The 72,089-nt window shown below is 42.6% G+C and overlaps 1 protein-coding gene across 2 annotated transcripts; it reads left to right on the top strand.

Annotated features, from left to right (window-relative positions):
- Positions 1–4,893: 4,893 nt before the first annotated feature.
- LOC136549628 (uncharacterized) lies at positions 4,894–11,007 on the top strand. Of its 2 annotated transcripts, none has more exons than XM_066540988.1 (8): positions 4,894–5,247; positions 7,362–7,813; positions 7,928–8,000; positions 8,144–8,224; positions 8,349–8,412; positions 9,592–9,679; positions 9,773–9,842; positions 10,544–11,007. In XM_066540988.1, the coding sequence occupies exons 1-8, from the start codon at positions 5,146–5,148 to the stop codon at positions 10,580–10,582; spliced, it is 969 nt and encodes a 322-aa protein (XP_066397085.1). In that variant the 5' UTR covers positions 4,894–5,145; the 3' UTR covers positions 10,583–11,007. The 2 variants fall into 2 exon arrangements, with proteins under 2 accessions (XP_066397085.1, XP_066397084.1); XM_066540987.1 differs by having other exon boundaries at positions 4,896–5,247; positions 9,758–9,842; positions 10,544–11,005.
- The last annotated feature ends 61,082 nt before the right edge of the window (positions 11,008–72,089 follow it).

Below are 72,089 nucleotides of genomic sequence, written 5' to 3' on the forward strand. Positions count from 1 at the left end.
CCGGTCTACGCGCCGATCTCGCCGAGGCGCGGGGGCTTCTTCAAGTCAAAGGTGATGAGTATGATCGCCTGTCTTCCACTGTCCTGGCGGTCTGTGACAACCTGCGGGTGACGCAAGAGGAGGGGGATGGTTCCCTCGCGGTCCGTGCTGCTGGTATCACGGCGCACGTGGGCCAGCTTGAGGAGAGCGCCTTTCGCCTCGGGATCACCTAAGCCTTCACTGTCGCGCATTCCCATTATGCTCAGGAGATCAACCTAGGGTGATGAGCCAAGGTTTCGCGCCTGTCTATGAAGACGCTGAGCTAGATGAGATGGAGAAGGTGGTGGCTCCCCTTGCGTGGAACCTGGCGGACAAGCTGAAAGAAGAGGTTCTCCCTTCGCGGAAGCAGTTAGTGGAATTGGTTTGATGAACACTTATTTGTAATATGTGAACAAGTGTCAGTGCTTTTGTGTCCTGGAAAAGGTTGCGTAAGTCTCGTTTCGTTTGTTTTGATCTTACCTTCTCTTTTTCCGATGAAAAAGATTTAGACAATCGACCCTTCCGTTTTGTTAAGACCATAGGGCCTGAGGTTTTTTTAGGGGAAACTTGATTGTGCTGGTGAGCAAAATTACCGTAGCTATCTGGGCGTGGGCTTTTTGCGGTCTTACCAGTCTGTTCCGCCGAACCTTGCCACTAGTCTTGATGCGAAGAGGAGGTCAAATGTAATATTTTCTCAAAAAGAAAAGAAAGGAGGTTCCCATACCCTTATCAGCCCCCGAGTGAGATCCGACCCCTTGCGGTTGCTGGGGTTGGATGTTACTGGAGACTGGAGCGAGGGAGGCAAACTTACGTTTGTATTTACTCGTACCCCTTACCTTAGGACTTTGATGATTGCTGCGTGACCGTGCGTTATGAGCTTGCTAACGGGGATGTTCGGACGGAATCCGATCCCGTTTGCTTCGCGGCGGGATCGGCGAAGCCCTCGGGGGGGCGTTTCGTTACTCCTTTGCTCGCCTTCCAACAGATTCCCCCTCAATGGGGTTTCTATGGGCTCGGCTAGAGGCTGGATTGAACAAGAAGGTTGAGATGACCCTATTCGCCTTAATGCGGGTCGGGCAAAGGCCATTGAGGCTTATCTGTGTTTTCTCCCCTAGCTCTTGTTCGACGCGAGGCGGCCCCGGACCCTTCACTGGTCAGCCATCAAACCTCAGTCTCTCGATCTTGGATCGAGTGGCTTGAGCCTCTGAGCCCTTGAGGGTCTGCTAGGGGTCGGCCGTGTTTTTGCGCGCTACCCCGTCCTCGGTTTCTGCGGCCGGAGGGGCTGAGTTGACGACACTTGCCTCGATGGCTCGAGTGTCGCGCTCAATGAGCTCGCTAACGGGTATGTTCGTGTGGAATCCGGATCCATCATTCGCTGACGGGGTCGGCAGAGCCCTCATGTGGCATTCCACTACTTCTAAACCCGCCTCTCGGCAGATGCCCAAGCCGTTTGTTGGGCTCAGGCGGCCCGTTGGCCTCTCCTCGACGGAGATTCTGTGGGTCTGGCTCGAGGTTAGAATCAAATGAGAAAGGTCGAAATGTCCCTGTCAGTTTCTGGACGGGGTTGGGCAAGGCCGCTAGGGCTCATTTTGGGTTTTTTCCCCTGGCTCTGTTTGACACGAGGCGGCCTCGAGTCCTTCGCAGGCCGGCCTTCGAACCCCGGACAGGCGTCGCTCATATTGAATGAATAGTTTAATCAAAATGAAAGCAGGGGTCGGTAATGTTACCTTGGTGGTATGAGCCGTGGGAAGCTCCTACCAGACGTGTCCGAGCCAGGTTCGGGTCTAATGTTTCCGACGAGGCCGGCGTAACCTGCATAAGTATTGCTACTTTTGTTTTTGCGATTGATTTTTAGGTGATCTGCCAGCTTCCCCCTGAAGGGGGGCTCTGCAGGTGGACCCCTGCAAACTCCTTTCGGGAAGGCGGGAGCTAAGGCTAGTAGTGTGAGGAACTGTGAATGCGATTATGCTGGTGAACCAAAAAGACTCCGTAGCCGACGGAGTGTAGGGTCCGGTGGTTCGTCCAGTTGTACTCATCGTTGTATTCCCACACGCTGTGCTTTTGGTTTCCCAAACGTAAGGAGGGGTCGGGCTAAGAGGGTGTTTAAACAAACATGCGCCCTCGGCAGCCCCCGAGCGATGTCCATGCCCCTGCCGTTGCTGGGGTCGGAGGCCCAGTAAAGAATTTAATACTCAAAGTAAGTAAACAGGGGTACTTATCTTTCAGTTGGTCGTTCGTTCGTTGTTTTGCCTGGGCCACCCGATCGACCCAGGAGGCCCGCTGGGCTCCTCCTGGAGGGAGGTTCCGTCGTTGGTCCGTTCCATGGTCCCGCCTGGGGAAGCGGAGAGTCGCCTGCAGGTGAGCGTGCCCCGGTTCTGACAGCGGGCAGCGCGCATGATGGGCGAAGCTAGCACCACCACCACTAGCGCGTGCGATGGGAGAGGGAGAGGGGCACGAGACGGGGCACAAATGAGCGGCGCGCGTATGGGGCACGCGGCAGCAGCGAGGGGAGTGCGCGTCCGTGTCCAGGACGGGGCGGCCGCAAGACGATGCGACAGGGGGCTAAGGCGCATTTTCCCAACGGATCGATGAACAGATATCACTGATATTACATTTGTTTTTATATTTCTATCCGGATTTGGATTCGAATACAGATAGTGTCAACCATGCCCGATAGAATACGATTGGATATCGACATCATAAATATACGATTTGAGTATTCGGATACAGATACGCTAGCGGATGTTAAATATCCGGACTTTGATACGAACAGATCTAAACCCTTCTAAACGGATTCGGTCTCGAATACTGTCGCAAAATATCTGTACCATTTTTATCCCTAACGATGAGCATATATGTGTACTAACCAATGCTGTCAAGCCATTAAATAAAGTCTAAAAACGTTGTAAACTACAATATGTAAGCATAGTTTCTTGTGGCCCAAAAATCTCCACAAACGATTGCAGCGCTGGCTGAACTGGCTTTCAAAAAAAATTGTTACACAGTGATCAGGAATAGGCAATTCGGCCCCCTTTGCGTTTGGGCCACGCTCCGCCTCTGATTATGGAGGCAGTGTATATTCCGTATATGACTACAACAAATTTCATGTAAGAGCATCTCCAAGAGAAAGCTAATAATATTCCTAAAACTAAAATTTGTGTGATTAGAAGAAAAAACATGGGTCCAATAGCTCCCCAAACCTTCTCCCAAGATTTAGTCGCTCTGGAAAATTGAGCCTACGCTCCTCGTACCTGCAAACCGACGGCGCGCCCCCCAATCTTCCTCCCGCGCTCGTCCTCCCCTGCTCGCGCCAATTTTCTGGATGTTTGCCGCGCTCCTAGCTCCACTGCCATAGTAGTGCCCTCCCGTCTTCTCCCATCAAGGTTCTGTTGAAGATGGGGCAAGGCAGGGAAGCCGGCTCCCTGCAGGGGCGTGTGGCGCTTGGCCGTGCTCAGATGCGGCGGCCGATGTGTAGCAGCGCTCACATCCATAGCATCAGCTGCTACTCCATAAGTTAACATCTGAAATGCTGTTGTAATATTCTGCAAGCTAGACAGACCGAGTGTACTGGCAGGATTCTTTTTTTGCACAAAATATTCATCGTGTTGTTCTATAGCTTGCATTATACGTAGAAACAACGTATGACTCATTCGAAACCTGCAGTATAAAATAATTAGATACACATATAGAAGCATCTTTTCTACAAAATGTGTTGCATCGCATACCTTCGTCTAAAATAATTTGGTGCATACGTAGGATTATCGGCGAAATAATCATAGTATAGCCTTTGATGTCCCGCCTGCCTATCACGCTGAAGCACTGGATGCCCATGAACACAACCTCAATATATGTTTTGGCTCTTCATCAGACTCATCCTCAATTACCGCATATACGATGTCAAAAAAGAAATCATCATCATCATCTGACGACGATGTATCGTTTAACACTTGGTTCATGAGAAAGCTATGTTGGTAGATCATTTTTACTTATCTCGAACTGGAATCAAACAATATTACGGAAGATCTTTATGGTGTCGTAACAAGCCGATAAGAGAAGGAGCGCTAGCAGAGAACACGCGAGGCCACAGGGCGATGGCGATGAGCACAAGCCTGATGGCGGCGCTAGCACAACCTGGCCTCATAGTTGTATTGGACCTGGAGTCACCGTATGCTAGCAGGAAAGCACAAGCCTGATGGCGGGGCTAGCACAGCCTGGCCTCGTAGTTGTATTGGACCTGGAGTCACCGTACTAGCAGGAAGGAATGAGCGGACGAAAATGGTGGAGCTACGGAGGAGGAACGGCTGGCCGGATGGAACATGTCACGCGGACGGAAAACTTAGAATACAACTAATTCTGTTGGTAGGATCGTCCTCGTCCAACTAATTGATGACGTGGCAAAGTTCAAAATATTTTTAGGTGTAAATTATGGAAGAGCTGCCGTGGAAAAAACAGTTTTTGGAAAACAATTGTTCGAGAGAGCCTCCGATATAGAGTAAAAAAGGGGTCGTCGGTGCTCGATGGATCAGGGGTGTTTGGTTGCTCCTCTTAAATTTTAGTCGCTGTCCCATTGAATATTTAAATAAATGTATAGAGTATTAAATATAGATTAATTATGAAATTAATTACATAGTTTGCGACTAATTTACGAGACGAATCTTTTAAACCTAATTAGTCCATGATTTGACAATGTTTTGCTACAGTAATATATGTGCTAACGACGAATTAATTAGATTTAAAAAATTTATCTCGTAGAATATTGACGAATTATGTAATTTATTTTTTTATTATCTGAGCTCGATCCAAACAGCCCCGATCACCGACCGTGCTCACCGCCGTTGACGTGTCCCACGGACCACACCGCGACCGTGCGGGGGCGGTGCCGTGTCGTGAACCGCGTGGCGTGAGGTCGTGCCGACCGCCGGCGCCGTGCCTAACCTGTTCCACCTTCCACGCGCGCGGCGTGTGCCGTCAACCAAACTTGAAACTTCTTCCCTTTCCCTTTCCCTTTCCTTTTCCCTTCTCCTCCCGCCGTCCGCGCGCTCTTGCTTCCTCTCCGCCACCGCCACCGCCACCGCCACCTCCTGCCACCACCTCGCGCGGGGCCAACGGTGAGGTGAGGTGAGGGCGATGCTGGCGTGGAAGGAGAAGGTGGCGGACCGCCTCGCCCGCCTCCTCGCCGACTCCCCTGTCTCCCCCTCCCCGGCGCAGGCCGCCGTCGCGCCATCGCAGGTGAGATCTGCCTCCCTTTTTCCGGACCTCCCGCGCTGCTCGCATTAGCATTGTGTGTGGGTGCCTGTCGATTCGGTGGTTGGTACGTGGGGCTTGGGATCCCGCCGGAAGGTGGGTGGGATCTTGGAGAAGACCCGTGGAGTCGAATTTCATCCATTCATGGCCAAAGGATTGATTTTTCTTCCTCCACGAATCGCGTGGGTTCGTATGACGGAGCTCGGTACCTGTTGTTTAGGTGATTGGTTCCTTGTCCAGCTGGCCTTCTTAGATTTCGATTTGGAATTGGGTTTCCTGGACGGAATGAGACACTGGAAGCTAAGCATCGGTTTTTGTCCGGTTCAGGGTCTATTTCGATGGATTGCTGCAGTCTTCCCATCCTGCGGTTTAATTGGTGCCTAATCCTGGTCCTGTGGGCAGTGGGCAACTGCGCATGTAGGCTTCCGCCGGGCTAGGAGGTTGTATTGTCATGCATTAGAGATGTGGCTTAGCTGCCACCGCTGCCTACGTGCCTGCACCGATTTGGATGTGCAAAGGGTGGCATACCCACTGCAGAGAGCTCCCGCTCTGTGCGGGGTCTGGGGAAGGTTGTCAGTGGCAAGCCTTACCCTCGCCTGTGCAATGCGAGGAGACCGCGACTCGAACCCAGGACATTCCGGTCACAGGCGGTAAGACTCTACCGCTTGCACCAGGCCCGCCCTTCACCGATTTGGATGTGCATTTGCAAAATATTGCTAACACAGCGGTTTGGAGATAGTGCCTTCTGTTTAACACCTAATCTCTTTTACTATTGGAATTGCATTGATGTGCATTGGCATTGTCTTGTCTTCGTTTTGATTATTGATATATAATATAATTCACCATGCAGGGTAACCATGTTGAAATTAGACTTACTAATCCATGTATGGCCTCTTAGTTCTGATCCAGTAGATAGAATTCTTGGCTGGGTTACCTCAGATGTTGCACTTGATGAATTTTGTCTCGTTGAATCATCTGAATTAGTCAGAATGAACTAATGAAGTGCCATGTCCAGCGAGAGAACATATGAACCATGTATTCGTCTGAATCAGTCCCTTGAACTTTAAATATATATCCATACAAAACCTAAGTTTTCTTCAATAAACTATAATGGAGCCTTATATATACAAAGCTCACCATGTTGGTTGCTCAGTTCATTTCCTCGATGCATCATTTGTCACTTCAGATCCTCTTTGACAAATTAGAGTACATTTGTTAGTCTACCTTTCTCTGAGTTACATATGCAGATGTGCTTCACAAAACTTACACAACACATGGCTAGAGTACCTTTTCTTTTGTTGAGTCATCCAGATAAATCTTTTCAAACTGCTGTGTTCAGTGAGAGAACATCTACGCATAATCCCAAAATCAGGCCCTTCAAACTTCAATTGTATATTTGTATTTAAACGCCTGAAAGGTTTCTTTGACAATATTGCACATGGCTGTTAAATATACAAAGCTCACAACGTTGGCCTTCCATGCTGATATCTCGTTTTTGTTTCCTTGATGCATTACTTATCTGTCCAGATCAAGTCCGTTTTACAAATTAAAGTACATTTATTACTATACCCTTCTTCAATTAGCGTGCTTGCTGCTTCATAAAGTTTATACATGGGCAGAGTACCTCCTCTATGGATACGGATGGGGGGAAGTGAGTGTTGTGTGCCCCTATGTTTACACCATCCTTGAACAGTAAAAACTAATAAATTTTCAGAGGAAAGGAAAAAAAAAAGCCTATTTATGCTATTTGAAAGTCAAATGATAGTTTTTTTTTTGGCAATTACCATTTATCAGTAGTTATGTGTAGAACATTGCATTTTCCATACTAAATCAAATGATTTGTCAATCCAAAATACCATCCAGCCTTGATTCAACAATGATCAGTGAGGGCCAGATTCTACTTGCTTGCTGATTCGATATTTGTGGAGGGACCGGACTTAACCTGAAAGTGTAGGTTACGGGGTTCATTTGTTACTTAGATATTTAGTTTACGGATGTTGCTAAATTCTTCATTAACTACTTGTCTGTAATCTGTTTTAAGCACATCTTTTGTTTTGTGCTTTTTGGATGTTATTATATAGTAACCTGTATTTTTTCAGGCAAAATCTTTCCCAGCAGAACCTTTTATTCCCCCCAAGACATCATCATTATCTTCGTATGTATTTTCCCTTCTACCAACCTCAAACTTGGGGCATGAGCAGAATTCACCTTGTTCTGAGACTTTGAGACCATTACCTCCTGAATCACGTCCTAAGCAATGGAGAGGGAGTGATTTAACATGGAAAGATCCTCCCCTGGAATTGAGTGAGGAGTCTGGGTCTGAAAGTGAGAGAGATGAAAGGAATGGGAATTTTGGTAACGACCAGGCCCTTCAGTCATACAGGTCCATAAATAACTCAAATGGAAATGAGGAAACATCAACTTCAGATTGTGCGGTCGCTCTTCGTTATCTGACTGAAAAGTCTATGTTTGTGTCTCCAAAACTATTTGCATTCTTTCAATCTTCTCTCCCTGGGACCTTGAAGGGGTGCCACTGGGTATTGCTATATAGGTAAAGTATTAGTCACATGGTCACTCCTTCAGCTTTTTTTCTGTGAAAATACCCTGTTTAATGTTTATCTGCGTACTTTTAATTCTTTCTTGTTTTTTAACAACTGAAGTGCAGCACCTGGAAGCATGGGATATCTCTAAGAACACTTCTTCGTAGAAGTGAGAATATTCAGGGTCCATGCTTATTGGTATGTCCAGTTATCTACTTGCGCTTACAATTTTAAGGTCTCGACACGATCAGACTTGTGCCATACTTTAGTGTGAAATTCATGTTATTTTTTCTAGAGATTGGCCATTGTTCTGAATATTTCCCCCCTCTTTATTTGATTAGATTGTTGGAGATATGCAAGGGGCTGTGTTTGGTGGCTTATTGAACAGTCCTCTGCGGCCCACAGAGAAAAGGAAATATCAGGTAAGCCATAGATAAATTGCACATTATACTTGTGCATAATAAATACAGGTCATGCTGCATGTACATGAAAATTGCCATTTTGCCCAGCTTTATAGTAATTATCATTCCTTTCCTTATTGACCAGGGAACAAACCAGACGTTTGTGTTCACAACGATACATGGTGAACCTAGACTTTTCAGACCAACAGGTAAGTAAAATTTATACAAGTGTTCACAATGATATTTGCTGAACCTAGACTTTTCTGACCAATGTATGAATGAGTATCTAGAAAATATGTTGAATTGTTTCACAAGTCAGCAGCTATTTGCTGTTATCTCTGTTAAATCTAATTTTAACCTAGACAGTCCCTAAACATTATCAATTTATCTGAGCCACTAGTTAGTGGCACATGAAGACTAGTACTATTTGGTTCCAGGGATGGGATGGTCCCAGGTGGGATATCCCACCTTGTCCTAGCGTTTGGTTCGGAGTCAACCAGGGGTAGAGTCATCCTTCATGAGAATATTCCTTGAAGATCTGGGGCAACCTCATCCCTAAAATTTCAAAGGATTTGTTCGTCCTACCTGGGACACAGGCTTATGGCTGCGTACGGCGAAGCGGGGGAGGAGAAGAGGAGAGGGTGGCCAGCAAGGTTTGGGCGCCGCCGTGTGTCAAATGGGCGAGCTCCGCCCCAGGCCCCGCCGCGAGCGAGCTGCGCCCCTGGCCCTGCTGCATGCGGTCATGCGGGCGAGCTCCGCACCCTAGTCCCGCTGCCCGGGCTTCGGCCTGGCCTTGCCATGGACGCTAACAACTTGCGTGGAGGTGCAGGGGGCACAGCGCGGAGGCGTCAGGCGTGGGAGGACGGCAAGGTTGGTGATGGAGATTGGGAGGATGGCGAGGTTGGTGAGGCTGCGGGCTGGAAGTGCCTGTCTTCGTGTGCGTATGGAAGGAAGATGGGAGAGGAAGAAAGGAAAAAAAAGAAAAGAAAAGAGACTGATGGGTGCCCCCAAGTCAAGTGTCTGATCTCAGTTTTGGTGTCTCCAAACCAAACAAAAAACGGGACAATCTCGTCGTTCCTCAAGAAACACCAAATGGGATCGTCCCGTCTCTAGAAACTGAGACGGGACCATCCCATCTCTGGGTGTCTCCCAACCAAATAAAACCTAAAATGCATGCTAACATGGCCTTCAAGATAATGAGGCATACTGGATAATGTGTGCGTATGCAAGTTTTACAAACACAACTTCATAGTGTGTCAAAATAACGTGGAATTTACTAATGAACTTTCAGTTTTGTATATGCCTGCACTCTTTTTAGAATTTTCAATAGTAGAATAATATATATAAGAAATTATTGGTTCAAAGAGCTTATTTGGAAGCATATCCAGGTGCAAACAGATTCTACTATTTGTGCTTGAATGATGCTTTAGCATTTGGAGGTGGTGGAAGCTTCGCATTGTGTGTTGATGAAGATCTGTAAGCTGTCTTATGCTGGCATAGACTTTTGCTCCGTGGGGAGAAGTATCTGTATGTATCTAAATTTTATTTGACTAGGTTACATGGAAGCAGTGGGTCATGTGAGACATTTGGAAACTCATGCTTGGCATATAGTCCAGAGTTTGAACTAAAGAATGTGGAGGTAAGAATTTTTTTTTAATTTCAGTTACATATAGACAAGGTTTTAAATAACAGGCAAAGCCATTTAGCGGCAGCTTCATATTAGTTATAAAAGGCTATAGCGGGATATAGCAGAATCTATTTCATTTAGGGTTTTAATATAAAACATAAATTATTAATTAATGATGCACAGAAATATGTAACTAAGAAAGTTTCATGAACAGAAATACTAACTACATTATAGGGCACTAGGGGAACATGTCTCTGTCCATTACTTCACGGTCATTAAATCAATCATCATACTCATGGCTATATCAATGTTTATATTCAATCGACATTCAACAATTCAATAATTATGTAATGATTCATTACATCAATTATTAACAGTCATATGGAGTAAAGAATGAGTATTTGCCTCAGTTAGGATTAACGCTAAAGAGCTAATGACGATAATAGCGGAATGATTGACGATATTGTAGCGGTAGACACTATGGAAAAGATATGGCGAGCTATTTAGAACCATGCATATAGACACTATGAAAAAGATATAGCTGCCCGCTGTTATAGCAGTGTGGATTTAGAACCATGCATACAAAAATATCTCATGCATTTTAGAACCATGCATACAAAAGTAGCTCGCCCATTTTTGTCTCTGTAGTCTGTACTCACTTGATTTTGCATGCCTTATTGTTGGCTTGGTTGGCTGACATTTCTTTTGTACAGCTCTGGGGATTCATGCATTCACGGAACCGTTCGACATAACTGATGCTAGCTGTCCTCATTTATGACCTGGCAACAGATGGAAAGGGGCATGAGAATGCTCGGTGGAATTGCTAAAGCTTGGAGATTTTTAGTCTCATTCTATTGTTTGGCTTGTGGAGGGAATTAAGTATGGGAGCTGGATAGGGAATTCATGTGCTTTGTTTGGTGAGTGGGATTTGGAGTGGAAAATCGTGTCATGACTGATGAGTCATGATGCATACATGTTCCACTTAATGTCCAATTACCACCAATCTCTGTGGTGAGTGGGAAACCTTCCATTTCCTTGCACCAATTACCTCCAACCATACACAATGTGGTTAATCCAGTGTACTCGATCATTGTAACGTCACGTATTCATTCATTCAATTAACACGTTTCATATTTGTACATGTTTTTCTGTTCAGAATAATTACTCTGAATCACCTTGGCTCATTACCCACTATTGGAGATGCTCTTTACCCACTATTGCTCATTCGAGAGATTTCTGTGGTGCAATTACATACACAGAACCGTAAGTTAGGAGCATTTTTGGTCAACTCAAGCAACACAGATGGATTACCTTAGGCTTCATTTCATGCCACGGTCAAAATTGGCGAGTAAAGAGAAACGTAGGATGATTGTATACAGGAGTATCGGAAGCTGAGAATGACCGTCCGATGAAGCCGTAACAACCATGTCCTCTCCGACTCCCGCCGAGCTACTAGTTGTAGGCAGGCAGTTTGCTGGGACTGACGGACGACGCTCGGTTGCATTGCACTGCAGCATTGCATTGCATTGCATTGATTGCAACTGTCATCTCCATGGGCCATGGCTGGTTGGCCTTTTTATACTAGTATCGGGCATCTGACTAGGAGTATCTCTCGCTCCTTGTCCTTGCACAGTTCCGCACTGCCGAGGCGTGCCATGGTGCCGATGAGTAGGATGAAAACGGATCGGATACGAACGGATATCACTCATATTATATTTGTTTTTATATTTCTGTTCGAATTCGGATTCGGACACGGATAGCGTTCGGATACATATACGAATACGGATTGACTCGGTTACGGATACGAATAATGAGTATCGAATACGGTATGAATCGGATTCGGAGAAGGTCGGATACAAATATCTATTCGGATATTGAGTAAAAGCAGCATATATATATATATATATATATATATATATATATATATATATATATATATATATATATATATATATATATATATATATATATCATACGTGCGCAAACCATTACACCACTCTATGAGTCCATAATCCATCTAGATTAAGCCGAAAGACTAAAGAGTAAAGCAACAAATAAGATAAAGATACAGATACATCATACATCAAACATCATACAAGCACCAATCTTCGCGGCATGAGTAGAAATAGCCAAGCTCATGGCTTCATGGGTCTCATGGAGTCATGGTCATGGATTCAAGATCTACAATCCTTATATAGGCCATTTTTTCATTTGAGAAAGTTTGAACAAAATGTAGTTCAAATTTCACAAGTGTGTGACATAGTTTTAGAAAGTCTGTATGAGATTCAAGAATTTGTGACTAATGTTTGATAAAACTTTCTCAAATGGGAAAATGAGCTATGTAACAATTGTAGATCTTGCTGAGATGATCAAACTTGGTATTCAGAGTTTTTTCATCTGAGGTCATTTAGTGTCTCATTTGAGCAAGTTTGACCAAGTCAAATTTGGTCAAATAAAAAAACAACACTTTGACTCTAGTATTATGAACTCTAAATGACTTCAAATTGAAAAGTTTTGAATACCAAGTTTGTTCAACTCATCAAGATCTACAACTGCTGTTTTGGTCAACTTTCCATTTGAGATAGTTTGGATGGTTCAAATTTATGATTTTTAAATTTCGATGCTTACAAACTAGTTTTCGGAACCCTAGATTGTCTCAAATTGAAAAGTTTTGAATACCAAGTTTGTTCAGCTCATCAAGATCTACAATCCTTATGTAGGCTATTTTTTCATTTGAGAAAGTTTGAATAAAATGTAGTTCAAATTTTACAAGTGTGTGACATAGTTTCAGAAAGTCTATATGAGATTCAAGAATTTGTGACTAGTGTTTGATAAAACTTTCTCAAATGGGAAAATGAGCTATGTAACAATTGTATATCTTGCTGAGACGATCAAACTTGGTATTCAGAGTTTTTTCATCTGAGGTCATTTAGTGTCTCATTTGAGCAAGTTTGACCAAGTCAAATTTGGTCAAATGAAAAAACAACACTTTGACTCTAGTATTATGAACTCTAAATGACTTCAAATTGAAAAGTTTTGAATACCAAGTTTGTTCAACTCATCAAGATCTACAATTGTTGTTTTGGTCAACTTTCCATTGGAGATAGTTTGGATGGTTCAAATTTATGATTTTTAAATTTTGACGTTTACAAACTAGTTTTCGGAACCCTAGATTGTCTCAAATTGAAAAGTTTTGAATACCAAGTTTGTTCAGCTCATCAAGATTTACAATCCTTATATAGGCTATTTTTTCATTTGAGAAAGTTTGAACAAAATGTAGTTCAAATTTCACTAAGTGTGTGACATAGTTTCAGAAAGTCTATATGAGATTCAAGAATTTATGACTAGTGTTTGATAAAACTTTCTCAAATGGGAAAATGAGCTATGTAACAATTGTATATCTTGCTGAGACGATCAAACTTGGTATTCAGAGTTTTTTCATCTGAGGTCATTTAGTGTCTCATTTGAGCAAGTTTGACCAAGTCAAATTTGGTCAAATGAAAAAACAACACTTTGACTCTAGTATTATGAACTCTAAATGACTTCAAATTGAAAAGTTTTGAATACCAAGTTTGTTCAACTCATCAAGATCTACAATTGTTGTTTTGGTCAACTTTCCATTTGAGATAGTTTGGATGGTTCAAATTTATGATTTTTAAATTTCGATGTTTACAAACTAGTTTTCGGAACCCTAGATTGTCTCAAATTGAAAAGTTTGGAATACCAAATTTGTTCATCTCATCAAGATCTACAATCCTTATATAGGCCATTTTTTCATTTGAGAAAGTTTGAACAAAATAATTCAAATTTCACAAGTGTGTGACGTAGTTTCAGAAAGTCTATATGAGATTCAAGAATTTATGACTAGTGTTTGATAAAACTTTCTCAAATGGGAAAATGAGCTATGTAACAATTGTATATCTTGCTGAGACGATCAAACTTGGTATTCAGAGTTTTTTCATCTGAGGTCATTTAGTGTCTCATTTGAGCAAGTTTGACCAAGTCAAATTTGGTCAAATGAAAAAACAACACTTTGACTCTAGTATTATGAACTCTAAATGACTTCAAATTGAAAAGTTTTGAATACCAAGTTTGTTCAACTCATCAAGATCTACAATTGTTGTTTTGGTCAACTTTCCATTTGAGATAGTTTGGATGGTTCAAATTTGTGATTTTTAAATTTTGACGCCTATAAACTAGTTTTCCATTTGAGAAAGTTTGGACGGTTTAAATTTTGAAGCACTAAATGATTTCAAACGAAAAAGTTGTAAACAACAAAGTTTCATAACTTTTTGAGATCTACAATTTTTATTTTGATCATTTCTCTATCCAAGGTCGTTTGAATAATATCCGGAAAATATCCGTTTTTAAATATCCGGATATATCCGATACTTAACCGGATTATCCGATATCCGCCGGATATCGATGATATTACATCCGTATTTGATATCCGCCTAAGATATCCATTTTAGTATCCGTATCCGAAAAAAATTACGGATATCCGAGTAACTATCCAGATAAGTGTTCATATTTGTTCGGTCGAACGGACGGTCGAATAAATATCCGTACCATTTTCATCCATACTGATGAGGAGGATGCCTTGCCCGCCGCCTCCGGGCGGGGCCGGGTGGTCACCACCCTCCCGGGCTTCGAGGGCCGCCTCCCCTTCCACCTCGAAACAGGGTACGTTACGTACGTGGCCTTTGTCGCTACACCGGCAGCACGTGACGTTTGAGCTTGAGATATAGGGCAGTCCCAACGGTGTATTGATGATGATTTCTATCCTCATTAAATGACTTGTTACGTAGTCAAAACGCTGATATGGCAACGTAATTAATAAAGAAAGAGAGCAAAAATCTTAGAAATGGTTTCCTCACGAAGAAATCAGGTCTTCTCTTGACCCAATGTACCAAGAAACCATGAAATCGCCATTGGGGAGAAACCACCAGTTTCTAGGGGGCTCGTGCCGCACTCTCATTGGAGGAAGAAGATAGAATTGGAAGAGAGAAAGAGAAAATAATTATTACTCATAGAAACCATGGGTTGGAAAGCAATATTTTTTTGGTGCGGTATCTTATGTTATAGAAACTACTAGTTTCTTTCATTGAGACTGCCCCCAATGGTGTATTGATGATAGTTTCTATCCTCATTAAATGACTTGCCATATAGGCAAAACGCTGACATGACAATGTAATTAATGAAGAGAACAAAAATCCTAGAAATGGTTTCCTCATGAAGAAATCAGGTCTTCTCTTGACCCAATGCACCAAGAAATCATGAAATCGCCATTGGGGAGAAACCACCAGTTTCTAGGGAGCTCGTGTCGCACTCTCATTGGAGGAAGAAGATAGAATTGGGAGAGAGAAAGAGAAAATAATTATTACTCATAGAAATTATGGGTTGGAAAGCAGTACTTTTTTGGTGTGGTATCTTATGTTATAGAAACTACTAGTTTCTTTCATTGGGACTGCCCTAACTGCTGCTAAAACGGCAAGCTGAAAATTTATTAAGTGGTGAATTAAGGTACGTGGAGGTGGACGAGGACACCGGCGTAGAGCTCTTCTACTACTTAGTCCAGTCCGAGTCCGCCGGTGCCGGCAGCACCGCCCCTCTCCTCCTCTGGCTCACCGGCGGCCAACGCTGCTTCGCCTTGAGCGGCCTGGCCTACGAGATAGGTACACAGGTTTCACACTTTCACTTCCACAAACACGTGACATGAGGAAGACACTCTACGAGTTGTCTATTCCTAGCACCGAGAACATTCGTACTTATCAAGACTCAAAACCAATAACCTTGAGTTTGAGCTCAAGCCAAGCCTCATCAACATGGTACAAGCTACTGAATTAAGTGGAAAGGCACATGAAGATGCTAATGCTCATTTCCAGAATTTCCTAGAGATTAGCAACACAATCATCATCAAGGACGTTGCTCAAGACATCATATTACTCCGTCTATTTCCATTCTCACTAGTAGGAAGGGTGAAGCAGTGGTTCTACGCCAATAAAGATGACATCAACATATAGGCAAAATGTTCAAAGGCCTTCCTAGCAAAGTTTTTCCCTATAGGCAAAACGAATGTCTTAAGAGGAAAAATTTCTAACTTCCAGCAACAAAAAGGAGAAACCATTCACTACTATAGAAAGTCAATTCACCGATGGGACCTTCATCAACGGTTTGGAGATAACCGACGATGATACGTATTACCGCCGGCTTATGACCTATGGGGCCCATCCTAGCCAAATAACAGGCGGTGATGAACGCTTTCGCCGCTGGCTCGACGTATTATCTGGCAGTGAACAAGATGCCGCGCTTCATCACCGTATCATACGTCGAACCGGCTGTGCAACGCTTACCACCGCCGGCTGTTGATCCGATGCGCGATGCATGAAGAAGGCATTAGAGATAACAAGTTTTCACCGCTGGTGCCAAGATTGATGGGCTCTACACCGTAAGATCCTACGATGATGCTTATGTAGCACCGTCGGTTCGTCGTATGGTCCGATGGTGGAAATCACAATAATTAAAGACGTCTTCCCGTCCTTTCCTGCTGGCAGTGATAAGAAAGTTTTATCGCCGTTTTGTTCAGACACTGAATACCATAATCTATAGTCTAGCGGAAAAACTTAGAATTACCACCGGCTATACATCTAACCCGGTAGTGATAAAGGGCTGCAAGAGCAATGAAAACCCCATTTCCCTCCTCTTCTTCTTCACTCGGTTAACTTTTCTTCAGCCGTGGCTCCCCCACCATTTTTGGCGACCGCCAAGCTAGTGAAGGCTGTTGATTTTTGAAGAATGTCCTATATTGGGTGGTATGTAATTAACAACCCTTTTCGTGTAGCTACCTTAGTTCGATCATGTGGTTAAATTATGACCACAAATCATCCTTCTTCGTTTTAGAGTTCTTCTTGAGTTCGGAGGCGACTTCTCTGATTCTTGATTGTTCCACGCGCACCAAATTACCCTACAGTCAGTATGTATCATATAGTTTTGATTGTATTAAATTGAATGACACATTAGTTAGTTCAACCTATGTCGATCAGTAAAGTTGCATTGTGTTAATCACGGATGGATCATGTGGATGGATGTACTTGCTGCCTTGTTCATGGAAGGCATTGACTCTTTTGTGAATGTGGCCCCTGTGGTTAAATTGTGACCGAAAATCATCCTTCTTCCTAAGGGAGTGCTTATTGATTTCTTCTAATTGTTAATTGTTGCGTGCACACTAGATTACCCTATGGTACGGTCAGTTTGTATCCTCCAGTTTGCTTGTATGAAATTGAATGACTATAGTTGTCCTATGTCACTAAAGTTGTGTTATTCACAAATGGATCATGGATGGATGTACCTGGAAACTATGACTGCCACGTTCGTGGAAGGCATTGAGTCTTTTGTGAAAGCCACCAAGGCATATGCAGGAAGTAATGTTCCAAGTAGTAAAGGATACATACACTACCCATGTGTTGATTGCAAGAATGAGAAGGCATTTAGGATCTGCGACGTTGAGCAGATACGATATCATCTGCTAAGTAGGGGTTTCATGAAAAACTATAAGGTTTGGAACATGCATGGCAAGGAGGGTGACAACTTACCTGAGAAAACCGTCCAAGGACCCTTGTCGAAGACTGCATCAAATGAAACCTTGCAGCAAACCGTCCATGAAACCATCAATGAAACTGTGCAGGAAACCATCCATGAACCAGTGAGTGAAACCGTATAGGAAATCATCAATGAAATAGGCCATGGCACTTTGCTAGATACTGAAGTGCTTGATGCTCTAGGTAAGATGATACATGATGGGGAGCCAGAGTTCCTTGATGTAAGAAATTTGAAGAAGTTGGAGCAAATGAGAAAGGATGCAAAAATGCTGCTGTTCAATGTTTCTTCTATGACCAAGTTAGAAGCTAACCTTTTGCAACTTGAGATGAAATCAAGGAATGGTCTATCGGACAAAGGATTCGATGATTTGCTAACTCATTTGAAGAGCAAGATGCTTCCACGCCAAATGAGTTGCTGGAGAACACAAATCAGGCGAAGCAAATGATCTGTCAATTGGGGCTGGAAGTACAAAAGATTCATGTGTGCTACAATGATTGCATATTATACCGCGACAAATATGCAAAGTTGGATCAGTGTCTGGTGTGTGAACTCTCACGCTACAAGTCTGACTGTCCTGAGGCGATGACAATCGTTGACCAGAACAAAAGACCACCCAAGAAGGTTGTGTGGTATTTCCCTATAATTCCATGCTTGAAGACATTATTTGTGAACAAAAAACAATAGAGCTAATGAGGTGGCATGCCAAAAAGCACGTGAATGATGGAAAGCTCAGACACCTAGCCGATGGATCATAGTGGAGGGCTATTGATTCTAGATACAAGACATTTAAAAGGGAAATAAGGAATGTAAGGTTCGGGTTGAGTACTGACGAGATGAATCCTTTCAACATGGTTAGCACCAATCATAGCACCTGGCCCATGACTCCGTGCATATACAACCTTTTGCCTTAGTTGTGTATGAAGCGCACCTACATTATGATGCCATTAGTGATCCAAGGGCCACACCAACCTAGCAATAATATTGATGTCTACCTAAAACCAGTGGTGGACGAGCTAATGGAAATGTGGACATCAAAGGTCAAGGTGTGGGACGAGTACAAGAAAGAACACTTTTATTTGAAAGCATTGTTGTTCATAACAATCAGTGACCTATCGATCCTTGGTTGCTTGTCTAGACAAGTTACGAAAGGATACAAAGGATGTGTGGTTTGCATGGAGGACATGGATGCTAAATGGATGAAGAATAGTAAGAATATGGTGTACATGGGTCATCGTCGGTTCCTAAGCATGGAGCATCCATACTGCAAGAACAAGAAATCCTTTTATGGCAAAACTAAGGATTGCTTGGCTCCTCGGACTCTAACCGCGAAGGATATCTTAACAAAAGTGAACAAACTAAAAGTCGTCCTTGGAAAGGGCAAAGGAAGCAAATAGGCACCGAGTTCCTCTATGTTCAAAAAGAAATTGATATTCTAGGATCTGCCTTATTAGTGGTTCTTGGATGTTCACCACGCACTTGATGGGATGCACATCACTAAAAACATGACCAAAATGTTGCTCGGCACCTTAATGGAGGCAAAGGGCAAGGGGAAAGATTCACTTAACACTCGTTTGGACCTACAAGAATTAAAAGTCAAGCTAGAGCTACATCCTAAACTTTAACCTGATGGGACACAAAACTTCCAGTAGTCTCATGGACCCTGGAAATAGAGGAGAAAAAGAGCCCTTAAGTTTCTTCCATGAACTCAAAGTGCCTACTGGCTACTGCTCAAACATTAGGAGGCTAGTGAACATGAAAGATTTGAAATTCAACATGCACTTAATGAAGGCGCACGATTGTCATGTTATCATGACACAGCTGTTGCTAGTTGCAATTAGGGGCATCCTACCGGAGAAGCTGCGTGACCCGATCATAAAGCTGTACTCATTCTTCAACACAATCTCACACAAGGTTATAGATCCAGCTACAATTGACAAGCTAGAGAAAGACATGCACCATAATATGAGTAGGTTGGAGATGCATTTTCCACCCTTTTTATATGTCTATACATCTCATATTGCATCTCGTTCAGCAAATAAGAGCACTTGGTCCACTATTCTTGCATCAGATGTTTCCTTTTGAGAGGTTATTGAGTGTCCTGAGGAAGTATGTCCGAAATAAGTACAGGTCCGAAGGGTGCATGGTGGAAGGATGGTCGATAGAGGAGGCAATCGAGTTCTGCACATACTATTTGAGTCTAAATCAATTTGGTGTTCATGTATCTCGGCGTGAGGGAAGGCAAGGGACGATTGGGGAAAGGTCAGTACGTGTTGAGGTTGATGCTTTCTAGCAAGCTCATTTCGTCGTCCTTCACCAAGCAAGCATAGTTTCTCGCTATACCGAGGAGGAGAAGGCAGAACTTCGAGCTGCAAACAGTGGTAGGTCAGACACATGGCTGGCAAAGCAACACAAAGAAAACTTTGGTCAATGGTTAAAGGAGAAATTTTTGGGTTAGCAAACTAATTCAAAGGAGCTTTATCACTTGGCGATGGGACCATCCTCGATAGTGTTGATGTATGAAGGATATGACATAAATGCGTACACATTCTACATAAGAAAACAAGATGCCAAGAGTGCCAACCAAAACAGCGGTGTCCAAATCGAAGCTTATGACAACGAAAATCATGCGTAGACATACTATGGATTCATAGAGGAGATCTAGGCATTAGACTATGGATTAGAAGAACTAAAGGTCCCTGTTTTTCGGTGCAAGTGGGTAAGAGTACCAAAAAGCATCATGACGGACAGGTATGTTATGCGTACTGTAGATTTCAAGCATCTTGCCTACCTGGATGAGCCTTTCATTTTTGCGAAAGATGTAGTCCAAGAATTCTATGGAAAAAACCTAGGTGATGGAGGTAGTGGGCATGTGGTGCTTCAAGGTAAAAGGAAGATCGTCGGTGTCGAAGATACAAATGAGGAAGATGGGAATGGCTATCGAGATATGCCTGCTCTTAGTCTAGATGTGGATCTCCCCCTATTTGTGGAGGGCGACGAACTAGCTTACGTGAGAAACGATCATAACGAAGTCCCCTACATCAAGTAAATGTACCTAAATGTGAATGTAACATTTGAGTTGGATAAAAAACTATAGCTACAGCTTGAAACATTTTAGATTTAAACAATTATGCGTGCAATTTGATCACATGTCACTGGTCCTCGCACGGTTTAGTCAATCTGCGTATCATACAATGTACATGTGCTGAGTGTTCTGATGTGTATCATATGGTGCACATTTTAGTTTGTGGCCTGCCCATGTCATATGGTGTGGATGTGCCCGTGTGGCTGCCACTTTTCTTGGACCCATATATTGTATATAGGGTATAAGATATTAATGAAAGATTTTGATGCAGTTCTATTTTATTTCGTGCTTATTCTATCATTTTCTAGTTATTACAATCGGGTAGAATGAGTGACGGTTTACATGTGTGCAATAGATCAGATGACACTGGTTTCTGCAGTATGTAACGGTGATCAGTCTAGGTAAACATCCGTATCAAATGGTGAACATATGTGCTATTGGATCAAACGGTACTCGTTAGCACAGTGGCAGGTCAGACACATGGCTGGCAAAGCAACACCGAGAAAACTTTGTACATATAGTCTATATTAATTTGTCTTAAGTTACGGGGCACTACAAATAATATATTGAAACAAAAGAACAGAAAAGCAAAAGCAAAAGCAACAAAAAAATCAAAAGCTAACTACATATAGTTTCTTATTCCCATTTTCCATGCGAACAACTCAAATTCTTGGGAAAGCCTGCAGTCCTCGTTGCAAAACACAACCCTTCCTTCCCATCCGTCTACATGGCCATAGAGGCGGCCTGCGCATGGAACATCGCCACGCACTTGTGCCGGCGACGGTAGCGTTATCTTTCTGCACGTCGTTTGGATGATCACCTTAGCAGTCGCCTAGCAGCACAACACACATCCCTTGTTGCGTAGCCACCTACTCATTGGTCCGCTGCCACCACCCGCTGCCGCCACCCATGATTCTTCCTCGCCCTTGACCCGTCTTATGCACCACCGTGCAGTGGCATCATCGCTGGCATCGTCATTGCGCCTATAGAGCAATATGGCGACTAGATAGGCTGCCACATTGTGCCCACCATCGGTGGCGCGGGAGAGATCATCGAGGCATGGTCGAGGGCTATGGTTATCCATGAATACCATTGGTATTCCAGTCTGGAAGCAAGCCTTCGGGTTGCCAAGTTGGGTGAGGCTAGCAAGGAGGGCGTAGTAGCCGTCGAGATCATTCCACGACCTCGCCCCGCATATGCACCTATCCATTGCCACACGGCGATCGATGACAGGTTCACCGTAGATGCAAAGCATGAATGAGCAGGTCACCCATAGGCTATGGAGGTTGTCTATGGGCCGCTCTGAGGTTGCAGCGAGGTGGCCGGTCTAACGGTGATTCGTCTAAACAGCCGTATCAAACGGTGATTGATCTAAACAAGCATATCAAACGGTCTGGGGAAAGCAACATAGAGAAACAAATTAAGGGGTCAGCAAACAAATTCAAATGACATTATTGTTGAATGTTCATTCCACGCTTTCATGACTCATATATAGTTGGTAGTCGTGCCTATTTGATGAAAATGAAAGTCCCATTGAGACTGGCCTTTTATAGATGAGTATTGTTGGTATTTATTAATGCACATAGACAAATTCACAAGGACACAGATACCGCTGTAGCTTTCACCCAAAAGTATTCCAAGTATCGTATCCATAGGGAAACATGTGAGACTAACTATGGTTAACTTAACTAAGGGTAGCAACAAGGTTAGGATAAACAGAAGCGCAGAGAGAATAACAAAGGTTCTCTTGTTCTGACTTCGGTAAGCTATGTCTTCTACTATTCAACTAGGATATTGCTAGGGAAAGACACCAGTATAGGATGCTTTCCTTCATAACCAGGTCCTACTTGGCCTACAAACAGGAGGTGGACAACAAAGGATTCAACGAGGCTATGAGAGTCACCCTCTTGAGCTACCACCGATCCAGAATGCAGGGTGCATCCAAGATTAATCCAAGTCTAAGCACCACATTTACACTTACGATTAATACTTTACCCCCTAGGAAGAGAATAAAGCACTCAAAAGAGTTGTGATCCTGATGAACAATATAAACAAGATACTTACTTGAATCAGAAGTTGATTGCCAGAGACATCTCAGAAGCAAGCTCAAGTAGAACTTGATTCTGCCAAGGTACAAGCTATAGAGAGAGCATCGATAGACTAACACTTCCTCCAAACTCTTCCCTCACACTCTATCTCACTATTATTTATAAGACTAGATCCTATGGAGGACTAATCTTCTCTTGATTGCTGGCTTTGATCCTGATGAGGAGAATATGAATTAGGGTTTTAGGATGACTCTCTGAAGGGGGTACAAGGCTATATATATAGGGGATAGCATCAATTTTGGACCCTCGGATTAAACCAACTTGAATAAACGACGTAGATGCGATCTTTATGGCGGTGGAGAACCGACGTCACGAGGCGGAGGCTGACGGTGGCCCCTATAGACCGGTCGGCCTGTAGGTGGGACCGACCAGTCCTACCTGGTGGCCTCTCACCCTCCGCCATGGTGTGGTGTCCTCTGGTGACTTCTAGATCCTTCTAGTGTTGTTTATGCCGTGGATAATCATGATTTACTTTGACAAATAGGTCCACCTTGACAGTTTTCGAGATAAACCCTGTTGAAAATATTGATTCACCAAAACTCATGGAATTTATTAGTTTAGACCTCATAAACCTATGTTTGGTGATAGAATTAAGTATATATGCAGGTTATGTTGATGATTTATAATTAGTGTTAGTGACCGTCAACAAGCTCCCCCAAGCTTACACTTTGCTAGTCCCTGAGCAAAGCTAAACTCAGCAATAGATCAAGAGTTTCTACAATGTTTTCATGCCTCAAAAGTACACATGTGTTTAATAAAAAATTCTCCTTCGGATTAGAATAAACTGATCTGACTTTCAAACTTACCCATATTACCTTCAACCATGGGGCTTCTTAGCCTTCACTTAGGTCTTGAGCAACTAAAAGACAGAATGATCAAGTCAAGCACTATGTCTCAAGTTCTTTGTTCCACCATTGTTCCAGAGTTTTTATAAGTTTTCAAAATAAAACTCAGAGATTCTATTGTATGACACTCTCAAGTCTCTCAATATACGTGGTATTTGTGGATCCTCACCAAGGCAATAAAGATGTTATGCCTTTTCTCTTCCTACCACTAAGGATTATGTGGAGTTGATAGGTAGGGAGGAAGCTAGAGCAAACTTGCAATGCATACATTATAAAAGTCAAACAATGAATCCAAAGAGAGTTGAGTCGTATAATCAAATCAAGATGTGCATGTGTGTGGATATATGGTGGATATATATGGTGGTGAACCTAATTCTACTTTGCTCCTTGAAAACTTATCTCTCTTTTGAAACTTGGAAACATTTGCTAGAGAACAGGGGCTATCTTATTCATCTATTTTTAGGCGGGCATCTAAGTACCCATTGTTTTAGATATCTCGAACACTTGTCCATTTTTTCTCAACTCTTTTTTTCCTTTCTTTCTCTTCTTTTTTTATAAATAACTTTTGCATAGCCCATGCCTCTTTCCTGCAACAAAACTTTTAGAGATAGCAATAAAAACTTGGAGCATTTATTTGGTGGATGGAAAACTTATCAAACATATTTTTGTGTTCTCTCCCAGTGTAGGAGTAAAATATTTTTGGGTGGATCTAGAAGGAAGACATGTTTTTGCATACTCCCAGTGTAGGAGTAGTGCATATTTGGGTGGTGTGTATGTGATCTTGATTTTAGGAGCATGACAAATATCTCATAAGGGTCAACAAAGCTTGACAAAACTCAATGCAAAAGCAAGCAACATATATGTGGAAGTTTTCCTAGCCTAAATAACATGTATGGATCTGGGGGAATTCAAGCTTTAGTCATATAGGAACTCATCATGTAACATTTTTGTGTTTTTCAAAAAAGTAAATCTCCAAAACTTTAGTGTCACTTGGAACAAGATAAACAATAGCTCAGACCTTCTCATATTAGCTCCGTCAATTACCTAGACTTAGATCAAGCATATGCTACCCATGAGTTTCAAGTTCAGAGTAAATCATTATATCAAAAAAATTTTATCCAAAACTCAGGAGAATTCAAGGCTGAAAACTAGGTACTTGAAAGGAATTACAACCGAGCAACTATTCATCATTTCCATTTATGAGATTATGCCGAGTCCTCCTTATTTATTCTGCTAACAACTCTTAAAAACAAATTAAAGCAAACTAGACACACCTTTTTATTTTACTTTCAATTTTACTAGATCACACATTATTACTATAACTATATATATTTATTATAAAGATAACTTTTTATTTTGTTTTTATTTATTCATCATTTTTAATATGAAAGAAACTAAAAACCAAAACAAAGGGGATAGAGTACTTACCTGGATACACGGGAGTGCTTCTCCCCTAAGCTAGCTCTTTCGGTGAGGGTTTGGTGTTGTAAGTCCTTTGAACCAGACTTCTTGTGAAGTTCATTGATCAAGTAACTTTGTTTGCTTTGAAAATGAGGATTCTTGTGATGATGCCTCTAATGGTGATGTCACCTTGTTCTGCCAAACCCGTCTTGGTTCCAAGTTTGGATTTTTGGTTTGACAGGTTCAGAACACTTGTAGAAATTTGGAGAATCAACTGACTCTCCCATACTTTGCTTGAAGTGTGTCCTGCTCATAAGACAAGGTAGAGATCAAGTGCATGGGCTCTGTTGGTGGGAAAACACCAACATAACCAAAACTTTATTTATTCTTCTCTATCGTTAGGCACATTGAACAAGATGAAGTTGATGTTATGTGCTTTGTTCAATTATAACATGGGTGATAAGATCAGAACATTTAGTATGAATGTAGCATTTAAGTACATTTGGCCCAAAGGGTTGAATTGCTTAACCCATGGAAGGATTGTCTATCTGTACATAATGTATCAATCTTTACATGATTATGACTATCATCTTTCAGAGATAGGATGTGCACTTTTTAGTTGAATTGGTTAAGGCTATGAGATCAAGAAAATGGTGCTGGTAACAAGCTTAAAGAACTAGACATGTTGAGTTAATCAAATTGGATCAAGTAAGTTGTAACTCAAACATGTTTGTTTCTTATTTATGTGCCTACCCGAATCAAGGAAAACTATTTAAATAATGACCATTTACCTTAGGATGTTACCTTCATCATTGAAGCATGATGACACCACATGACGAATGGAGATGACTCGTGATATGGTCCTTCCCTTTTTGCTTGAAGTTTTTCTTGTTCGGCTAGCCTCATAGTTATGAGCTTCTTGTTGCCAAGATTGCACCCTTCCTTTCTCATCCTTTTGTCATGCCATCTTTCTACTCTTCGATCTTGCCATTTTGTTGGACCTTCCACCTCACCCTTTGTTTTATGCCTCAATGATTTGTTTTCATAAATGATCTCCTGTTGGTGAGGGCTTATTAGGTCTATTGATCAAGACCTCTCCTTGCATTTAGCTTTTCTTTGCATCATCAGATCCAAGAGATGAGGATGCGACAAGTTGCATGTTCTTCTCTCATCAACCACTCTTTGATTTTTGTTGATTCTTGGTTGACGAGATGCTATTCATTGGAGCTACAAACTTGAGTTCCTCCATTCATGATGAATGAGCTATGTCTTCTTTTCGCAAAGTTATTGGAGTTCATCATGTGCCTTGCTTCAACTTTGATTTGAATTCATCTCATGACTTACCCTAATTGAATTGAGAGTTTCCTACAGGGGTTAGTCCAACAAAATATCTAATCTCTACTTGCCAAAGTTTGGATGGATATAATTAAATGTTGCATGATAATTGGTTGGACATACCTTGCGTCATCATTCTTCATTCTTTTTGCTTCAAACCTGGAATAGTTAGTGACAAAAATACCTGAAGGAATATTTTCACAATTATATTTCTATTCTCATTTCACAAGGGCATTACAACAAAAGGTGAAAGCTCGTGTTGTGTCCCGAAAGTGCTTGTTTTAGGACTGAAGCTCATCCTTGAGAATCCTTCAAATCACGCTAAGTTGGTGAGGTGGTTTCCCCTCCAATACTAACCTTTGTGCACCTATCTCAAGATTCATGCCAATGAGATTGGCAATATTTATGATAAAAATATGCATCGACAACCACCCTTTAAAAATCTTTATAAACAAAAAGTATGAGGGGGTTGAAGATCTCATGTGTGGCAATGTTGGAGAGACCAATTGATTTAGGAGATTTCTCATATGAGCACGGGTTTGATGAGATGTTCATGAAATAGCTTCCATGCTCATTGATGTCATCTTCCTTTTCAGGCTCCAAGGTTGTTTCTTCATGAATGTCTATAGGAGGAAACATTGTCTACATCATTCCATGCCTATAACATTCATTGGATATTTTATTGTCCAAGATTTCCCTTGGATTGGTGACTCTTGGGTTGATCTTGTCCAAGGCCTCGTCCATCCATTCAATGGCAACGACACATACGTTCTTAATATCCTCCAGCCATTATTGTCGCTCTTCTTGGTCTTTCTTGTGGCCTTCATGACTCCTATGCTTTGGGTGTCTTGGTGGATTTCTAGGATCATCATGAGTCTTAGGAGAAAGAACATAAGAGGAATCATCAGGGTCAAGGATGGGTTTGAATGATACATCTAATGTGGGCATAGAAGGGGAGAAGATAGAAATTGCTTCTAAATGACTTGGCTCTCCTTCTATGAGTTGACTAGACATGCCATCCTTGAATTCTTCTCAATGTCCTACATGGGAATAAGGACGCTATCTAAGAGATCTCTTCTTGAGAGGATTTGAATTATATTTGCTAGAAGGTCTCTTATGGAACTAGAAGTTTAAGCTTTTCCCAAAATCAGCATCAAAAAGATCATCCTCACAAGAAATTTCAAAAGGTTGAATTTCTTCTTCTTTTGGAGGATTTAGATTCTAGGGCACTGATGGTTCAGTGGTTGATAGCTAAATCTTGGGATTAGAGTGGTTGTGATTTGACTATCAAAACTTCCTCTTCTTATTCAGGAAATGATTCCTTCTCTTCCTCGGGGAGTTCATTGTGAATGCTAGTGCAGGGAGTCTTTCCACTAATTCTATCAAGCATAGACCTTGCTTCACTAGCAGACAAAAGAAGGAAAGTTCCTCTAGAGGCTTGGTCAAGGGATTGCATGGAATCCTTGCCAAGACCCATATAAAAATGTTGAAGAAGTACCAGGTCTTGAATGGTAAGGTCCGGGCCAGCGATGATGAGGTCATTAAAATGATTCCATGATGTGGCAAGAAATTCTTCTTCTAGTTGTCTAAAATTTAAAACCTCTTTTTGAAGGCTAATGACTTTAGAGATGGGAAAGAAACGGAAACAAAATTTAGAGCATGATGTTTCCCAATCTTCTTGCATACTTCCAATGGTTTGACTGCACCATTATTTAGCTCTTCCCATCAAAGAGAATGGAAACAACTTCCATCTTAAGGTCTTGTTAGACATGCTAGCGATGCACAAGCATGCACAAGTCTGTTCAAACTCTCATAGGTGTGAGTATGGGTTTTCATTGCCTTCTCTCGAGAAGGATTGTTCCTGAATCAGTTTTATAAAGCACGGACGTAGCTCATAGCCAGGTGTTAGGATAGGCTCTAAAGATTTTGGTGGCTTTAGGCTTGCACTCATGGGTTTAGCATATTGATATATAGGTGTGCTATCCATGCTAAAAAAATTTAAAACAAAATAAAATAAAAGAGTTAAATGCACCGTAGGTCCATTAACTTTTGGTGGTATGTCATCTAGGTCCATTAACTTTCAAACTGCATTTTTGGGTCCATTAACTTTTGATGGTGTGTCATCTAGGTCCATCAACTTTTAAACTGTATTTTTGGGTCCATTAACTTTTGGTGGTTTGTCATCCAGGTCCATCAACTTTCAAATTGCATTTTTGGGTCCATTAACTTTTGGTGGTGTGTCATCCAGGTCCATCAACTTTCAAATTGCATTTTTGGGTCCCTAAACTTTTTAACTGGTTCACCGTAGGTCCATAGCCCTTCGTTTAGCAAATAGATCTGACATGACACGCCAAATAAGCAGCCACCATGGAGTAGGTGATGAGTCCATAGCTCCTCAAGATGTTCATGGAGACTTGTCTAGCAATAATTCAAATGTAGTAGCTGGTAATTCGTTAATATCCTCTGGTCTTAAATTTGGGACTATTATTTTTAAGGATAAATATATTGTGGACATGGAGAAATTTATAATTGCTGGACTGCCATCAAAGATATTTTATAGAGGTACCTTATTATTGCGTGGAAAGGAGGAGAAAATGAAGCCAACAAAATACATTAGTACTAATTCTAAAGAGGTGGAGATCATCAATGGAATTTTCCCAACGTGATTAGCATCCTTGCCATATTATTTTATTATTTCCATGCATTAGTTTCCTATCTAGTTGTGATACATGGTCTTTTATCTAGCATCTAGCTTTTAGTGCATGCATGCACCTATGTACGTGAATCAAATTGGTGGCTACGTTTGGACATGCCATGCATGTTAGCCAAATTAGGGACTTAGGGTCAATCGGTCCTAGTTGGGCTGGTGGAGTCTGAGTTTTGTTTGGGTCAGGTGGCCTGCGTGCCTATACCTATGGCCTTTGGCCTTGTACTAGGTAGATTAGACTGGATTTTATTGTGGAGTTTATTCCTCATTGAGCCACCTCTTGAGAAACCCTAGATGGTGATCCCATTATGTTCTTCGTACTGAAGATTATCTCCGGATGATGATCTCATCCTGTACTCCATGGTGGCTTCTTTTTTGACGTGCCATGTTAGATCTATTAGCTAAACGAAGGGGTATGGACCTACGATGAACCAGTTAAAAAGTTTAGGGACCCAAAAATGCAATTTAAAAATTGATAGACCTGGATGACACACCACCAAAAGTTAATGGACCCAAAAATGCAATTTGAAAGTTGATGGACCTAGATGACACACCACCAAAAGTTAATGGACCTATGGTACATTTAACTCAAAACAAAAGATAAAAAGTTATGCTAGGTTCATAGTTAACTCAGCGACCGTTTCCCCTGTCAATGGCGCTAGAAAGCTTGTTAGTATTTATTAACATAGACAGATAAATCCTCAAGTGCACGGATACCATTGTAGCTTTCATCTGGAAGTATTCTAAGTATCGTATCCATAGCAAAATGTGTGAGACTAACTACGGTCTAACTTAACTAAGGGTAGCAACAAGGTTAGGATAAATAGAAGCGTAGAGAGGATAACGAAGGTTCTCTTGTTCTCACTTCGGTAAGTTATGTCTTCTACTATTCAACTAGGGACATTACTAGGGAAAGACACCAGCAGAGGATGCTTTCCTTCGTAACCGGGTCCTACTTGGTCTACAAACAGGAGGTGGACCACAAAGGATTCAACGAGGCTATAAGAGTCACTCTCGCGAGCTACCACTGATCAAGAATGCAGGGTGCATCCACTATTAACCCAAGTCTAAGCACCACATTTACACTTGCGATTAATACTTTACTCCCCCTAGGAAGAGAATAAAGCACTAAAAGAGTCATGATCTAGATGAACAATATAAACAAGATACTTACTTGAATCAGAAGTTGATTGCCGGAGACATCGCAGAAGCAAGCTTAAGTAGAACTTGATCTACCAAGGTACAAGCCGTAGAGAGAGCACCGATAGGCCGACACTTCCTCCAAACTCTTCCCTCACACTCTATCTCACTATTATTTATAAGACTAGATCCTATGGAGGACTAATCTTCTCTTCATTGCTGGCTCTGATCTTGATGAGGAGAATATGAATTAGGGTTTCACGATGGCTCTCCGTAGGGGGGGTACATGGCTGTACATATAGGGGGTAGCATCAATTCTAGACCCTCGGATTAAACTGACTTGAATAAACAAGCGTAGATGCGATCTTTAAGGTGGTGGAGAACCGACGTCATGTGGTAGAGTCTGACGGTGGCCCCACAAACTAGCTAGCCTACAGGGGAGGCCTCTCACCCTCCACCATGGTGTGTCCTCTGGTAACTTTTAGATCCATCTAGTGTTGTTTATGCTGTGGATAATCATGATTTACTTTGATGAATTGGTCCACCTTGACGGTTTTCTGGATAAACCTTGCTAAAAACATAAATTCACCAAAACTCATGGAGTTTATTAGTTTAAACCCTTAAACCTATGTTTGGTGATGGAATTAAGTATATATGAAGGTTATGTTGATGGTTTATAATTAGTGTTAGTGACCATCAACAAGTATGAAATGTGCAAGTGAATGTAAATCACCTTGTTTTCCATGACCCATCATATTCGCCGTGCCGTCGCTCGTGACCCGCGTGGGTGACTATGCAAATCAGCATCTTGATGGTTCCTTCCCCGCTCGCGTCTTGAGGTGGGGCTATTTAAGCAAAGGTTAGGTGAGCCTTTGAAGCACACTTCAATCCCAACCTTCTTCATCCCTAACCATCAGAAAAACTAGAGAAGCCCTTTAGTTGCTCCTAGCCTCCCGTCGCCATGGCTACCCTAGTCCTCCATCGACTCCGATGCCGCTAGGAGAAGGCCTTCATGATCAGCTTCTGCCATCACCTAGGCGTGGCTATGTCTGCTTGTGCTAGGTGTTAGAGGATGCTTCGTGAAGATAGGGAGGAACGCCTCCATGGTATGGTCCCGCTACTGATCACAGTCCATGGTTAGAGCATGTAGAATCAATACCATGGAGGGCCTAGTTAGAGCCGCCGAAGACCTCGTCGATCTTTGTCGACGAGTTGGGTAGTCGAAGGGCTTCAACGCAAAATCTTGCCCTCGACTCTAGGCCCCGTGTATTGATTCAACAGCTTGGTTGTCTATCAGCACATGTGTTCCTCTATCTTGTGGTCTGTGGAGTAATCGGCTAAGGGAATAGATGGCCTCGTGGTTTTGCTTCTCCTCATCTTCCCACTGTTCCTAGGGGGATGTTAGAGGAAGTTTTGCGAGGCTGTTCCCCATGTCAATTCTCCTATGTCATCGGATATGGGTTACCCTCATATGCGTAAGGTTTTTGTTATTGTACATCTGGTAGTATTGTTAAATTTATCAATAGAATTTCTTTAAAAACTTTCCTGTTGAATGTTTGACTCAGTTCTAGTTTATTTCGTACTTAATCTAACATTTTTTAGTTACAATTGGGTAGAACGAGTGACGGTTTACTTGTGCGCAATTAGATCATATCACTCTGGTTTCATCAATATTGAACAGTGATTGGTCTAGGTAAAGAGCCGTATCAATTAGTGATCATATGTGCAATTAGATCAAAATTAAAATGGCACTAGTTATTGCAGTAAAATGGTGACTTGTTTTGAACCAGCGTCACAGATGACGTGGTACATTTGTGAAGGTATTCAGGTAATGGAATCTATTCACCAACCGAACTGACTACCCATGTATTCATGCACGCCTGCTTTGGTCCATCAGATATTGCTCGTCCTGCTATACCTGACGAGCAATTATGCCAGGGAGGGTATGGCGCGCTGGTGACCTGTGCTTAAGTGAATTTGTTGTGTTGTTGCTATGCCGTAGTTGTAGTCCAGGCATCTCTTTTTTGGAGTCTTTTTTGGGTTAGAGTAGCTGTCAGGTTTGAAAGTTGTGTTTCTGTTTTAGGGGAGGAGTGTTTTCTCGAGTTAGATGTGATGTTGGTAGTCTCATTTTAAAATGTCAAACGTGTTTCATTGTAAGTCAGTATCCTCGACAAAAACTCTTGTTAAGCTTTCATTACAAAGCTGGGCGTTAAGCCTTTGGTCTAAAAAACAATTGTGCACCAGGGAATCAAATTTGCTAGGGAATCAAATGTGCCAGGGAATAAACAAGTGTGGCAGGGAATAAACAAGAGAGGTAGACACATGTCTTACGGGGAGCTATGCAAGCCTAGCGCTAGAGAGTCTGTTTCATGCAATCTCTCTCCTATAAATAGTATAAACAATCCTTCTCACTAGCTAGTTAAAACCCTATTGGGGACGCCCTAACTAACGGTGACATGTTTTGAACATTGGGCGTATCATACGTTTACCTGTGTGAGGGTATTTGGGTAACGAAATCTTCTCCAAGCACTCCAACTTCCCATGTACTCATGCGTGCCTCCTTTGGTCCACCAGATATTGTGTGTCCGGCTATAGATGAGGATGAAATGTGCCATGGAATCAAATGTGCCAGGAAATCAAATGGATGACATGCCTTGTCTTCCCCGCTGCGTCGTCCGTGACCTGCTTAGGTGATGACCGCTCAAGTCATGGAGTTCACTATTTCCTTCACTGCTCACGAGATGTGGGGCTTTTTAAGGCAAGCTAAGGGCATCCTCTCAAGCTCACTCCAAACCTTCTTCCTCCCTTAGCATTAGACAAACTAGAGAAAACCTTGAGTTTCATGTATAGTATCGCATCACCATGGCTTCGCTCGTCCTCCTTCGACTCCAACGCCGCTGGGAGCAGGCCTTCAAGATCAGCTTGCGCCAACAACTAGGCATGACTATGTCTGCTCGTCCTCAGTGTTAGTGGAAGTTTTGTGAAGATAGGGATGAATGCTTCCATGGTCTATCACCACTGCTGACCGTAGTCTGTGGTCAGACCTTGCGGGGTCAAAACCATGGAGTGCACTGGCATTGGACCTCGGAGAGTGAGGTATTTTGCAATGGTGTTCCTGTGACGAGTGGTCATCACAGAACCAAAATGTGCCCTGCTTAGCCTAGCGTATCAATTCAGAGGCTTGGACATCATTTTGCATCGGTTGTTCCTCTCTTCCGCTAGGTTTTCGGTGCGGGTTGGTCTCCTCATGGCCCCTTCTGCTCCTAGTGGGATGTTAGTGGAAGCTTCACTAGGATGCTCCCCACTGTAGGGCTGACTTGTAGTCGGGTATCGAGAATCCCTAACTTGATAGGTCTTTGTTATTGTACATCTCATAATCTTCGAATGCAATGCAATTTTTTGATATTATTGTGTGATGATCAACTTAGTTTGAGTCTATTTCGTACTAAATTGGCTGATGGATTTGGACTTAGTAATGCACTAAATTGGCTGACTCAAGTTGAGGAATAACCAAGATGAATGACAAACGCACTAGCTAGTAGCTAAGGCAGTAGCGCATGTCAATATGTGTATCCTTATAATGATGGTGGCTAACTCCCCTCAACGGCGGAAAAAAAACAAAGAGACGACATAATGAAACGCAAGATTACATCTAAGCATGAGAGTACATCTAAGCATGAGAGTACATAATTCATTTATGGAATCAATAATTTAGTTATAGAAATATAAGCAATATAAACAACATAAGTACGAAGAAATATGTGGTTGAAACCACCTACTAGGTGGAAACATGGAAACTTATTTTTGAAAAATTTATACAAATATCAATGTGGTCACTATGAGCACATGCATGTACTATGGTAGGATGCCTATAGTACTCCATGCCTCCTCGCTAGTTCTTGCCTAGATGTGTTCCTAGAGAAATACAAAGGCTTTCTCTGCAGTATGATACGGTGATGAAGTGCTAACTCATCGAAGTATTATTTGGTATGAGCTTCACTCAATTCCCACTAGTGGCCTTGTTCGGATGCACATGTATTCATTCATCTCAATCCACATGTGTTCAAATGGATTGGAGTGCAATTGAACTAAGTTTCATTCCAATCCACTCCGACACATGTGGATTGAAGTATATACACATGCATCCAAACAAGGCCAAAATGAATGTTTAGCTTCCTTTGGCATCATCGTTCATTGGAGAATACGGAGTTCACTCCAAGTTGAATTGTACATGCAAGTTGAATTGGTTGTGTCCCGCTGCTCGTTACATGATGAACAACAACCATTGTACATTCACATTAATGGACGAATAAAAATCATTGTACACCATGGAATATGTATTGATCCAAAGATGGTGCAATAAGTTGAATTTATCAAGATTGTATGCAAAACGTCCTCAGAACATTCATCATTGTATTCCTCGTTATATTCACCATTTCACTTTCCTAGTGCGTATCATCTGGTGATCATGTTGTCCTACTTCAGATTGCTTTGACAAAGTAATCCAATCCTGCTATACAGTGAGAGACGTATAATACGATTTGTAAGTGCACTATACCACTTTGTGTGTGGTACGTTCAATTTGATCTCGATGGTGGAGCCCAAATGGACGCCGCCTGGGTTTTGCAGGTGACACTGGCCGAGGAGGCAGTGGTTGCAGTCCCTGAGGTGCAATGCTTTCCTTCAATGTTTGCCTGATTATTTAATTGGCCACACTACTCTTCCACCGCACACCACTGTGAAATCCCCAAACTCCTTCGTAATACTATAGAGGAAACCCCAATCTCCACCACCACAATCTGCTCACCGACACTCCTCTAGTGACTCCGATCCTCCAGCGATGGCTGACTTTTTGCTGCCGTGGATGACTCCTCCTACGAGGAGCACTCGCCACCGCTGCTCCTCTTGTTAGAGAGCGACATAAGTAGCTGCTACGACCCCAACGAGGGATGGTCGGATGATGAACTCTATGCCCTCTTTGATGAAGAGCCAGAGCCAATGGAGGAGGACAAGGAGGACAATGAAGAGGAGGAATACGAAGAGGATGAGGATAAGGATGAGGACGTCGACGATGATGACAATGGCGGTGACAACAACGTTGAGAACACCAACAACGGTGGCGGTGGGGACAACGGTGGTGGTGGCAACAACGACGGTGTTGGGGGACAATGGCGGTGGTGGGGACAGCAGTGATGAGGCCATGCCTCCAACAAAGAGGCACAAGAAGGAATACGGATCCTCTGGCGCCAAGGATTCAGATTAGTTTAGTATAGGTAGTCCTACTGTGCAGTCTAATCTAGTAAGTTAGTTTTAATTATCGAAATGAAGTAGTTAGTTTTGTACTTTTGTGTAGTCTAATCTAGTAAGTTAGATAAAAATGCAGTCTTATCTGGTAATCTAGGAGGGAAAAAACAAATCCCCAATCAGTGTCTTAACTTTGTGGATCAGTGGCTTGAGCAGTTTGGAAAGACCTTAATGTAGTTGCTAGAAGGGAAAAAAATCCTCAATCTAGTAAGTTTAGTGTAATTACTTGGTAATCTAATACCAATGTGTGCTACTTTTATAATCTAGTAGCTTGGAGCTTTTGGAAAGAATGAAATGAAGACATATATGAGAATAGTGTGTTGCGTTCATGTTAATGGCATGGATTTTCTAGAATGAACGAAATCAAGTCATCTTTGATAGCAAAGTTCTCTTTTATTAACTCATGGATAGAGCAAAGATTGTAACTGAACTGATCTTTTTTGTGTGCTTCTTTGTCTCTTAAGCTCCCTGATTTCCCCCTTTTTGTAATTAGGCATGTTTGGTTCCTATCCGTAGTCTACCACAACTAACCTTAGCCAAGTGTGGCAAGCCACAAAAAGTGTGGCTAGCAAATTGGTTGCCACACTTTGCATGCCTAAGGGAATCTTGCCACACTTATTTACTCTATGACATGTGGAGCCCAAAAGAATCATGCCTAACCTTAGTTCAAAACCAACAATTGCTAACCTAGTCAAACTTGGTGAAACGATCCCAATTTCCTCGAAGGGAAATCCACAGATTCGAAGTATAACGTGATAGTCCCAGGCGATCATCCCATAACATTATCAATTGTCAGTCAATATCATAGTTATACATCGAATACCTATCTTAAAGAGAGTACAAATAGCAAGGTTTACTCTTTATTACATTACCACTTGGTAGAATCACTCAGAGCATGCAACATCTAGAATAGCATCAAGTAGAAAGGTAGCGGGCATTGACTCCATCTTCTCAAACCAAACTTGAGCACAGGAACAAGATCTCTAATCCTCCTAACTGTCTCCCTAGTAGTCGTACTTAGGCTTGGAACCTACCAAACAATTATCAGTATGATTTGTACTGGCCACTGGCTCCCTCCCTATGCTTTGTGTTTGCTTTGTGGTAGTGGAATGCAAGGGTAGAGCAAAAGACCTATTTGTGGCTATAGTTTCCTATGCGAGTATGTCAAGTTTTAATAATAATTCATCAAGTTTTAAACCATCTCATCCACACATTCTCCCATCCCATCACACACATCTCACCACTCTCACACTCTCTAGGTAACAAGGATGACTCCCTCTCATACCTTGCCTCATCAGCCAAAGCCAAAAACCAACACAAGAACCCAGGGGGATAGAAGAAAGGACTCCACTCACTAATCAAGGGAAGCATAGGTCATAGGAATGTCCACATCCGAGGACGCGGCTATACATATAGATCGATTAACTCTGTAGAGCATGTACACCTAGAACCACAAGATCACCATCATCGGTGGTGCCCCACCTAGGCTGATACCGACTGCTCCCAACTGGTATGGTGCCACCCTACCACTTAGCCCTAGGCCACCCTAGAGTCCATCAGCATGCTAAGACTGTGAGATGTAGTACCAAGCCCCCAAAGGTCACTATGCTATCTTAGGAGGGTGTGGGCCACATGCCCTGTACCTCCCTACACTATCTACTTTTAACCTAGCAGTAATGGCACCATCCTAGTTGGTTGGGTAACCATCCCCCACCCATTCAGGAGCGAGTGGTGTGTACGTATGATCCTATGATCCAGTTCTCTCGACATACCTATCTTTAGGGGGACCAGACAGGATATCTTCTCAACAGGGGATAACCAACACCCCATGCCTCAACGGCACCTCCATCTCAGGGCTTCATTGCATAAAGACACTCTACCCTAGGATCTTCTCATCTCACATGCACCCACCACAAGTACCTCTCATAGGGGATGCCTAGGTCACAGCCCCTAGCAAGAATCGTCTAATGACTCATTGTAAGATCCTACCGAATCAACTCAACCCTCACCACACACCCGAGACGCACGCCAAGATCTCCCTGGTTGTTACCATATTATCGACACCAAGTGCCTTAACCACTCACAAACAATCCTCCACCAAGCATCACATCACGTATATATGCATAGTAGAAGCAATAGCAAGTAAGTAAGCGAGCATCTAGCCTAACATCAGGTGTGCAGGGGTATAGGTTGCGACAAGGTAATGGCTCACAAGCAATTCTACCATGCAACCTATCACAGATCATTTGCATAAAAGTAAAGCACTAGCATCTACATTATAGCATGTCTAATAGGATTCTATGATGTTGGGTGGGACATGGCACCTGGTAGGTCATTTCCAAGTGCCTCGGTGTAGTCAGGGTCATGCTCTTTAGTCTGCGGCTCCTCCAGGTCTGTCAAACGAGACATATAGCCACGATAAGCGACACCTATAGATGATCACAAAGAAGCAACATAAATTTGAAAGATCCAAATGCACTCAAACATAATCCTATGACATAGAGCTCATTTTTAGAAAAATTTGGACTCTAGTTTTACATTTTTCTGAAGTCGAATAAATTTTCTATGAATTTCCAAAGCTTAAAACATATTTTGAAAAAGAAAAAGAATAGGAAAATCCAGAGGCGGACACGTGGCGCATTCGGATTGGGCGAGGTGGTTGTAGTAACTAACAGGTGGGATCGGGTCATGATCAACGGTCAATGTTGACCGTGCTCGAACTAGGCCTAGCGGGCTGGATAATGGACCGGGTTGGGTCGGTCTGGGCTAGGTCAGGCCCTAGACACATGTCTTCTAGGCAAGCGTCCATGTGGTGCAGCTGGGCCCCTACTAGGCTCGAGTCCATAGGCATGGCTCATGGTGGACTCAAGCGCACAGGTCCATAGACCACAGACTCGGTCTACGGTGGACCGTGTCCATTTCTCCCTCTCCTCTCTCTGGCCCATGGTGCACTAGGTGCATGGGGTGCAGCAGTGTAGTAGCTCCCTCTTTTCTCTATCTCACAGCGACACTCCTCGTCGGTGGCAAGCTCACGCGTTCTCATGCTAGGGTGGCTCGACGAGGCTACTAGGAGGCTCTACTTCTTTGCGGGCTCAGAACGAGTTCACCGGTGGGCTAGAGGTGGCGCCTTGGTGGCTCTGGCGCTCGGTGTAGGCATTGTGGTGTTCAGCGGAGGCGTAGATCGATGGCAAGGGCGCTAGGGTCATTGTCATAGCCCAAATGGGGCTCCTACGACTTTCGGGTGCTCTGGCGGACACAGTTAAGGGGCTAGGCATGACTCTATAGGCTCTGGCGGGGCTAGCCATGGTAGCAGCGATGGCTACAATGGCAATGCATCCCTCGGCAAGGTAAAGCTTGCCAAATTGCTCGTTCTACCTTTACCAGCCCGAGGTGGCCGAAACACAGCTACTCCATGGTGGGGTCTGGCCATGGCGAGCATGGCGGTCATGACATGGTGGTGGCAACATTCTTGAGCTCCTGTGGCTTAGCAAGGCTAAGCCTTGGATCATGTGCATGTGTACGTGTGTGCGGTGCACCACAATGGCGAAAGGGCCAGCCCTTGGCCCTCCCAAGGGGGAGAACATGGTGGCGTGGCCATGGCATGTCCACGGTGGTGAGCATAGGAGAGCGGCGTCGAGGGCTCAGTGTGGTGGCAGGGTAGGTAGGATGGTGGTGCGGCGGTGAGTCAAGGCCATGGTGAGAGGTAGCAGTGTAGTGCTGAACCGCTACGGTGAGGAAGACGATCAGGGCGCCTTCTTCTTCTCCGATGAGCTCGGGTGACTCCAGCGGGCTTGGCTCCTTCCCTCCCTCCTCCTCCTCTAGGGCATTGTGGTGGTTCGCGGGTTGCCATAGAGTGGCGGTGGGGTGTAGGAGGGGTGTTAGGGCACTGGGGGTGCCCTCTTATAGGGAGGCCACGGCCATGGCGAGCGATAGACGGTGGGGAAGGGTAGAGGGGGTATGTGTAGGGCCAATAAGGCCTCTAGGCTAGGGTTTTGGCAGTATAGGGTGATCATGTAGGTGCCGACGCTCTCATTTCGAGTGGAGTCCAGTCAAAAAAGGTAGATGGGGTGGCGTCATGGTGATGAGGCCACGACAGCAATGTCAGCACAGCGTGGCACGGCAGGGGGAGGCACCGGGGTGCCACAAATCACAGATGTGGCATCCATCCATGCGTCCTCACCTAATGGCTTGGGAGCAGAGACAAGGATGCGAGGCATGGCCTTAGATGCTCACCGGTGGGGTGCTCTGCCTTGGTGGGAAAAGCAGAGTAGAGGAGGGGAAACAAAGGGGATGATAGGTGGGGTCCATGCGTCAGTGGCTACAGGGAAGGCGATGGCAACGGCTCATCGCAACATGGGCGGGCACGACGTGGGCCATGTTGCTGTGCTGCGTAGGCGTGTGCGAGCATAGATATGGTGCTGGGCCATGGTGGCGAGCTGGGCTACACGAGCAAAGCAGGTCAGCTGGTGGTGCTGGTGTGAGCTGGGCCGGCTGCTGCTACTAGGCTGCTTTCCCTTTTCTATTTATTCCCCTTCTCTAATTCCTTTTATATTTCTTATGCCCCTTCTATGCTATACCTTGTGCTCCTATGTATGTGTACATGTGTTTCCAAGCATGTACAAACCCTGATGGGGTCCACTAGGGGTCAACTAGGGTAGTAGGGTCAATGCCAAGGGTTGGCAACACACACACAACAAGTTTGGTTAAAAGGTTTACTTGATTTTATTACATCACATAAAATCATGAAGAAGCATCTCACAAGTTGAATTTAAAATGCAACATGCTCAAACAAGCTAGCTTGGGATATACTTGTGCAACTACATGGGTGATTTCCTAGTATGCACACTTACCATGCATGGGTTTTGTTAGAAAAATTTTTAAACTTAGATTTTTGGTTATTGGAAAACCTAGGTTGTTACACTTAGCTAAGGTGAATTGTGGCAAAATGTGGCTAGAAACCAAATAGGAAAGTTTAGTAGGGGCGTAAGCCCCTCCTGTTTAGTAAAAAACAAACAAACAAACAAACAAACAAACTTCTCTTAGAAGCTATCGGTCCACAGGATCCATATATCCTTGAACACACTATTTGGTCATGAGATCTCTTACATCAATCCTTAGACGCAACACATTAAACATCAACAAATAGCACACCCTAAGATTACATCAATCCTTGAGCACAACACAATGAACATCAATAAACAACATGCCTTGAGATTACATCAATCCTTGAGCACAACAAATTGAACATCAACAAACAAGGTTGAGTTAATTAGCCTATACCCAGAAACTGTACATTAATCATGAACAAACATGGTTTAGCTAATAAGTTCTGCTCCTCTATAACCAGAGATAAAGATCATAGCAAGTACAGATACAACACTATTTGAAAAGATACATAACTACAACTACAACAACAGCACCAACCACTCGTGTGAAAAGCCTAACAATTGTAAGCAAGGATTTCACTACGTTTGCCTTAGCAGGCACCAATCTCTGTGTTGTTGAATCTGCTTCTTCATTGTCCCCAACTCGCGCATGAGAATCTGCTTGTCCAGGTTCTGGGTGAATCACAACTCTACCCATTTTCACTAGTGTTTTTCAAATAGTCTCGTTGCCATTCATAAAACCTACATCTTGGTTGGACCTATACAAAATCAAGGGAAACAAAACAATAGATGCACTCAAAAGACCAGATCCAATCTGTGACTGCATCCAACCAAAACAAGAGATGAGCAAATTGTTACCATGGGATTGTTCCTTGGGCATTTGAAGAACATACGACCAGGATTAGTGTCAATCTTCGATTGGAACTCAATCACCCTCTCTATGTCGCACTCATCGCAACTCTTCCCCAACATCGTCTTCTTCTGCATACGACGACCTTCGAGGATGTTTGCTCTGTGATGATGAGCAATCCATCCGATGAGACATGATGCTGCCAGAAGTGGGGGACCAAAGAGGAGAGGAGTAGGGGAACAAGAGTAGTGGTTGGCATCTGGGGCGACAAACCCTAGCACAAAGGGGGAAGAAAGCCGCGGCTGTTATAGAATAACGGCCAATGACCGATTTTACCATTGAATTGTACCATTGCAAACTAGAATGACATTTTTGTCTATTCTCATGCCCAAAGTCAAAACAAACCTGGCACCGCGTCTATGCCATGGTGTACGCTATTCCATGTCTACCATAATTGCCATATCATAGGGTTCTTGATGCAATTATATGTTCGCGTTCAGTGGCCATGGAAATGAAGCAACTCCACCAAGTAGCCACGAAATGGCGGTGATGATAAAGTATCTACGCCGGCTCCTCTGACACATTGGTGGTGATATTCAACAGCTATAAAATAGCGTTGGGCAGGAGGGGAAATGCCTCCCCCTAAAATTTCCTTTCCTTGCCCTCTCCTCAAGCGAAATGCTCTCCTCAGGTTCGAGATGCTCCCATCCTCACCCATCGTCGAGCTACCCCTGAGGCCACAAAGCATCGACCTTGGCTCTCGCTGTGGGTCCTCCTATCCGTCGGCGCAAGGGCCTCCAGTGAATGGTGCTCCAAGAGTGATGAATGGTAGAGAGCGGGCAGGGTGGACGGGTAGCTCAACGATGAGCGGTGGATAGGAGCATCTAGAACCTGACGGCAGGGGGTGTCGACCTCTTCTCTCTCTAGGGTTCCTCCCATTCACCGGTGGAAGGGCCTTCGATGAATGGTGCTGCAAGCACGAGGGATGGCAGAGAGTGGGCGGGGTGGAGGGGCACCTTGATGGCGAGGGGTGGACAGGAGCATCTAGAACCTGAGGCCATGGGGTGTCGACGTCGCCTATCGCTAGGAGTCCTCCCATCCGCCGGAGTGACCTCGTGGCGATCGCATCCAACTACCCGCCCGCCATCCCGCATAGTACCTCTAAGGTAATCAAAATTAATTAGCTTTGGAATTTTAGATTTTATTTTAATTTCCCTTTTGAATGTTGTGGATGTTCTCGAATTGTTGTTAATTTTGGGTTAAAAACTTCAGTACACGTAGATTTGGCAAGCCAAAGTTAGGTAAAAAAGTTGCCATGGATTTGGCAAGCCAAATGTGAGAGGTTGGCAAGTTTTGGTAGCCAACCAAATAATAGCCAAAATCATGGCTTATCAAACCATTGGTTTGGCAAATTTTGGAAGCCAACTAATCAGGCCCTTAGCTTGTTCGTCGACAGAGAGAGTTCATACACAGAATATGTTCACCCCATGCACATTGTTTTTTGTTAGGACTTTTTTTACCAAATTAGGGGATGATGTACACTGTAAATGAAGTAGCAGCAACTGATGGTTTTACTAGAATCATCACACTCAACTTGTAGTGAAACAACAAGGATGGTAATCCATGTGGATATCCATAGCAGCTATTTCTAGGAACAATCTTATAGCTTGAGTATTGTGCAAGCACCCATGGTTAGTGAACACAATGTTAGACAAAGGGTGGAGGCAATTGGTGTCATGGATCGAGTAGAAGTTGTATCAATTTTACAAAAAAAATCACCCTTGGCAGGCATATCAGGTGGTGGATCGACCATTTCAATTTTGTTAGTATATATAAATGCATTTATGTGAACACCGAGGTGAATGTGTCTAACTACACATTTAATTGTTTTGTAGGTTCAACATACTCAAAAGTAGGTTGAGACAGGGTTCTTAAACCTGACTAGTGATTGTAGTTTTTGATGAATTAACAAAGGGCTTGCTGTTTAACAAGTCAGATATCCTCCATACTTGTAGCCATGCCATGTAAGTTTGTTGCAAATGACTCATTTTGTAGTACACATTACATGTTGAGTGGTTCAGCCCAGCTACTTTCCATGGGGACATTATGAATGCAAGAACCATTATATATGCCCATTTTGACATCATCTTACAGGAATACACTCTCACTGTTTTTGGCTGACCAATTTGGAGATATCTAGGTTGCATGCTCTTGGTGGTTTCATTATGGAGTGATTTCGTGTGTGGGATGAATATGATGCGCATGCAGTGTCATCTATGATCTCTCCTCTAGCCTAGAGGTTGGCCCTTGAAGCCCTTCAGTTAATTGATAACATAGTGACCTACTTAGACTGTGCAGCAAAGTTTGTCTTAACTGTGTTTCACCTTTTTTCTTGTATTGCAGACAATAGTGTCATCTTTATTGGAGCTGACCATTTTGGAGATATCTAGGCTGCAAGAAGATATTGGCAGTTTCATTATGGAGTGATTTCATGAGTGGGATGAATCTGATGCGCATGCAACCTCATCTATGATCTCTCCTTCGGCTCAGAGGTTGGCCCCTAAAGCCCTTCAGTCAATTGACAACCTAGCGACCTACTTAGATTGTGCAAGAAAGCTTGTCTTAACATTGTTTCACCTTTTTTCTTGGAGGGAATTCCTTGTGAGCCATTCAAAAAGATCACAATTCCCTGTGAGCCACTGAAAAAGTTCAGCGGACTTTAGCGCCACTGCTCCAACTTTTTTTTTGCCCTCCATGCCACTACCGTTAGATTGGGCTCTAACGGTGTCAAACTGCAGGTGTGAAAAGTCAAAAATACCCTTAAGTCTAAATATGCCATTAAATTTGTTAGTATCTTAACGTCTTTAAATGAAAAAACTCAAAACTAGAAAGTTGTAGATCTCGTCGAGATCTATAATTTTCATAAAAAATATCTTCTTTTAATACCACAAAAAAGATATGATTTTTCTAAGATTATTAATCATATCAAATAATATCTTTTTTTGTGGAATTAAATAAATATAATTTTTATATAAAAATTATAGATCTCGACGAGATCTACAACTTTCTAGTTTTGAGTTTTTCCATTTGAAGTCGTTAAGATGCTCAAAAAATATTAATGTCATATTTAGACTTAAGTGTATTTTTGACTTTTCACACCTGTAGTTTGACACCATTAGAGCCCAATCTGACGACAGTGGCATGGAGGGCAAAAAAGTTGGAGCAGGTGCGCTGAAGTCCGCTAAAGTTTTTTAGTGGCTCACAGGGAATTGCGATCTTTTTAATGGCTCACAAGGAATTCCCCCTTTTTCTTGTGTTGCAGACAGTAGTGTCATCTTTAGTGGAGCTGACCATTTTGGAGATATCTGGGCTGCAAGAACATCTTGGCGGTTTCATTATGGAGAGCATCACCTTATCTAATCAAGGTGCTACAGTTCCTAACCTTAGAATGCCGGTTTCATTTTGGACGTCTGTTTGTGTTCTGAAAACTATGTATTCGCTATGGTTGGATTTGGACGTTATGTCGCTGTGGTTTAAAACTATGTTTATTGCTATCATTTTGTATGGATATTTGTCTCGGTGGTGTTCTAAAAAATATATATGCTGCTGGCGATGTGTAAGCCATGAAATTTCTATATTGTTGGTGCTATGATGTATTGTGAATAATAATGATGCACAGTGGTAACGCCGGTGGCAATGGACAAAACATTACTGCCGAAACAAACACAACGGCGATGGTGACGCTGCCCCTCATTATTGTCGGAGGGAGCTCCGACCGTGTGTGCTGGCACCTAAATCACCATCAGATGGTACTCTGGATTGGTGTTGATATTCTTGTCATCACAGCCGGATGGTATGATGAACAGGCGTTGATGTTCTCATCATCACAATCAGATGGTATGCCTATCGGCATTGATGTTCTTGTCATCACTGCCAGATGGTAGGACGGTCTGACATTGATATGTTCATCATCTCCACTACTTGGTATGCTGCCCCAACGATGATAGGTACATCATCACTGCTAGATGGTACGCTAGGCCGGCATCGATGTTATATCATCACCGCCAGATCGTATGCTGACCTGGCGTCGATGGTTACACCATCACCACCGGATGGTACGCTGGATCGGTGTTGATGGACGTATCATCACTGCCAGATCATACGCCAACTCGGCGTCGATGGTTACAACAGCCGGATCATACGCTGGGCCGGCGATGGTAAGACACCGTCGCCAGACCGATGGTGGTAAAATTCCATGATCACCAGCGTGCAACTGGCAGAGATAAAGGTCACTGACCACTGCTGACATACACCAACGGGGCCAAAACCATCGATAATGGGGGTTCTAAAGCCAACAGTGATTGGCTTTCTGTAGTAGTGATTCCAGAGGTATGAGAACGTTTCCAAGAATACATTTCAGATTGTCCTCATCATGGGATGGAAGATTGGTTGCTCATGCAAGGCTTTGACCATGGATTAATTCAGAAAGCTCATGAACCACTTGATGCATCTGCTGGAGGAGTATTTATGTCACTCACCCTTGGAAAAGCTAAAACTCTCATGGAAAAGATAGCCTCTAATCAAGGCTGGTCTCAAGGAAGTATTCAAACATGTAGTAAGAGTGAAGAAGTACCAGAAGGGGTATGTGCACTTTCAATCAAGAAGGATGTACTGTTGAATTGGCTTGAACAATGAGCAAATTACAAGAAAGATCGTCAGTCCATCCAAGATGCTTATAATACCCAAAACACATGTGGAGAATGTTTGGGTATTGATTTCCCCAAGTATCAAGAGGATGTAAACATTGTCGTCAATAATTCCATTCCACAACAACAAAGACAAGGATGGGGGCAACAACAACAACGATCAAATTACCATGGTAAGTACCCTAGGTAATTACTATAATTTTTCTAATCCTAAACAACCATCCTTGAGAGGTTTGATCTTGGAACAAGCTAAGATTAACGAAAACATTTCCAAAAAGCTTGGTTCTAATGATAAGGTTCTAGAAAACATAAATACTAAAATGGATAGTTTTTCTTCTGCCATAAAAGACCAACTTAGCTATAATAAAAAGATAGAATCACAAATTTCCCAGTTGGCCGCTGCTCTACCTTTTGCCACTAACCTTGAAAAGGTCTAACGCCATAACCACAAGAGGTGGCAAGTCTACTCGTGATCCACCATATCCGACAAAGACAGGTAATACACCAGCAACAATACAAGAGGAAGAAAAAGAAGTCAAAGAATTTGGACCATAAGCACAGAGATGATGCAAAATTTCCCCGACACCACCCTCTTACCGTTTCCATGCTGAAATCGAAAAGCTAAAATGGATAAGCAGTTTGTAAATCAGAGACATTTTGAACAAGAGGCCACTACCCACCACCGATGTAATCAAGTTAATGGAGGAGTGCATTGTGGCCATTCTAAACACATCGCCTATAAAGAAGAAGGATTCAGGATACCCCACCATTGACTGTTGATTGGAAACTAGAATTTTGAGCATGCGCTATGTGACCTTGGGGCAAGCATCAGTTTCATGCCCAAGACGGTCTTTGACAAGCTCAACCATTCAACACTCACGATGACATCAATGTGCCTATAACTAGCCGACCAATCAATTCGCTACCCTGCAGGAAATGCTGAGAATATTCTAGTAAAAATAAGAAACTTCTTTGTGCCAGTTGATTTTGTAGTGCTTGACATGCAGGAAGACATGAAGATGCCCCTCATTCTTGCGAGGCCCTTCTTGAGCACTAAGAATGCACACATTGATGTCGGAGCCAGAGAATTCTGATTCCACATCAATGGGAAGGAAGAGCGATTCACCTTCAAGCCAAGACTGGAACAATGCTCTAAATTGGATTGGCAAGAGAAGCAAATACAACCATTAGGGTCTCCATCTCGGTGATTGATTAATGCACGCAAGGAATAAACACGATCGGAGAAGTCCGGTTTGGTGTACTTAAAATTCCGAACCCTCACCGGGAGGTAAAATTCCATATTTACCGTTTACCTTAGCATATTTACTTTTCTATATTTGCATCTGCATTTAGAAAATAAAAATAAAAAAATTAATCACCATATTATAAAACTTTTAAGCCACATGTGAATAATTTTTACGGTGTGTAAACCTGTAAGAAAGATTTATCGTGGTGGCATAAAAATATCATACATGCATATAGTAATATTTCTTTGCATCATAAAACATTTTTTCTGCATACTATATATATAGATGTGTATGCAATAGAAATACAGGCATACGGACCCACAGACACTTGGGACCCACCCCCATCACTCTCCACCAGCCATTTTTGGTGCTTCTGCACCTGAAGGAGCACCGAGCTTGCCTAGCCTCGAAGTAAAGCATCAGCTGGTGGAAGATGAACTCGAGTGGGCTCAAGGGGGGCAAGCTAGCCCCACCACTTGGCCAGCTGGCCTGCTCTGTGCTGCCTATAAAAGGCCACCTTCCTAGCTGCTCTCTGCCTCAAGCACAATTGCAATCTAGCCTCCCAAGTTTGAAACTCCAAATCCTAATTCCAAGATTAGTAGCTTACTTAGTAGAAGTGCTGCTAAAAATAGGAAGAGATAAAAATATTTAGGGTAGAAGTTCTGCTTAGAGAAAATTATTGGCTATCAGAACGACTAACCCTCGAATGGCTCACTCCTAGATGCCTAACCACTAACTATTTTACTTCCTAATCCATTCCACGAGTTTTGCTATTCTGTTGATTTTTGCAGGACATTGAACAAGATAGTAGGCAAGCTCACTAGCTATGGGGGATATGACCCTCGGTATCCATAAGACAAGTCATGGGCCTCACCATCAGAGGTGGCCTAGCCCACAAGATCAAGGCATGCACGACATTGGTCGATGTGCACCACAAGATATTGTATAGTACCAAATAGGATGCTTTCCTTGTAACCCTACCCCTCCAGAGTATATATGGAGAGGCAGGGGTCCCTCTAATCGACAGCTACTACATCTCAATACAATACACCAAAGACACATGACATAGGGTATTACATCGATCAGATGGCCCAAACCTATCTAAATCGCTATCTCTACGCCTTGTGTCACCATCCGGTTCCTGATCATGCGCACCTCCACCGATCAATCTACCTTCGTGGGATACCCCTTGGAGGACTATTGAGCATCTTTTGTCGATAGTTGGCGCGCATCGTGGGGCTCATGCACACTGATCCCTAGTGAACCAGATGGCATAACTCAAGATCAACATCCTTCGTGGCAACTCGGTTGATCGTGTCGACATCCTTCGACAACCATGGCGCACATCTTCGTACATGGATTGACACTACCAAGCTCCAACTACATCCATCCTACTCCAACATGAGATCAACTTCATTCCCACCGCTAAGCAAGCCGCTAAGCGAGTTGCCCGCGTCATCGACCAGATAACGCCATACGCCGCTGACCAGACATTCTGTCTAAAGCAAAGTCATGCTTTAATATTTTTCTAAATATTCTCCAATCTTCGTATATTGCCATAATGTTTCTCCGAGCTATTTTCTCCATGTTTGCTCTCAAAACGATTTTCTTTCATGTATACCATCTTAAAGATGACATAAACTAAGTCTAAGGCAAACCCCCCTAACAGTCATGTTGATGCTCGGATGTCCCTAAAGACGGCCCTATCTCTGGCTCCTCCCTACACGTGCACGAGCATCTGTCCTCTGTGTTATGGGTGGTCGGCAGTGGCTCCTTAGCGATGCTTTGTTCTTCCTATACACACATGGGCTTCATGCTTTGTGTTATGGTTAATGGGCTAGCTAGGGGTGGAGACTCAACTACACACTAACTGGTCGGACGGTTTATATTAAATATAAATACATGTTCAAGTGTTGACACCAACTAATCGCCGAGCAACATATGCTATTTCTTCTTCGGAGTTCATATATTTCTACATCATGTACTACTTGTTCTACATATTTGTATTGTAGGATTATCGTCCAGGTGATCAGGCCACCTAGTGCTTGGACTTCTACACCGATCAACTGGTCAGACTGCTAGGTTCATGGACTTCATCGCCGACCAGTTGATCGGAATGTTCGTCGGTCGCTTCTACTCAATACTCACTTCACCACTGACCTATTGACCAGACTGTTCATCGCTCATGCTTCATCATCAGCTATGCCAAGGACTCCTCGGTGCTCGGACATCGCCAGCTACGCCGGGGACTCCTCGGTGCTCGGACATCACCTTGGAGCTTGAACATCGCTAGCTACAAGCGGGGACTCCTCAGAGCTCAAACATCGCCAGCTACGCCGAGGACTCCTCGGTGCTCGAACATCGCCAGCTACGCTGGGGACTCCTTAGTGTTCGGATTCTTCATGCAAGCATCGTTAGCTAAGCTAAGGACTCCCTTGGTGGCTGGATCTTACTACGTCTCATCGGTGTGCTATCAAACTGCTCCATGCTGTTTGGATCAGGGTGCTGATCTTGGGCAGCACATCTGGGGTCTTGATACGTGCATGTTAGATGATGTCGGCAAGCTTTTAAATTTCTTTTCTTTGACCCTACTACAAGATTCATTCTTTACCTTCCAGCAGGCTCAGGGACTAAGTGGCTACACTTCACCTAACGGTGAATATAGTGCTTATTTCTCGATCTACCCTCCTTATTGACGGAGTCTAAGTGGCTACACTTCTCCTAAGTGGAAGAATTTTCTAATTTAATCTTGAGCCCCTTACATCCTTCTAGCAAGCTTTACTTGGCTAAGTACAAGGCCTCCTAACCAGTTAAACTAGTCAGCATTGACTTTCACCGCCCACATTAATAGTTAAACTGGTCGGCTTCGACCTTCACCGCCTAGGTCACCAGTTAAACTGGTCGGCTTTGACCTTCATCACCTAGGTCACTAGTTAAACTGGTCGGTTTTGACTTCCACTGCTCGGATCACCAGTTAAACTGATTGGCTTCACGTCAAAGTGCTCGAACTTGTTCAAAACACAGCGTTGCTCAAAGGATACAAGGTGCTCGGGGACTAGCTATGGGGAATATGACCCCGATATCCATAAGACAAGACATGGGTCACACCATCAGAGGTGGCTCAGCCCTCAAGATCAAGGCATGCATAGCACTAGTCGACGTGCACCGCAAGATATTGTATAGTACCAAATAGGATACTTTCCTTGTAACCCTACCCCTCCAAAGTATATAAGGAGAGGCAGGGGTCCCCTAGTCGACAGCTACTACATCTCAATACAATACACCAAAGACACATGACATAGGGTATTACATCGATCAGACGGACCGAACCTGTCTAAATCGCTGTCTCTACGCTTTGTGTCACCATCCAGTTCCTGGTCATATGCACCTCCACCAATCAATCTACCTTCATGGGATACCCCTCGGAGGACTACCGAGCATCTTTTGTCGACACCAGCTCAGGATCATCCTGCTCTATGATAAGCTCTTCTTCCCAGGCAAGCGTCGACATGCAAGTCGATGTTCCCGGAGCTAGAGTGCCACCATCATCATCATCCTTCGCAACCAACATCTTGTTGGAAGAAACACATATCCACTGGTGGAACAAGCAGGAGAAGGATGCCTTTAAGAAGTTGAAGACCAGAAGGTTCATGCACATGTCTATGTATGATCCCATCTGTTTACACCAAAATTTGGAAAGAAAAAAGTGGGAACTCGAAGCTTCTAAGATTGTATCATCAAGGAATCCATCAGATGTGAATCGATATCGGCTAGTTTTGATGCAGTGTCAGAATTGGCTATTTTATAGATGATGTCAGTAGGCGACGTCAATGGACTATGTATGGATGGCGTCGGGGGAAATATGTCGGACTCTACAAAAAGGAAAAGATTAGAGTCCAAGTTATTTTTAAGTTAGGAATGTTTTCTTTTGTTCCAAGAATTATAATGAGTCATATATGTTTAGGTTCCAGGTATAAATATTGGACCCCAGTTATTGTAAAGACACGAACAACCAACCAATACAATTACTTTTTTTGGCTTTACGCTAACCCTTAGGTGTAGGAGTACTATAGATCTCGATGAGTTCTTCAACAAGCAGGGCTACATCGACTGATCGACCTCTGGCTTATCTTTGAGTACCATCATGACTTATATTATGCTTGTAAAGCTGCATCAGCCAATTGATCTTTTATGAGTATAGTATAAGTTAGTTATTGATCTGTATCATTATTCGTAAGGCTGCATCAGCTGATTGATCTCTTATGGATCATAATATACATCAAAGTTATCGATCTTGTGTTAAATAACTTATTGTTTAATACAATATCACCAGTTATCGAATCTTCTAAGATTAGTAAGATTTTCCTGGCTATTCTTGGTTGATTCACCCATTATCAATCTTGTTATAATTAATGTTCTATTAATCATAACAAATCATCTGATTGAGATAGAGATAGATCAGTATCATATCATCATAATTGGTCACACTTTGAATCTCATAATTGATGGCTTAATTCTGCTAGATCGACTGTTTTACCTCTATTCCAATCAAGCATAGTATGCATTCAAAGACATGTTTTCGATCTTGTGTGAACTCACCAGTTAATGAGATCTAATCTAATGACACCACCATAGCTGCATCGATTCGGTCGAACCTCACTATTAAGACTTTAGATTAGAGATTATCGATTAGTGGTTTTGTTCATAATTGAGATATGTACTCTATTTGTTTGCTATGCATGCATGGATGATTTTAGCTGATTCGTCTGTGCCTTCACACATATAGCATGTTTTTTCATGAACCTGTCAATATATAGATGGTTTTATGGATTCTTTGGCTTTAGTTTGTTATCATTATCATAGCTGTATCGATCCAGTCGAACCTCATTGTTGATGGTAACAGATTAGATTCAGAGCGTTTGTAGATTCGTTTGTAGTAGACAGTCGATTTGTTCACATGTTATATCTTACCTGATGAGGATAAAGATGTCATTGGTAAAGCTATAGAAGAGTTTCAGAACAAGTGTTTGTTGTCCTATACCAAGACACATGATAATAAAGTTGTTTAGAAATATCCACAACTAAGAGTTTTGATACATGGGCAGTCAGATACAGATGAAGCCGATGATAGACATTTCTTTGTAGATGCTGTCAACAAATCTATTCATGATGCCATGTTGAATCATAATACAGCTTTCTTGAACACATTCCACAACACCATGAAGGAGGTGTTTCATGGATATCCAATTGATTAGATTGGACCGACTTATTACAATATTCCACATCCGTCGACTCAGGGGACTAATCAAGCCGGTACTGACCATCAAGAAGTAGCACTGGCTGGCAATGATGATGTCTATACAGTTTAGAGCTCATTTGAGCAAGTTTAGGGTACTACTACTAATCAAATACGGTATAATCCTGGATCATCAGTGCAGCATGTGCAACAGCCGGTAGGACAAGTTCAGAATCAAATGGTTAATTTTGGCACATCAGGCCAAATACCGCCATCGGCTCAAAAAATAGCACCATCAGTTCAAAGGATTCGTAGAGATATAGATCCTAACATCTACAATCAGAGACTTCAAGCAGCAAGTCAGCAAAGGACTCAACATATAGAGATTCCATAAGGATATCATTATGGAATGGATTATAATACCCTTCATATGATTCTAAATCCAGGGTATCAAGGTACCCAAAATTTTAATCTGCAGATGGGTCAGCAATTGCAAGGAAATCTAAATTCGAATGCTAATGAGTTGTTGCTTAGAGTAACTAAAACGATGAAGAATTAGTTCATTTTAAAACCAAAAGGGTAGACCTTTTCGTACAAATGTCCATATCTAGAGTGGTATAATTTGGTTGCTCTTCCTACAAATTACAGGCTTTCGGAATTTGCTAAGTTCACTGGTCAAGATAGTATAAGTACAATAGAACATGTCAGTCAGTATCTTACTCAGTTGGGTGAAGCATCCATTGAAGAAGCTCATCGAGTTCGTTTTGTCTCTTTATCCCTGTCAGGACCAGCTTTCACCTAGGTTTTCATGGTTACCAGTTAATTCTTTTGCCAATTGGACTGACCTAGAGAAGAAATTTCATACATATTTCTATACCGGGATAGGAGAAAATAAAATCATAGATTTGATGACCATAAGGCAAAGAAATAATGAATCGGGTGCTGAGTTTCTTTAGAGGTTCCGAGAAACAATAAAATTGTGCTTTTCATTAAATCTAACTGATGATCAACTAGCTGCTTTGGCTATTCAAGGAATGTTGCCAACATAGAGAGAAAAACTACTTGGGCAAGAGTTTGACAATTTAGGTCAGTTGGCTCAACGGGTGGCAACACTTAATAGCTAGGCAGAGGCGTCCAATCAAATTATGATTAAATTGATTAAGAAGAAAATTGAGGAGCAACCAAGGAAGTGGTATTTAACACTCAATGAGGCATTGTGGGCATACAGGATGGCATGCCATGGATCAATTAAATCATCACCTTATGAGTTAGTATATGGGCATAATACGGTTCTTCCTTGGGAAATCTAGACTGGATCAAGATGTGTTACATTACAGAATGATTTGACAACCGAAGTCTATAAGAATCTAATGATGGATGATTTAGAGGACTTAAGTTGTCATCGGCTGCGTGCTCTTGAGAATATTGAAGCCAATAAGTTAAGGGTTGCAAGGCATTATAACAAAAAGGTCAAGAACAAGTAGTTTAGTGAAGGAGAATTAGTCTTGAAAGTAAAATTGCCAATTGAGTCTAAGGACAACAAATTTGGCAAATGGTTACCTAATTGGGAAGATCCTTATCGGATTAGTCATTGTGCGCCTGACAATGCTTACATTCTGGAAATGCTAGAAGGAAGAGAAGAATTTGATACAACGATCAATGGAAAATATCTAAAGAAGTATTATCTTAGCATCTGGGTTGATGCTTGATAGCTGATTTATTTAGTCATCGGCTCTAATAGTCGATGCCAGAAGGGTATCGCCTTTAGTTTAAAAAATTAACACAAAGGGGTGAAAGCCGATACAATACGTATGGCCTATAGAGCAAAAACCACACAAAAACATTCATATCACGGTACATTCACAGAGACACATTCATAAAAATAGAAGTTTTGTTTATTGATCAGTTTGCCCCTAAGTACAAACTTATCAAAGACATTATTTATCACATCCTGGGTGGATATGGTGTCCATGATGGCCTTCGCCGCATCGCCGAAGTCCTCAATCAAATCCTCGTGCATGTCAGGGTCGTCGACCATCGAGAAGCCTCGCTCCATGGTGCAGAGATCATGCCTAGTCTGGACTTGTGCCGTAGCTAGGGCCACTACTGCACCGCGGTGAATGCCGTGGAGGGCGATCTCCTAGACACACGTCGGGACGTTGTGCAGGCGGTTGTTGAGGAGAGGGCCCCGAGCCTTGACGGCCACCATAGTTGCATTCGGCGCCAGTTGGAGGTTCTCCAACTGCACCGTCAGGGCTGGTAATCATAGAAACAAAAGGGCTATCAAGACAAGGACAGTGGAAATTGAAATAACAGTTTTCTTGGAGTTCATCTTACCCGAGTAGCGCTAGTCTCTTCCTCGGCGGCGACAAGGGCAACTTAAGAGGCCCCAAGGTGGATCTCAAGCTGACCGTTCTCCTGAGTTGGCTCAAAGCAATGGTCCTAGGCCACCCTCCACTCCTAGAGGAAATGCCGGGCGTCATATCCATTATAGGAGTCAGAGAAGTCCGACAATGAATCTGGCACGGCAGCAGCAGACGCGGTGGCAAAAGGCTCACCGGCCCCAGGAGGAGTAGGAAGTATGTCATTGAGGACAAACCTACAGATGCATTTGTGGATGATTCTTGCTATGGATGGGAGTGTTCAGTCTTACCTCATGCGGTAGAGTCACTGGTCGACCGGGACCTCCTCCTTCGAGAGATCTTCCACTGCACGCTTGCCGTGGTGATCCTCTCCTACCATTGGGTGTTGGTTTAGATTGTGGAAGGAGAAGGGAACTGTTATAGGGTTTGTGAAGGTGGAGAAAATAGAAATAGTTGCAAGTGTAGATGTGTTTCAGGCCGGAGCCCTTGGCTAGTATTTATAGTCATGAAGCGAGGTAGTAGATATCTGAGGACATGCAAAAGGCAACCGCAATTAATAGAAGGTGAAGCATCGCCCTAATAATGCCAAAGAAAATGCGGTGTTGATAACTGAGGACGGAAGATGGAGGATTTTTCTTAGTAGAGGCCGTGTTTTTAGACTTAATTGGATCAAGGTCAGAGGTCTAGAATCGGCTATTTTCAAATTAGCTCTCTAGCCGAGATAAGAGATACAATAGATCAACAGAAAATATGGTTGTCATTGGTTCCACCCAAGATGTATATTACAAATGTTGGTATGCAGATTACAAGTTTAGAATATCCTAGATTACTTTCAATGCTTTTAGCCAGATAGCATTGACTTCTATGATTTGTTGTTTGTCTTCTTTGGTTAATCCAGGAATGTTCTCAAGGCTGCTGCGAAAGACCTTGCCTTCTTTGACCTTAGTCAGCATCTCTTGTTTCTTTTGCTTGATGGCATTAGGTATTTAAGCTAGGCTAGACTCATGATGATCAATGGCAGCCTGCACATTCTCTAGTTCTTTATTGAGTTCTACACGCTTGGCTTTTAGTTGGTTTAGCTCTGGTTCGATCCTGAGGGAGGAGTTCTTCAAGTTATTAATTAGCTATGCTAGCTCTTTGGCCTCTTATTTGTTGGAGTTCTTCTTGGCCAATAAAGCTTCACGATCAGCTAGGTTTCTCTGAGCCCTTTTCACTTTTGGAGCTTGATGCTCAATGGTGGACAAAGGTGTCAGAGCTTCAGCAAGATTCAAAGGCAAGTTACCCTTAATGTCTAGGAAAGTTCTTCTGACTGAATCTACATCCTAGACCAAATCAGTTATATCCTTCACAAGCATTTGCAATATGTCCCTTAGCTGATTTCTGGTCTCTTCTGGTAAAGTCTCTTGGAGGGAGGTGGATGATGAGCTAATCTCACCTTCGTCTATGTATTCTTCAAAGTTGAAGTAATAGCTTAGAGCTACAGAATTAAGTGTCTATATATGAGCTAAGGAAATCTTATTAGGAGGATCAAATCAGTTGATAACAAGATAAATGGTGAAGTACACACAGTACCTTTTTTGGAGGAGGCTCTAGTTGAAGAGAAGGAACAGCTAATGATGCCCCAATGGTATCTAGTTGAATCAGCTCTAAACTTTCAACATTAGTATCTGCAAACATCAAGGAATATTTTTCAATTCATGTCTGTTGCAGAAGGATAAAATAAATATATGATTTTCTTACCATCTATTGTTTGTTGAACTAGGGAATTGTCAGCCTAGGTGTCAACGTTAATAGGGTTATCTTTGACTGATGGATGGTCGATTTTCTGTTCTCATGTGGATATTACCTTGGTAGCATCAGGAGGTGAATTAGAGAGATGCTCATCTTCTATCACCTAAAGTCTATTAGAAACATCAGTTGTTTCAACGGTAATCGGCTCTTTAGGGAGAACAACCAATGAGAGGTTGGTGGATACTGATTCAAGTGCCTGGGATAGTAGTTTAGCACCCAAAATAGACTGGGATACAATACTTGATGGCTGCAAAAGAGGATTGGATCACACATTAAATATTAATGTGAGAAAAGAGATCAGTTGATTTACCTGAGTAGCTAATGGTTTGGTTCTGCAGAGTCTTTTCCCAGTGGTGGTTTTCTGAGTCACACCTCTGGCTGCCTTGCATTTGGAAGACTAGTATATAAGTATTGCTGGAGCAGCTGGTGTCTTCATTAGCTTCTTTAAGATGGGTGCTGTGGATCCCATTCTTGAGGCTAAACATGGTGGATGGTATTCTATGGGATGCCCCTTCCTTTCCATTCTTGGGGGATCGAATTCAGTGTCCTAAAAAAGTTTGTTAGAACAGTTGGTAGGGGAATTTATTGAATAAATTTTCTAAAAAGGAATGGGAAGTTACCTCACTGTCAGAAGTGAAATCTTCATCCAGAGCTATGCAATTAGGATGGACTAACCCATAGAAGAGATGGGAGTGCCATTCTTGCCACCAGGAGTCAAACAGGTTGGAAGAGAAGGTGACTCTTGTCCAGTCATGCAAGCAAAAGGAATGAAGATCTGATCCTAGTTGAAAGACTCTAGAGGCTTCCATTACTTCACTGATACCTTCTCTTGGTTTTAGTGTGTTCTTGAAGAATAGTTGAGGAGGCAGCTGACCAAGTCCAAATTGACGGGCCATGAAACAAGGATTGTAGAATTCGTAAGTTGGAAGATTTTCTAGAAGAAAAGAATTAGTAACCATTTTGCCATGGCCATGGCAAAATTTAGCTAGCAATACACGGGGTTTGATGATGCAACTGAAAATTGCTGCAGCTGTTTCATCTGAGCAGCCTCTTTCAAACCAAAATTTGACTGGCAGAACTAATTCATTGTCTCCATCTTCATCATATGGCAGGCAAGTTAAGATGTTTGCATCAAATCCTCTATAGAATTTTTTAAAGAGATGGCCTACATCTATAGCAATTGTTATGGCTGATGCAGCCTCACCATAATTCATGCACTGTCGAGTTCTTTCTTCTTTTCCTTTATAATTTTCGGCAAAGTTGGAAGAAGGAAAGCCCAATTTTCTGAGATTGGGTCTTACAATCTTGTGCATATATAGGTTCAGCCATAGTTGTATCAACCACTAAGGGCCACTAATGATATGCACTAGTTCATTCTTCAGCAATTGGACAGCTACCTAGTGCATTAGATGATAAGCAGATCCTAGCAGGTATTTTTCCAAGAGGGATTTCATTGCTAGTTGCTAGACGCTCTACCAAGTATTTATGATTGAAAGTTGGACCTCAAGATGATCCAAAAAAGATGAATCTTTCCAGCCACATGTTCAAGAAAGCTACATGTTCCTTTTTAGCCACAGTTGATCCATCTCCAATATGGTTCAGAGTGTAGCTTGCCCATCCTATGCAGTCTAATATTTTGGCTAATTTCTTGGATCTAGCACTTAAGAAGTCTTAATGTTGCATTGATCCTGCTATTCTAAGGCCGGTCAACATATGAACATTGGCCAAAGTGATGGTCATTGGGTCATGACAAAAAACAAAAGCATTTAAGGTATTGGACCAGAAGTAAGATGCAAAACTCAGAAGTGAATCATTCATGTCCATTCTAGATAGTGAGAGTGTCAAGCATTGATTCAAGTCATAAATCTCCCAATCTCTAGTTTTTTCCTCCGATACTCTATGAAACCAATCTCTCCATCCCTTAGGCATTTTGGGTTAGTTTCTAAAAGGAGTTTTGGTGTTCTAGGAGGACAAATCTACTATAGATGGTTTGAAGGAGATTCGGTTGGTTTCTTGTCTGATAAAGTTAGATGGATCAGGGTCACCCATAGGCCCAAGATAATAGACATTGGGAACAACAACCGATGGAATCAAGATTTCATTCCTTATTTCCTAGGAACCAGATATAATAAATTTGAGAAGAAAGGAAATATAGGGTAACAGCTAATATTTGGAAGACAGGAACTTGAAAGCATACCTCTAGGACATGGTCGCTGGTTGCCATTGTAGCCAAGATGGATCTAAATCTGAGGAAGATTACTTGAATAACAGCTTGATAGAGTAGATGATTTGCTAGGGTTAAGGCCTTGGCGATAGCGGTTTTGGTTGTTGAGGCTTGCTCGAGAAAGAAGGGGAAAGCAAATAGGCTGAATGAGTTGGAAATGATACTGTTGGGGTATTATATAAAATTCGGACCGACAAATCAGGAGTTGCATGTATATTTCAGAATAAATGGTTGCGACACGGTGAGTAGGTAAATAGAAATTTTGAAATAAAACTATTTTTATCCCAAAATTGGGGGCATGTGTTTACACCAAAATCTGGAAAGAAGAAAGCGAAAACTCAAAGCTTCTAAGATTGTATCATCAAGGAATCGATCATATGTGAATCGATATCGGCTGGTTTTGATGTAGTGTCGAAATCGGCTATTTTATAGATGATATCAGCAGACGATGTCAATGGACTACGTACAGATGGCGTTGGGGAAAAATATGTTGGACTCTACAAAAAGGAAAAGATTAGAGTCCAAGTTATTTTTAAGTTAGGAATGTTTTCTTTTGTTCCAAGAATTGTAATGAGTCATATTTGAGTAGGATTCATGTTTAGCTTCTAGGTATAAATATTGGACCCCGATTATTGTAAAGACACGGACAACCAACCAATAAAATTACTTTTTTCAGCTTCACGCCAACCCTTAGGAGTAGGAGTACTGTAGATCTCGATGAGTTCTTCAACAAGTAGGGCTGCATCGACTGATCAACCTCTAGCTTGTCTGTGAGTACCATCAAGACTTATATTATGCTTGTAAAGCTGCATTAGTCGATTGATGTTTTACGAGTATAGTATAAGTTAGTTATCGATCTGTATCATTGTTTATAAGGCTGCATCAGCTAATTGACCTCTTACAAATCATAATATAGATCAAAGTTATCGATCTTGTGTTAAATAACTTGTTGTTTAATACAATATCACTAGTTATCGAATCTTCTAAGATTAGCAAGATTTTCCTGGCTGTTCTTGGTTGATTCACCTGTTATCGATCTTGTTATAATTAATGTTCCATTAATCATAACAGATCATCTGATAGAGATAGAGATAGACCAGCATCATATCATCATAATTGGTCATCTTCTAGTCTGGTCACACTTTGAATCTCATAATTAATGGCTTAATTATGCTAGATCAGCTGTTTTACTTCTATTCCAATCAAGCATAGTATGCATTTAAAGATGTGTTTTCGATCTAGGGTGAACTCACTAGTTAATGAGATCTAATCTAATGACACTACCATAGCTTCATCGATCCGGTTGAACCTCATTGGTAAGACTTTAGATTATAGATTATCGATTAGTGGTTTTGTTCATGATCGAGATATGTATTATATTTGTTTGCTATGCATGTATCAGCTATTTTAGCCGATTCGCCTATGCCTTCACACATATAGCATGTTTTTTCATGAACCTATCAATATTTAGATGGTTTTATGGATTCTTTGGCTTTAGTTTGTTATCATTGTCATAGATGTATTGATCCGGTCGAACCTCCTATTGATGGTAACAGATTAAATTCAGAGCATTTGTAGATTAGTTTGTACTAGACAGTTGATTTGTTCGCATGTTATATCTTTCCTCGTTAAACTTATCGGCTCAATGGTTTACACTGGTTATATCCATCTAGCCGATGATGTTACTTATATCATGGTGCATTGTACTTGTTATCATAAATCAATCATGACCCACGAACATCACAGTCCTTAACGGTCGATTTCTCCTCGTATCGGCTATTTAGTTGATTCACCTGTTTGGCTGCTCTCGAAGCAGCACATTTGGAACTGTCTGGGCAAAACCGGCATCTTCCACCCTAAACTACTGATAAAACTTCTTCTCCTTGTCAATTGTAGGTCAAATTAACTAGCACGCCTTTCAGGATTTTTAGGATCGACTGGTCCTATTGTGAAGCCAAGCAAGATCTACGGGTTGACCTCGCTCAGATCGTTCCGGCTTGCTGTGTGTTTGGCGCATCACCACATTTTTGCGTCAACACCATCCTTCTCCAGGCAACAGGTATGGACATTGAATTTGATTTTATTTTTAGAGCTGTTGGATGGGAAGGTGTTTGGAATGTTGTTGAGAAAGGGTCTAAACTTTTAACATTGGAATTCTCTACACTTTGCAAATCACTGATACCGGGGTTCAATATAGACTCTTTGGGAAAAAAATTTCTTCTCCCTAGAAGGATTTAAGTTTGCTCCTAGGATTCAATTCACAACGCGTAGTTGATGTGGACCATGCTCTACAAGATTTTGATAAGTTAAAATTTTGGAGAGAAATTTCTAGAAAAACTAAAATGTACCATTCTTGTACCAATGATATCCATCACCCCACATTACAGTTCATGCATAAGTGGCTAGGTTTCACCTTGTTTCCAAGACCAGACATTCATACGGTAAGAATAGATGATCTCAAGTTGTTGTATGCCTTGGTCAAAAGGAGAAAGGTTTCTCCCATCAAATTCGTGATGCGCCATTGGTTGGAATTGTTCTCTCTCATGGGTGATGTTGAGTGCACCTCTTTTGTCACTTGGATTTCCCAAAATTTAGGCCTGATGGATAATGCTTTAATTTCTTATATTAATACGGAGTGTTTGTACATTGACTTTGAGTATTTCTGTCAAGCCCATATGCTAAAAAAGAGAGATGATGGACAACTTGTCATGATGTACCTGGGATAACTGAGATTCCATTACCTAACCAGAATCTTGGTTTGTACACTATGAATTCTTTCTCCTTTGATCTGCAGGTTAGGGCGGCAGCACCTCGCAGAAGTGCTTCTATGAGACTATCTCGTACACCACGGCCTCGGTACCATGGTGCTGACCCAATACTAGAAGGGCTAGCCTACACCGGCTATGCAAGCTAGGACCAACCGAGGTCTTCCTGTGGGTACCAACCTAAGCATATTGGTTGGGAACAACCGCATACTCACTGTTGGTATTTCTTAACGCATACATAAATAATCTGCAAGCGCACGGAATTACCGTTGTAGCACTTCACCTGGAAGTATTCAGGGTATCGTATTTTCCATGGGGAACTAAGGTATTCTTCTAGCTAATTCATCCAAGGACAGCACAAGGGTAGAGTTGGAAAGGGTAGAGAAGGATTCCTATGGTAATTGGGTCTAAAGATAGATAAACTTTAGTTCTACTTGTTTACTTTGGGCACCAGATGGCACCTGCTCTGCCAAGCGAGGTAGGCCTGTAGCCTATGTCAAACTCAGACATGGGGGAATATGAGGGATGGATAGGGCTGTCACCACTTGCCGCCTACCCCTCAACCATGGGGAACAAGGTAGGGAGGTGCCCGGAGGTGGCGCTCGCCCCTTAGTGTCGGCCACCCCTTGACCACCACCTCTGGCCACCACCTTCGCGTGGTAGGCTTTGGTCTAGACTTGGATCATGTCCCGGTGGTGCTTTGCTCCATTTGAGTTGAGTTGGTAGGCGCCTTTGTCATTCCTTTGTGCAATTTAGTCTCAAAAAGCACCTTTCGGTGAATTTCTCTATGCATTTTATGTTTGTGACCTGCAAAACATGCTTGTACCAAAACTTGTGGAAAGTGTGAGTAAAGATCCCTAATTCTAAGTTTTGGTGTGCACATTTGTTTATTTTGTTTAAATGTTGGCGGTAGAAATGTGAGTTAAGCACCGCCAACAAGCTCCCCCACACTTACTACTTTGCTCGTCCTTGAGCAAAGTTTAGAGACAAAAGTAATCATGAGCATAACATCCTAAGATACATGGCTTACATAAAAGTTATTCCAACACATTCCTTACACAAGTGGGATATCTAGCTTTAACTAACATGTTTCCTTGGGTTGTTGAAAAGTGGAACAGTTCTCGAAACAAAGTCATCTTCCCATTTTCACATCTCAGTAACTTGAAGTTTTGAAAGTTTTTTTCTCAAGAAAAAGCATATTTCACTTTATACTCCTCAATTGGCACTCTCAAATCACTCAATGGTGTATAACTCCTTACCAAGGCATAGCAAAGTTTTGCCTTCTTTTGTTTTCTCCTACTTCTAAAAAGGTTTTATGTGGAGCTTTAGGAAGGGATGAACAATATAGCATACTTGTATTGCATGTGTTGTAAAGTCAAATCAAGGATCCGAGGAGAGAAGTGCCATACTCTTAGATCAAGATGTGCATGTGTGTGGAAAAAGGTAAACTGAAACTATACTCCTTTTGTAGACATGATCTCTCTCTATAACTTATTATTTTGAAACATGGCTATCTTTCTTCTTTTTTTTCAATGCATGAGCCTTCATATGCTCATCATTTTTTCTTTCATACTTGGACCTTTATGTGTCCATATTTTTTTTTCTTTAAGCCTTTTTCATAGCCCATGTCTCTTCTTTTAAACCATATATTTAGAGAGAGATCATTATCTTTTAGAACATGGAGTATTTCCCTAACCAACATATTTTTGTCTACTCCTAGTGTAGATGCAGAATTTTTTAGTGGATTTGGGTGGAAGCATGTTTTTGTGTACTCCCAGTGTAGGAGCAGCATGTTTATGTGGAGTGTACATGATCTTGATCTTGGGAGCATGATAAATCTCTCAACAAGGGTCAACAGGACTTGACCAAACTCACTACAATAACAAGCAGCTTATGTAGAAGGCTTGAAACTTGCAAGATGTCAAATTTGGCTTTGGTAGGAATTGCTCAGCAATTGAGGAGTATGTGATACTATGATTTTATATTTTTATTAAAACAAATTCTCCAAATACTTTGAATAGAACTGGTAGGATTTCTAAGTTAGAACTATATCACACCTCACAACAACTTAGTCAACATGATTGTCCTATTAGAATATTTTCCCACAAGCATAAGTGTATGTATATGGAATAAACTTTTATGCAAGCTTCTATCTTAAACATGTTATGAACATGTCACTTATCAAAATTTGAAATGAAGTGTGTTTTGTAAAATTGCATAGGGACATTGTTCATCATGAGGAGAATAGCAGGGATAAAATGAGTTTAGTTTTAGTGATCAAGATTTATGATTGTTCAAACTCAAATTGGAGGGAGTTCAGGGTTGTGTTACACAAACCATCGTTGAAGAGAAGGAGTTGAGTCAGAGGTGGCTTGGCTAAACCAAAGGTTCAGCCAATCCTCTCTAGAGCCATCTGTTCTGTCCTTCTACATGATGGATTATCCGAGGGGTGTGCAACGTGTTGGTGGGTGATCTCGAATGTGTGTTAGTTGTGCTTGAGAGATCTCCCCCACACTTGTTCTTGTACATGTTTTTATTTGACAAAGAGAAACAAAAGAAACAGACAAGGGCTCTACCAGTTGAAATACTGGGGAGCCTTAATTGTTATCATTATTGTATTTTTATTTATTATTTTTGTTATTATATATATATATATATATATATATATATATATATATATATATATTTTTTAGTGTTCACCCAACTTTTTATCGTTCAAAATAACTCCAACAAGGCTAAAGGTGAAATTGCAAGATACTCCTAGCCTTGATTCATCTCCAGTGCCCTATAAAGGGGACGCGTCAGCCCTTCGTGCCACCTTTCGCAAAACCCTAGCCGCTGGAGCTTGCGAGTGCTGAACCCTAGGTCGACTTCTCGCCGAGTTCACCATCGTTGTTCTCCATGTTGCTGTCATTTTTGGTCAAGGTGAGCACCCACATGGCCTTCATGAGAAGCTATGGAACACGCCAGTGCCCTTCGGGTGCTCTCTCTCCCTCTCTACATGCCTGCGTCGCCACGCCGTAGTGCCACCACCACCGCTTAGCCACACCACCGCGTGAACCCATGCCTCTAGCCACTCTCCGCCATGCCAAGGTGCACATCGCACTCACCATCACACGCACAACATGCACGTGCCCTCTCATCGCCTCGCCGAACCTTAGCTTCTTGTCTTGGTGAGCTTGGCCTCAACGGCCATGGCGTGCCGCCATGTCCGCGCCGCTGCTCCACCATTTGGTCCACCATGGACCAGTGGACTTGGTCCATAGGGCTAGTCCATGCCCAGTCCATCGGACCCGGCTAGCCACAGCCCACCGCGTGGCCATCAGTGCAGCCGTCGCCGATAAACCTTGGCAGTTTTGCACAAAACCCCCACCATTTTCATTAATTAACATGTTGTCCTGCATAGTTCAAAAGAAATTAGATTTAAGCTCTAGTTTTTATAGTTTAAGCCCTAAAGCCATCGGTATTAGCAGATTTAATCCAAAATGCTTTTAAACTTTGGTTTTAATTCAGCCCTGAACCCATCGAAGTCTCCTGGTGCATGCGGGGTGCCTCCCAAAGTTGTCAGAGCCGTCGTACTCCTTCAAAGCTCTGACCATGGGAGCGTGATGCTTGTGAGAGGGATGGTGGGGCAACCTTTTACCCTATCTTCCCTACTCGAGCAGCATCCGCCTTCTAGTCTTTAGGAGTGCCACCAGCGGGGTGGCCCCATATCCTTTGTTCTTCTTGTTTTTTGAGCGGTATGGTCACTCTCGTACTTGTGGATATTAAGGGGGTTCCCCTTTCCCAATGCTGAGGCTTTCCTTGCAGAGGCAACGAGCCTCTGGATCATAGGGGATGGATTTGTAGGTAGGTCCTTCTTGCACTGCTGATGCAAGGAAATGCTTCCTCGACCATTGTGCACATGGTCATGAGGTTTTTGCGAACGCGTGTTGGCTCATTGGTCTTGGACCTTTTGTTTTTTCCACATGACTGAGCCATGATCACGCTTTGGACTCCACATCGTGTGTCGCCCTAGTCATTTTGCTACATCGATCTCTCCCAAAGAGGTCGCGGACCTCTCACGGTTTATGACTTTATGGAGCTTGCCTTAGGTTTGAGACCTAGGACGTAGGGAGGAATTAGCTAGGGCTTGGGCCTAACTCTTGTCGAAGCTATGGGGTCCTGACTCCATTTTTCCCTAACGTCCTTACCAACCTCAAGGGGTCATGCTGCCTTGTTAAAGGTGGGTTTGGTTTTGCCCCACGCGATGAGAGGCATGTCCACCGTAACCACATGGTTGGAGCGGTGCGCCTCATCAGGGTCAATGCATAATTCGAGTGGGACCTGATATCCTCCCCAATCGATGTGGAGTTTGGCTATGCCTCATCGAGAGATGTCTTATAAATTGTCGGCCATTAATCCCATTGGTCCCCAACCACCTCCACAGTGCCAGAGGGCAAGGTGCCTCCCCCATAGAGGGGGTCAACCAAGGAGACTTTGAAGTGGACTACTTGAACATAGGTAGAGATGGTCGTGTGGCTTCGCACCACCAATTAGAGCCATAGGGGCCCATCTTCTCTTTGCCCTGTTGACAGTAGTTACCATCCATTATGAACCATCAACATAACTTGAAATCTGCATGAAAATGATCACCAATATAGACATATGGGTTTAAACTGACAATTTCCATGAGTTTTGATGAATCTATGTTTTTAGCATAGTTTATCTAGAAAAAATGTCAAGGAGGATCAAATCGACAAAGTAAATCGCGCTTATCCACAGCGAAAACTACCCTAGAAGGTTCTAGAAGATTCGGGAAGCCACCACATCGAAGCAAAGGCAGAGGCACCGCCAGGTGGGGCCAGCTGGCCCCACCTATAGGCCAGTCAGCCCCTAGGGCCCACCTATCAGTCCCCCATTCGTATGTCAGTTCTCCACCGCCTTAAGGATTGCATCTACGCCATTTATTCAAGTTAGTTTGATCTGAAGGTCCAAAATTGATGCTTTGGCCTATATATACCAGCCCGTGCCCCCTCCCTCAAAGGAGATCGGCCATAAGTCAAGATCAGATTAGAAATTAGGGTTTCCAAAGAGAAGAGAATAGAGCTCCAATTCTTCAAATTTCTAGTATAGGCTAGCTAGCAAGGTTCAAGTAGAGTTTGGGCTATTGCTTAGGATTCCGGATTCACCGTCTGGAGGCCGGTATATCCATTGTATCCCTCTTTATTTATGACTTTGTGCTACATCAATATTATGTTGCTATTTATTATGGTCCTAGTTTGCTCTAGTTATATGCTTGATATAGTCATGATTGATGATTAATATATGCATATGTTCACAAAGTGCTTAGCTCAATACTCGGGTGGGTTAAGTGGTCAACATTATGTAATTGTGGTGCTTAAATATTGTTTACCTGCAGATGCATTCTACACTCTGGGTCATGTGGTAGATCATGGATGTGACACTCCCGTTGAGTCTTTTGTAGTCCACTCCCTATTTGTAGAGCAAGTAGAACCTAGTTACAAAGGGAGATAAGCTCTGTTCTTGATCTTCCTTAGTAATGTTCCTTATGCATAGATATAGAGTTGATTATGCTATAGATGAGAGTGTATATACTTGGGTGTATAAAAGACTTAGTAAATAAGGAATGCCTTAGTGAAAGCCCTAGTTTGGTTTTGGATAATTGATGAAACCTATGCACTAACGTTTGTTAATGTTGTGATATGAGCTAGGATGGTGCAATCTAAGTTGTGAAGTATGGTGGCACTCAAATGGTGATGTTGATCACATGAAATGATGAGATGGCCACATGTGATGATGATTAAGTGCTCAACATGGAAAAGAAGAAAGAGAAAAACAAAACCCTATGGAGATCAAGGTAATGGTATAATTTGGGATTTTGTTTTAGTGATCAAGACACTTTGGAGAGTGTGATCACATTTAGGATAGATGGCCATACTATTAAGAGGGGTTCTTAACTAGACAATTCAGTCATCTAGTGCCACTAGGTGTTGGAGTTCATGCATTGCATTTAGGCCTAGTGCACATCGGAGAGCAAGCAAAAATATTTATCAAAAATGTTTTGAGAAATGCTAACTTGGCTCTAACATGTTTTGAGAAAACACTTTGAGGGTTAGCAATGCTTGGAAAAGAGTGTGAGACTGCTTATGGATCGAATCAAGAAACAAAATCGTAGCTAATGGAGGAGTTTGCCTAGGGGTGGTCACCGCCATGTGTGTGGCGGTGCACTATCCTGGCCTATCCGATGACCATGCTGGCTGAGGTAGAGAAGCACTGGTGTTGGGGCTGGCACCGCCACCCCTAGGGCGGTGCCCACCTGGAGGTGGCCAAGAGCAGCGTGTTGGAGGGTGGTCACCGGCATGTCTGGTGTATGCTGCCAGGTGTAAGGCGGTGCACCACCTGGTCACTACCATAGGCTAGGTGGTGCCACCATCCCTCTTTACCCAAGAGCATCGAAAGCAAAGGGGGGCACCGCAATGGTCACCACCATGGGGGCACCGGTGCACCATCCCTTTTCTCCTAAGAGTAGGGAAATCAAGGGGCTTAGCTGGGTTGTCACTGCCACCCCCATGGCGGTGCCACCGCCACCCTGTGCGGTGCACCAATGTAGCACCCGATTTTAAAGACAAAACTAGATACACACTATATGTGAGCCCAGGAAGTCAAATCTCACATATAGCCACAAATAAGGGTAATATCAAAAGACAATACTTATTACATAAAGTATTAGTAAAAGAAAAATACCCTCAGTGTATAGATAGTGGAAAGTAGACTCCGATCTTCTGGCAAAGACTCCAAATTCATAGGGACGACTAACTGGTTGACCATAAGCCTAACTCCTCTAAACCAGCAATCTAGTACCCATCCGGGATTTTTATCCAAGTATAGAAAAATAAAGCAAGTGTAAGTACATGTCCTACTTAACAATTATATCATGGGATTCATGAGGCTCAAAAGGGCTGACACTGGTTTACTGCGATTAGCTTTAATATGTCATCTTTTTAAAGCAGTTGGGTAGCAAAGGATTTATCATTCCCATAAACACATGATCAGGTAAACATGATTAATGTATAGCATAAACAATTGATCATTAGTATAATTATCCATTAGTGATCATCTCTATTCCATAAGGGTCCAAGGCCACTCGTGTCCGTGAGCACGGCTGTTATAACAGTTTTATACTCTGCAGAGTTTGTACACGTTCACTGTGAGTCGTGATTTACCCTTTCGCCCGAGGTAGCTATTCTCTTGACCCACTTCCAAGGAAGGTCGGCAGGGTTCACTATGAAGCCTTTCAAAAGAATTCATCTAACAAGTTAGGGCCGCCAGGCGTATGTGGCCCATCTCTAGGAGTGGCATGCGTGGGCATCGCAACACAGTACACACTTCCTAGCAGCAAAGGAAACACACCCTATGCCTCAAAGGTAACCACTAACAAGCTAGAAAAGATCCTCATACTGAGCTAAAGCCAGAGCCATATGGCCCTCACAGCAGTACTGTAAGTCCCTGATGATCGCTTATAGATAAGTCCTTAGGGAGAGGAATCTGAAGCATATAAACACTTCAGCCCCCTGTGTCCATGTTACTAAAAAGTTATGTTTTAATGTTTATTGCATATATCATTAGTCAAGTTACAAGATCATGGTTTTGATTAAGCACTAGCAAAAACTATCCCAATGCATTATCCCAAAGGTTTTCAAGGTACAAGTTATCAAATATCTAGGATATCCTATTTGGCATCAAGGTAGACACATGCAATATGAATTAAGTGTTTAAATGTGAATAGGTAACAAGGATAATCCCATGCTATACTTGCCTTACACACCGATCCTTCAGTAAGCTTTATTCTTTGATGTCTTTCTTCTTCTTCTGGATCACCACGTGTATCTCACCGACTGGACAATTGTAGAACACCACACAACATCCATATACATACATGCATAGCATACAATTGCATCTATATTAGAACAGTACACCAATCATAGAAAAATAAGTAAAAGAGATTGAAATACGATTCTACGTATCGCTACGAACACACAGTCGCGAGAAGCACGCTAATCGAAGCTACAGTTGAAAAGTTACAACTATCGAGGGATTTGCTTAACACATGGAAAAGAAACTATAGGCTTCATTTAGGTTAACCATATGAATTCATATATAAAAGACATTTTACAACAATATGGATTGAATTAAGTAAATTTTAGATTTAAATTATAAAGCAAAGGTAAAATAAATCATATTTTATGTATAAAACCCAGTTGCATAATCTTTAATCAAGATATGATTTAAACTATGATTTTTATGAAATAGTAATGTAGTAAACATCATTACTAATACATAGATCTAGACGTTATGAAACAAACGCAACTTGAACAGACTTTTTCGGAGTTGAAACGAATAAGTTATGATTTAAACAAGTTTTACATTGGTTAAATAATAGATTAAATCTACTCATGAATTTCAAGTGTTGAAAACATGTCTAACAGTTGTATAAACATGTAGAAAACATAAATATGATCCTAACGCAATTTGAACGGGTCAAATCAGACTTAAAACTCAAAAGGTATGCTTGAAATAAGGTACAATGGCATTTCTATAAATATTTGAACTCAATTTTGAATTTAAACAATTAAAATTCTGAATTTAAATGTATTTTGGACTGGGCATACTATTTCTGGAAACTATAGGGTCCTAAATGAATAAAATTAGGGCTGAAAAATAATTATTTTGAACTGAGTTAGATTGCGGGTTGATTACTGGAAAAAGCGGGGGCTTTTTTGCAAAACGTGTAGCTTTGACTGCTGGGTTGACCACGTGTTGCTGACTGGGTGACATGCGGCGGCTGCTGGTTGGCGCGGTGCACCACGTGGCGTGGGCATGCGCTGACGCAGCACCGTGGACCAAGTCCACAGCCGCGGTGGACCAGTTACTTAACCCCGAAGGGGTATCTAATCGTGGTCATTCATTCCTGATCTGACGGCGTAGATGTGATCAAGACAGCGGCCCATCGGGGAAGAAGCTCCCAACGGTGGCGCCATTGTCGCCGATGGTGCGAGCTTGTCGGTGGTCACCGGTTCGGTGATTCCGACGGCCAAACTCGACGCAAACTACACCTAGACGATGCGTGCGGTGATGCGAATTCGCTACAACAGAAAGGTAGGGCGGGGGAAGCACATCGGAACAACAGCCCCATGGCGGCGCCATGACTGGTGGCTCGGACGCTTGCCGAAATGGCGTTGTAGAGCACTATTTGAGGAACGGGGGGCATGGAGAGGTGAAGAAGCTCACTGCAAATCGTTTGGAAGGGAGCTTGGCGTCCGAGAAGGCTCCGAGGGCACTGGTAGATGGCGATGGTGGCTGGAGAGAGAAACATGGCACGAGTGAGGTTGAATCCGGGCAAATCCAGGCCTAAAAGGGGAATTTACAGCACCTACGGTCGCGGGGGAGTACAGCGAAGCTCCAGGAGACGTCGACGTCGTGGATTGGGCACCGAAGTGGGGAAGATTGCCGGCGGTGGTTGTGAGCTCGAGCGGTGAACGAAGGAAGAGCAGAGGGAAGGGTGTGACTCAGCTCGGGCTTTATAGGTGGGCGGCTGTGGCGTATAAGGAAGGGGATCGGGGCGCTGGCGGAGTCAGTCGCCTTCCTTGCTTGCGCGGGGGACCGGCGAGTTGCCGTCCGGGGTAGCGCCATTACCGGGGCAAGGAAAGGAAGGTGCGCTGGGAAAGAAAGGAAAGGGACGGAGGCGGTGCTGACGTGCGGGGCTGGCTTACAGCGAGAGGGAGAAGCGACGCGTGCGGGCAGCTGATGCGCAGGCGTCTGACGGCATGGGGCCAGGAGCATAGTGAGGGGGAGAGATAGCGCGTGCAGGCGTGGGCCAAGCAGGCCACAGCAGCGGGCCGATGCGGGAGCAGGCTGGCGCGCTTGAAAGAAGAAGGGGCACAAGAGTGGGCCAGCGATGAGTTGGGCCGAGGCTGAGTAAACGGGAAAGAAGGAGGGAAAGCGGCTGGGTTGGCCAGCAGGCCAGGCCGGTTGCTTGGCCGAGAACACGAAGGAGGCCGGGAGTTGGGCTAGAAGAGAGTTTTTCAAATCAATTTCTTTTCTTAATTCAAAACCATTTCAAATATGAACCAAATCAAGCATAAATATGATTTCAATGTACTTTATAATTCCAACATAGATGAACCAATTTTTGGTAAGTTTCCAAAAATAACTTTTTAAGTTCTTACATTTTCCAATTCCTTTTCTTTTTCTAATCTTCCAATTCTAAGCTAAATTCAAATCCAATTCGAGTATGGTTTCAAATATACTTTCCCATTCAATAAAAATGGACAATTCTATTAGGCTTTCCAAGATCAACTTTACAACTTTAAAAATACTTTTATTTTCTAATTTTCTTTTCTTTCTTTTCTTTTATTTCAAAGCCATTTTCAATTTCATTTCAAAACATTCCAAATTACTTTGGAGCTTTGGATCAACACCATCCATCACAATGAATAAGATGCAACAGCATGTATGCTCACACATTTTACTACCTTATGATGGATTTTAAATTAATGAAAAATTTTATTTCCTATATTTCATGTGCACAAAAATTCATAAATAAATAATTTGAACTCTATTTCAAAAGAGGCAATTTTTAGGGTGTTACAACCAACGACTAGTTTTTA

Source organism: Miscanthus floridulus, chromosome 4 (genome assembly GCF_019320115.1).
Source record: "Miscanthus floridulus cultivar M001 chromosome 4, ASM1932011v1, whole genome shotgun sequence".
Classification (NCBI taxonomy): Eukaryota; Viridiplantae; Streptophyta; class Magnoliopsida; order Poales; family Poaceae; genus Miscanthus; species Miscanthus floridulus.

What these genes read in the sequence shown, in the direction of transcription:
- LOC136549628 (XM_066540987.1), top strand. Translation starts at nt 5,146, where the DNA reads ATGCTGGCGTGGAAGGAGAAGGTGGCGGACCGCCTCGCCCGCCTCCTC. An exon ending in TTCAGGGTCCATGCTTATTG is followed by an intron (nt 8,001 to 8,143) that starts GTATGTCCAGTT and finishes TTATTTGATTAG; the next exon opens with ATTGTTGGAGATATGCAAGG. An exon ending in TTGAACTAAAGAATGTGGAG is followed by an intron (nt 9,843 to 10,543) that starts GTAAGAATTTTT and finishes TCTTTTGTACAG; the next exon opens with CTCTGGGGATTCATGCATTC.